This window comes from Hemicordylus capensis, chromosome 1 (assembly GCF_027244095.1).
Source record: "Hemicordylus capensis ecotype Gifberg chromosome 1, rHemCap1.1.pri, whole genome shotgun sequence".
In the NCBI taxonomy this organism is placed as follows: Eukaryota; Metazoa; Chordata; class Lepidosauria; order Squamata; family Cordylidae; genus Hemicordylus; species Hemicordylus capensis.
In genome coordinates, this window is record NC_069657.1 from 32,560,458 (window position 1) to 32,625,430 (window position 64,973).

General features: G+C 44.7%; 2 protein-coding genes and 1 long non-coding RNA gene across 6 annotated transcripts in view; 1 reads left to right on the forward strand and 2 right to left on the reverse strand.

The window, feature by feature from the left end:
* Window positions 1–4,578: 4,578 nt before the first annotated feature.
* Window positions 4,579–8,919, reverse strand: LOC128328927 (uncharacterized). Its single transcript, XR_008309451.1, has 3 exons — window positions 8,721–8,919; window positions 8,083–8,195; window positions 4,579–4,637 (listed from the first exon to the last, which is right to left on the reverse strand). It is a non-coding gene; the product is annotated as an uncharacterized LOC128328927 (long non-coding RNA).
* On the forward strand, window positions 4,875–58,649 carry ASB2 (ankyrin repeat and SOCS box containing 2). Of its 3 annotated transcripts, none has more exons than XM_053259122.1 (10): window positions 4,875–5,170; window positions 12,955–13,247; window positions 23,270–23,374; window positions 26,501–26,667; window positions 29,696–29,851; window positions 35,667–35,912; window positions 40,062–40,233; window positions 46,506–47,067; window positions 51,941–52,094; window positions 54,384–58,649. In XM_053259122.1, exons 2-10 carry the CDS (start codon window positions 13,003–13,005, stop codon window positions 54,518–54,520), a joined length of 1,944 nt encoding a protein of 647 aa, XP_053115097.1. In that variant the 5' UTR covers window positions 4,875–5,170; window positions 12,955–13,002; the 3' UTR covers window positions 54,521–58,649. The 3 variants fall into 3 exon arrangements, with proteins under 3 accessions (XP_053115097.1, XP_053115109.1, XP_053115100.1); XM_053259125.1 differs by lacking the exon at window positions 4,875–5,170 and adding an exon at window positions 9,045–9,148; XM_053259134.1 differs by lacking the exon at window positions 23,270–23,374 and having other exon boundaries at window positions 4,876–5,170.
* Window positions 58,650–62,949: 4,300 nt separating this feature from the next.
* Window positions 62,950–64,973, reverse strand: part of FAM181A (family with sequence similarity 181 member A) — a 3,273-nt gene continuing 1,249 nt past the window's right edge. For both annotated transcript variants that reach the window (XM_053285496.1, XM_053285497.1), the window contains exon 2: window positions 62,950–64,565. In XM_053285496.1, the coding sequence (XP_053141471.1) occupies window positions 63,517–64,467 (951 nt within the window). In that variant the 5' untranslated portion in view covers window positions 64,468–64,565 and the 3' untranslated portion in view covers window positions 62,950–63,516. The remainder of the gene's footprint in view (window positions 64,566–64,973) is intronic.

A 64,973-nucleotide genomic window follows, 5' to 3' on the forward strand; every position in this document is an offset into this window, starting at 1 on the left:
GCATGCAGAATCTTTTAAATGAGATTTTCTTTTTTCTTTTTTTAAAAAGTAAGACTACAGCCTATCCTTATGTGAGACCAAATGTCTGCCCACAGAGGGATGGACATAGCACTCAACAGAGCCCTGTTCCCCTTGGTCCAGGCATACCTCAGTGTGCTGGAAGCAGAAAGCTCATCCATGCCTTTCAGACCCCCATACAGTGCTCCCTTTTACCCAGTGCATGTTGGAACTTGGATCTTAAAAGAGGAGCATATGGACCTCCTTTTTGCACCCAGGTAAGAGGAAAAGTTGGATGGGGACACAGGAAGAATGCATAGCTTTCTGTTCCCTGTAATGGCCCCACGCGTTGCAGTGTGTGTGTGTGTGTGTGTGTGTGTGTGTGTGTGTGTGTGTACGTGTGTATACATGTACTGAGAGGAAAGGTCACCTCCATTTAACCCTAGGGTATCTCTCTTTGAGCTTACATGGGAATGGATTTAACCCTCAAAGTGGTCCACAAAATGGTGTGAGCGTGTGGAAGGAGAGTTCTATCATTTGTCAGTAATTACTTCACAAACAATCTTCACCAGGCTCCCATGATATTAATGTGAAACACATTCTGTACAGTAAGGATGTCTGCCTACAGGCTGTAATGGACTGGATGAGGGATAATAAACTGAAGCTGAATCCAAGCAAGGCAGAGGTGCTCATTGTTGGGGGTCATAATCTACTTAGCCATGGACCATGGGGATTTGGTCCATGGCCTCCTGTCTTCTGGGGGGCCTCCAAATGTTTCACACAGAAGCCCAAAATGGGCCAAAAATGGCCCAATCTGTCATTTGGGAGGCAGGCAGGCTCAGAGAAGGAGCTCTTGCCACTGCCTCCCTCCCCCAAGTGCCCACACACCTGCTGGCAGTTCCCATCCCTACCATGCAGCAGCGCTTTAAAATATGTTTAAAAAAAAAGATTAGACTTGCCCCCCAAAAACCCTCCCTCAAGTGGGTGTGTGTGTGTGCTATGAAGCCCTTTAGGTCCGGGCTCCAAAATTGCCTAGGTGCACTCTTGTCTGCAAGACAGGATAGAACTTCCTGTTCTAGATGAGGTTACACTCCCCCAGAAAGAACAGGTTTGTAGCTTGGGAGTGCTCTTGGACCCAGGTCTCACCCTGGTGCCTCAGGTTGAGGCTGTGTCCAGGAGCACTTTATAACAGTTGTGACTGATTCAACAACTCCAGCCGTTCCTTGAGGAGAATGACCTGAAAACAGTAGTTCACTAGCTGGTAACCTCCAGGTTGGACTACTGCAATGTGCTCTATGTAGGGCTGCCTTTGTACATAGTTCGGAAATTTGTCAGTTCAAAATGCAGCAGCCAGATTGGTATCTGGGGTATCCCAGAGAGACCACATTATGCCTGTTCTTAAACAGTTGCCCTTGCTGCCTATATGCTTCCGGGCAAGGTACAGAGTGCTGGTTATTACCTTTAAAGCCTTGAATGGCTTAAACCCGGGTTACCTGAGAGAACACCTTTCTCTACAAAATCGCCCACCGTGCATTAAGATCATCAGGAGGGGTCCGTCTTTGGGTGCCACCAGTTCATCTGGTGGAAACCTGTGATTGGGCCTTCTCAGTTGTCACCCCTGGGTTGTAGTACGTGCTCCCTGTGGGTCAGGGAGGTTGTTGTAGAAGGCCTAGTAGAGATCATAAATGCTTCTCTGAGAGAGGGCAGGATGCCTCCTTGTCTTAAGGAGGCAATTATTAGACTGAAGAAGCCTACCTTGGATTCCTCAGATTTCAGCAACTATAGGCCTGTCTCCAACCTTCCGTGGCTGGGCAAGGTAATTGATGTTGGAAGTGAAGGACTCTGCGCTGACTCATGTCTCAGTGACAGAAGGGGACAGACAAGTGAGTCAGAGGGCTAGAGAGGTCAAGACATTGGTCATCCCTTCTCTACTGCTCTGACTCTATCCCTGCCTGCCACTTCCTCTTCCTCTTCCTCTTCCCTTCCCTTTCTCCCTTGAAACATGCAAGCTCCTCTCTCCTTACACCATGTGTGCAGAGATGAATCCATCTGCATCCAGCTAGCTAGCTAGATTAGAGATCCTATCTCTCCACTTTAATATTTAGAATGGAGTTCACTAATAAAGACTCCTTATATTGATTTGAAACTATGAACTGGCTCCAAGTTATTTTACTCCTAGCATACATGCATGCCTGGGCAGACTCTGCTGTGCTGTGCTTCTGTGTACTCTGCTATATTAGAAAGGGATCTCTTACCAGAGAGAATTCCCAACAATTGAGAGGGTGATGGCCTCCCAACTCCAGGCAGTCTTGGATGAAACTGATTATCTAGACCCATTTCAGACTGGCTTTCGGGTGGGCTATAGGGTGGAGACTGCCTTGGTCAACCTGATGGATGATCTCCAACTGGGAATTGACAGAGGAAGTGTGACTCTGTTGGTCCTTTTGGACCTCTCAGTGGCTTTCAGTACTATTGATCATAGTATCCTTCTGGAGCGTCTGAGGGGGTTGGGGGTAAGAGGCACTACTTTGCAGTGGTTCTACTCTTACCTCTCAGGCAGATTCCAGATGGTGTCTCTTGGGGACTGTTGTTCTTCAAAATCTGAACTTCAGTAAGGTGTTCCTTAGGGCTCCATATTGTCTCCGATGTTTAACATCTACATGAAACCATTGGGAGAGATCATCAGGAGATTTGGTGCAGGGTGTTATCAGTATGCTGATGACACTCAAATCTTTTTCTCCATTTCAACATCATCAGGAGAAGATATAACCTCCCTAAACGCCTGCCTGGAGGCAGTGATGGGCTGGATGAGAGGTAACAGGCTGAGGCTGAATCCAGATAAGACAGAGGTACTTAATGTGCGGGGTCAGAACTCACAAGATTATTTTGATCTGCCAGTTCTGGATGGAGTTACCCTTCTCCAGAAGAAACAGGTATGCAGTCTGGGGGTGCTTCTGGACACAAAACTCTCTCTGGTGTCCCAGGTTGAGGCAGTGGCCAGAGGTGCCTTTTATCAGCTTCGGCTGATATGCCAGCTGCATCCGTTTCTTGAGACAAATGACCTCAGAACAGTAGTACATTTGCTGGTCACCACCAGACTTGACTACTGCAATGTGCTCTATGTGGGGCTGCCTTTGTACGTAGTCGGGAAACTGCAGTTAGTCCAGAATGCGGCAGCCAGGTTGGTCTCTGGATCATCTCGGAGAGACCATATAACTCCTATCTTAAATGATCTACACTGGCTGCCAATAAGTTTCTGGGCAAAGTACAAGGTTTTGATTATAACCCATGAAGCCCTAAACAGCTTGGGCCCTGGGTATTTAAGAGAACGCCTTCTTTCTAAGAACCACACCGCCCATTGAGATCATCTGTAGAGGTTTGTTTGCAGTTGCCACCAGCTCATCTGGTAGCTACTCAGGGACAGGCCTTCTCCATTGCTGCCCCGAGGCTTTGGAACACACTTCTTGCTGAAATAAGAGCCTCCCCATCTCTTACAGCTTTTTAAAAGGCAGTCAAGATGCATTTGTTCACCCAGGCTTTTACGTAATTAGATATTGTCTTAATTGTGTTTTAATAGTTTTAACATTTTAAATTTTAATTGTTGACATGTTTTAATTTTTTTATTGGTTGTTTTTATTATTTTGTTGTAAACCGCCCAGAGAACTTGCATTTTGGGCAGTATAAAATGTGTTTAGATAGATAGATAGATAGATAGATAGATGAGGATTATCTTCCTTGAAGGCTTTCAGGAGAGCCTTAAAGACCCATATTTTTAGTGTGACTTTTAATATCTAGTTTTAATTTTAAACTGGTTTATATGTTTCTCATTATTATTTTAATTGTTTTATTATGTGTTTTTGATTTAGGAAGGACAGTATATAATTGAATGAATGAATGAATGAATGAATGAATGAATGAATAGCCTTCTCATTAGGGATGTGCACGAATCGTGATTCGAAGAGCAATTTGCAGCACAGCCCCAGTACCTTTAAAATGGAGGAAAACAGGTCCATACTTGCTCCTCCAGCGCAGCTTCCTGTTCAGGCGGCGCACCCCCCACCTGCCATAGCATGCTAGCAATGCTCCCCCAGCTGCTCTGGTGTGATGGTGGCATGCTCATGGCCTTCACACAAGCAGCACGCTATGGCAGCTGGTGAGCAGAGGAGGAGCAGGTATGGACCTGCTCTCCTCCCTTTTAAAGGCTCTTTGAATCACGATTCGTGCGCATCCCTATATAGCTGTCTGTGATCATTCTGCATTATGTAAGCATGTCAGAGTTTAATCCTAAAGTCTTTCATTCTGTAAAACCTTGCAGAATATATTGTTCTGTTTGGATTTCATGATAAGAGACAGCAGCCACACTATGATGAAAAGTACAGAATGTTGGACTTAGACTGAATTGACTCAGCTTCAGATCCTTGCCTGGACATGAAGCTCGCTGTGTGACCTTGAGCCTGCGACTGGGCAACATTCTGTCTAAATTGCTCCTGAGTAGTCCTATTGAAATTACATAGTCTTATAGAAAACTCCCAAATCGTGCTATTGAGTAACTTAGTCTGGATGCCTTGCAATGTCACCTACCTCACAAGATTGTTGGGATGATACATAATATAAAACCACTTGGAGGAAGTATAGGTATCCTAAAACAAACAAACAAACAAACAAACAAACTCAAGCACCTTTGAAGAATTCCAGAACTTCAAGTTCATTTCAGAAGTATATGGCTTTCTCCCCCACTCCATTCCTTTGAGTTTCAGCAACATGGCCATATATGGTTTACTTGTCCAGGACAATAAATAAATAATGATGTAACACAAAAAAAAGGTCAGCTTTGTGTCATTTAGTGAAAGGATGTTGAACAAACTAGTTAAGTGCTACAGATTATAATGCAGCAGAGAGGAACCTTGGGAGGAGGAGAAGTCACTTTGCCATAAACTTCACACAGGAAATTTGAGATTCAGAGCAACTTATATTTTGGCTTGTAATCGTCGATCATGGGGTGATCCAGAAATAAACTCCAGACTTCAAAGAGCGACAGAGTTCAGAGCTGCTCTGCAGTTTATCAACAAAGGGAGACGAGTGCAGAGATGCTTCTAAAAGGGAATTTTCTGAATTAAGATTTCGCTAAGGAAAATAATTCTGGGTGAACTTTGTTTATTACAGAAACTACAAGGTAATGCAATTATGCATGTTTTCAAAGTATTGGTTTGCTCTGGAACCTGAAAATAATATGCTTACAATATGCATAACTTTCCTTTTCCAATTGCTGAAATGCATTGAATTAGCTAAGGAGGAGGAGTTGCATACAAAGCACCTTGGAGTGCTAAGGACTTTTTAAATATAATGTTTTAAACTTAAAAATTGGTTTCTAAAATGTAAACATGTTATTTATGATCCTGAGCCCAACTCCAGCGCATGCAGATGAACTGCTGGAATATTTTATGTCTTCTGAAACATTATATGCAGAGGTATATGAAGTTAACACAGAAAGCAGTGCCCTGTCACTCAGTGGGTTTTATATGGAAATATTACAGCTGTGCTAAGTTACAATTTCCCTCAACCAGATTGTTGTAGCTGTCTCAGTGCCTGTACGGAGATGCTGTAGTTGTGCTGATGGATGCAATATGCGAAGGGCTGAATTAATGGTGGGATTAAAAACCAATTGCATCAAAGTGTTTGAGAAGAATCAGGAGCTCATGGGAGTGTCTGAGATGTGCCAAACTTACTTCATAAACAGTTTGATGTATCTAGACAGCTGGGATGGATGAGATTTGTTTACTCAGAAATGTTTCATCATCTGGAAACTTTGTTCCCTGTCTTTTACCAGCTTGCGGTATAATATATATTTGCCAGCTCCTGACCTAGATTATATGTGGTCTATCTAAAAATATTAGTTTAGAAGGTTTGCACATGCATCTGTGTGTTTGGGAGTCAAGTGCCTGGAAATGTACAGATCATGCAAAGGGCAAATCCGGACATAAAACCAGCTGGTGAGCCGACCCACGGAGAATATTGAGAGAGCTGAAACTAGCCAGTAAAACAGAATTTAAAGATGTCTTTGCAGCTTTAAAGTTATTCAGGCCCACATTTTGCTAGATTTTCAGGTGACTCAGATGTGCGCATAGATTTTGTGCACTTGCAGTGTTCTTCCATAGAGCAATCAAATCTACATTCATGAGTGAGCATTTCATCTCTCTGATGAAACGTACAGGGAAGCTGTTCCAATATGTAAACCTGTGCATGGACTGGAGCTCCCATGCCCCAAAGAAAATTGCCTGGGGTGTGAAGCTGCAGTTCTGAACTCAGGTGAGAAAGTGCAAGTTTCATTGTTATCAGTGGGACATGCATGGGCTTAGCAGGGAGGAACAGGAATGGGCTTAACAGGGAACATTTGCAGAAATGAAGCCCGGGGGAGGGGGGAACCTATCAAAGATAAGACTATACATTCATGGGATTTATAGCAATTTTGGGTACTGTTGCTTTAAGGCCTGCTTCCACAAGGCCTCTTGTAAAACCTCCTACAAAATTAACCAGGGGATAACAAATAGTCATCTGTAGCCAGAGGTACACCTAGATAATTTTGTAGCCTGGACCTAAGGGGCTTCCTACGCCGGGCTGGATTAAGCTAGTGCGGGGCCTGTAGCATATGTTATAAAGGGGCCCTAAATTTTTAAAAATGCACATAAATATTAAAACATTAATTATTTACTTGCATAGTAAAGTAATTTAATTTTTTCATTTGCTATATTTTGGAGTATGGGAGACCAAGCCACAAACTCACACTTACTACAACAAAATTCTCAAAGTGGTTTACATAGAAAAATAAAGAGTGGATACATGATTCTCTGTCTCCAAAGGGCTCACACTCTAAAAGAAAAATGTGGCAGGCAACAGCCACTGGGCAAATGCTGTGCTGGGCCTTCTCTTAAAAGGCAAATTTAGCAGAAAAGGGATATTTTATCTAACATGGACCAAATAAAACAGGTAAAGTTTTAACTTTAATTCCCAGTTGGAAGCCGGGTGTGCGGGGCCCTCAAAAACGCGGGGCTCATAGCAAATGCTACATTTGCTACTACGTTAATCCGCCATAATTCCTACCCCACTGCAAGTTAAGCATCATCCCCTGCCCTACACACACACACACACACACACACACACACACACACACACACCACGACACACAGCATTTTAAACACATGGGTTCTTGAGGGAATAAGCAGCAACTGAACTCAAAAGAATGTAAGAATATAAAACAGGTAGATGTATGCAAATAGGCATGAGCCGAAACATTCTAACACACAACTTAACATATTCCCACCCCACATATTTCTTTCCCCACTCTCCCTTCTGTCTCTAAAGCAGAGGTCACACTTGGCTGCCCGGTGTAGGTCACAGTCATACTTGGCCACTCGGCGCAGCAGAGGCTGGCAGTGTGGTGACCACCCCACCTGGGACAGACTAAAGGGGGTGGGGTGGGGTAGTGGAGGGCGGAAGTCCAGGGCTAAGAGCGCCTCTGTCTGTAGCCACACTGAGACTTCCCCTGGTGTGTGATAACTATAAAAAAAGCGGTGTCCTACTAACTAGTTTGTTAAATTGTTAAATTTATTTGTTAAATTTATTTGACAAAATAAACTTAATAAATTAACAACATATTTAACAAAATGTTTAACAAAATGTAAATTTAATAAATTTAACTTGTTAAATTTATTTATTATTTCTCTGTGTAAACCACCCTAAGCCATTTTTGGAAGGGCAGTATAGAAATTGAATAAATAATAAGAAGAAGAAGAAGAAGGCTGTGGCAGAAAAAGACCAAAGTAATCCCAGTGGTAATTGGCACCCTAGGTGCAATTCCAAAACAACTTGAAGAGCACCTCAACACCATAGGGGCCACAGAAATCACCACCAGCCAATTACAAAAAGCAGCTTTACTGGGAACAGCCTATATTCTGCGATGATATCTATAACAGCAACAACATTGACAATAAAATTCAGCCATCCCAGGTCCTTGGGAAGGACTCGATGTCTGGATAAAACAAACCAGTCAATAACACCTGTCTGACTGTGTAAACAAGAAATAAATACCTATTTGAAATAAATGTACAGGCAGGATATCCTGTTCATTGCTCTTCTGGAAATCAGGAAAGTTCAGGAGTTTGGCTCCAAATTCTTTAGCCCTCAGTGACCTGTGAGTTCAGCTGGGGAAACATTCACCAAAGGAGTTCTCAGTTTCAGCCTCTTGCCACCCCCACCCCCCGCTGCCACCTCTTTATTTCAGAATGACTCAGTGTCAGAGATGCCACCATGACTGTTGTTTTATATCTCCTCTGTGAGGCAATATATTTAGATTAGCAGATAGCAGCAGCATGGGTTGCGTGGCTATGAGACTGCATGACTGAAGAAGTAATGTCTGTGTGTTTACCTACAAAAATATTTCTGAAAGACACGCATCCTCCTGTTCTATGATGGATGTGAGCCTGAGAAGTGGCTAGAAAGTGGCCAAAGACCTAGGTTTACAAGTCTGAAGTACACACCTGTCCAACCTCGCTGAAGCTTTAACACTGATGTGTGTCTGCAGGTTGCTTTGCATCTTACATCTGCATGTAGAACATCTTACATGTACCCTAAATAATACAATGTGTGAAAGTGGCAGACTTCTCAGGGAGATGTGATTTGCTGCAGCTCCATACTGAGCATATACTCTCTGGAAAGCTCAATCTTACCTCTATATAATATGTAGAATAGCTTTTAGGAAGTCGGCCCCAGGCGCGTAACAATGATAGGGCAAGGGGAGACAGTTGTCTGGGGGCCCCACTGCCTGGAGGGGCACCCCAGAGGCACCTCATGTGACTCCCCATTGCCCCCTGCCCAGCCCCAAGGCCCCTCAGCCACTTGCCCTCTTCGCCGTCTCTCCTGCTTGTTCTGCTGGCCCGCAATCGAAGCAGCAGGCAAGCTGCAAAGAGCTCCTTTTCTCCCGCCTCTCAGCTGATCGGCGGGTGGGCGGGGCTTCCACGGAGGCCTCCGTGTAGGCCGCAGTGTAGCCTGAACTTGAGTAGGGCCCAAGCCAGCCAGGAAGGAGGAGGCAGCCAGAGTGTTCTCTGCAGCAGAAGACTCCTTGCTGCCCTGCTTAACCCAGACCAGCATTTTCCAGGTAGAGTGTGAACTCCTTTTTGTGGTTACCTTTCCCACCCCATCCCACCCCATATATAGGGATCTGCTTGCCATAGGGCTTGGATATGGGGGGGGGGGGAGGGACCAAGAAGTCTCTGAAAATTTATTTTGAAACAGCTTGGAAAATTTGCTGACTTAAAAAAACTATCTAAAAAGTCCTATAAGTGGCTTGTTTCATGGCAGAAAATTGCAAAAACTTCTGGAACAGTATTTTATTAATTTTATTTATTCATTCATTCATTTATAAATGCACTTATGTTCAAGTTGTTTTGCAACCCAGAAGGTCTGAGTGAGAACTGTGAAGCATGTGTGGTGCTTTTATTTTATTTTTCTTGTGTGTGAACTGCTCCCCAATAACTTGCAGGGACTTCAGGGTCAATCTGGCCAACATGTGAATGCAGCACCTCCATTCCAGAGGAGATGTGTCTTAAAGGGCTTTAAAAGCCTCCTGTGAAAAACCTCCTGCAATCAAACTTGACTGAATTTGTTCAGAATTCTGAGAAAACAAACATAGGCTCACCCTGCATGGTTGAAAGTCTCCTTTGCTAATCTGCAGCGAGGGGCCCATTTTAATAATTCATCTTTCTAGTGTGTTCTAGGCATTAAAAGTAATACAAATGTATAGTACTTAATGTATATCACTATATATTGTGACGTGTGTGTGTATTCAGTGAAATGTATTTGCAGGCAGCATACTTATTTTGGAATATCAGACTTAAATCCTTGGGGGCCTGGGGTGTGCGGAGGCCCTGGACTTTGGGGGGGGGGGCCCATTTTAAAATCTTGTCTCTGGGCCCACTCCAACCTTGCTACGCCCCTGGTCGGCCCTGCATAGGTCTGGCACACATAGCCAATTTGCCTCTAGCACTCACTTTTTCCTGTAGCTGTGTCAATGGCCTACTCTTGTCAAATGGGTTCTCTCTCTTATTTGCCATGAACAGAGAGGCTGGTGTTTCATACATCAACTCAGACAGACTCAGAGGGAGTTTGCCACACTTTCCCAATATTTCAGACCCCTCCCATGGCAAACAGGCCCTTCACAATGATGAACAAGTGGCCGCCACTGGTTTAGAAAATAAAATGGCTGCCATGAGCAGGGTATGTGTTTGTGTGTGCATGTGCCAGCCTCTCAACAGTCACTGAAGTCCATTCCCCTTCTAGAGTGCCCAGACATTTGTTTCAGGGCTGTCAACAAACACCCATCATGAGTCACACTGTGCCCCACTGAAAAGAGAGTTCTGCCTTGCCATGCTTCTCCTCACACAGTGACCTCCTGTAAGCTGTTTGTTTTGCTTTATGTGTCATATGAAATACTTGGCAAATGTCAGCTGCAACCTGACCCAAACAGAGTATTTTTAGAGAGTGACACAACTTGGGAGAGGGGGAGGGTTTGAGGAATAGAATGGAAAGATATGTGACAACTCTAATAAGAGGCCCCTTTTGCGTTTGTAGAAAGCATATAATGGTGTGAAACTTAATACCAACAATTGGGAATAATCTGTTTTCCATGATAAAAATCCTTCCAGGATGTTATACTTGCTTCTTTATCAAAAGTGAATTTTTTCACATATAGCTGTTCCCCACCGCCCCAGGTCCTACTTAGTGGGGAGGTGCAGGGGCATAGCATGACTGTTTCTGCATTACTTCCTCTAAGGAGCTTCCTGATGAATCTGAGAGGCTTTTGGGAATTTGGATGAAGTAGTATCTCTCTTGACAGACTTAGGAATTAATCCTCTGCAAGCCCCAAAGACTCATTTCTCCTGTACAAAGGGTGAATCAGTGAGGCCTTTTTGTTAAGAACAGCTGGTTGGATCAGCTCTCAAAGCTCCATCTCTTCCACCATTTTGTTTTCAGTAGTGGCCTTGCAGAACACATTTCTGGGAAGCTTGGAAGCAGGTAGCACTTCTTGGAGAGAATTCCTGGACTCAACTGCAAATTTTCATTGCGGGGGGCAATGAAAATTTTAAAACCCTACCTTTTTTGACTGGGATTGGAAGGGTGCTCAACAGTAGAGATTGGCAGCTGTTTCATGAATTTTTCCATATAGTATTCTTTGCACAGGAGAGGCTTAGGAGCTCATACAGTTTTGAGAGCAGTAACTGTTTTTTAAAGGTATAGGTGTAAATTGTAGAAGACAAGCCGCGACATCAGAAGGGCGGTATAGAAATCAGATAAATAAGTAAATACATAGAGCGAGCCGGGGTGACTGCATTTTGCAGCAGCCCCCCGAATCATCCACACTGAGCGCTCTTGAGAACGCTGCCAGGCAGCGATTGTGCGGTGACGTTGCCCTGGTTTCTTGGCTCTTCATATCCATTCTTTGCGGAAGGCGAGAGAGAGGGCGGGCAGGAATCATCGAGGATTTGTTTTGCCGCAGGATGGAGAAGGTGGTGGTGGTTGAAAATATTCATATATTCCGCTTTCCAGCCAAACAGCTCCCAAAGGCTGATAAACTATGAAACGTGCAGCACCAGAGAGAGGGGGTTAGGGAAGTAAGCCTTTCCTTGCTGAGCTAGTATAAGCTGGGGTTTAAAATAAAGTTGCAATCCTACATATCCTGCTTATTAGTCGAAACTCCATCAAAACCGGTAGGACTAGATTCAGGGGAAATTTGCTTAGGAGCGGGGAGCGTTTTCTCTCAGAAATCTAGCATGTGGAAGCGGAAAGCTTGCTTTCCTGCCCCTAGCCAGATGCATTTTTGTGCATCTTCTGTGCCTTGTATTCCCCTTCTGTGCCCTGTATTCCCCCTACCACCACTTCCTCAGGGGTGTATCTAGGGTAGGGCAGGCAGGGCACGTGCCCTGGGCACCACTTGAAGGGGGGGCGCCATTTTTAAAAATTAAAAATAAAAGACCACCAAAAACAAAATGGCCACTGCACATGCTCAAATGACCTCTGTGAGGCCCTAGACCATGCCAGGCCTCACAGAGGCCATTTGAGCATGCACTGTGGCCATTTTGTTTTCAGCAGCCATTTTTATTTTATATATATATATATATATATATATATACACACACATATACATATATACATATATATATATATTTAAAAATGACCACCGCACATGCTCAAATGATCCCTGTGAGGCCCTAGAGGCCAGCGGGGGGAGGAGGAACCTTTGCAGACCCCCCAAGGCCTTTCGGAAGCCCCCCAAAGAGGCTACAGTTAAAACATTTTTTAAAAAATTAATATAAGTTACTGTACACATATTCAGTTTGGCACTATGTATAGAGAGTTTCTTGCTCTCTTTCTCTCATTTTAACTGACTTTCTGAAATACTAGAATATATTCCAAGCAGTGACACAGTTTACTCTGCATATCCTTTAATTATTTTCAGAGTATCTGGGAAAAGCCAAATTCTCCATGTATTTTTAAAACTGATGTAATAGTGATGCTACAATGCATAGTAGAGATTTAGACAGGCACTTCTGTTTAGTTTTCCAAGTACACCTCCACATAGTATTTGGGTATTTCATGGCCCCAGCATACTGAAATTTGTCGTTTTCCAGCATTTTTTTGTCTGGCTACATCCGCTGCTAAAGTTTTTGAAATATTAAAAGATGAACAAGCTTGACTTGTATTTTTCAGCTGATATGGTAAAGTTATCTGAAAGATAGGTGTCAGATGTTTGGACAGGGGGCGCAATTTCAGTGCTTGCCCTAGGCGCTATTTTCCCTAGATACGCCTCTGCTGTGGGTGGTAGTAGCTCCTCCTTCATACAAAGTATAGTACCAATACAATCCACCATGACAAGATATTTAAAGCTCCTTTGTATACACATTCCAGGTTTGTTTTTCGGTTCCCATACTTTCTGCGTTAACTGGGAAGTGGAAGATGGCGACGCAAGTCACCGTGGTGAGAAATTCCCAGACCGGAACAATAGGACATGAGGATTACAGTCTATACAGCAGCATGAGTGAAGATGAGCTTATTCAGATGGCCATAGAGCAAAGTCTGACAGAAGACCCTGCAGAACAATTAGCCACTCAGAAGACAGTTTCAGCAGTCCCCAGAGAACAGGCCTTGTCCAATCAACCTTGCAACCATAATCCACCATTCCCAATTTACCCTTGGCAAAGGTAATTGAGCAAGACCGAAGGAAAACTTGCTACAGAAATATTCCGTACATTGTGTGTCCTAATTCTGATGATGGGCTGACATGATTTGCTTGACGCACTTCTGGAATTACCCTGCAGGGACGTCACCCTCTTGTTTTTATGTTTTGCTCCCAGATTTTGATATACCAGCATAATTTTGAAGAGGAATTTGGTGGCTTTGGAATAGAGTAGAAAATTGGCCTATTTACACAATCAGTTATCATGGGTTAGCAATCAATTGAACATCAATTTGCTTATACATTCAAAGCTTGACTCAGAGGTTGATGTGAGCTGAGGAAGGCAGCAGTCCCTGGCAAGGTCATGGGCTCTCAATTCACTTTTCTTTCAACCTGAAACAAAAGTGACCATGCAAAGCTGTTACAATTATGTTTGGTAGGTGGAAGCTAAAGAACCATAGAGGTGGTGGAGGAGGTCTTGGAAATTGGTTCAGTTGTCAAGCTGCTCTTACTGTTAAATAGTTTATCTAATGCTCAAAAGAAATCTGCTCTCCTGTAACTGAAGCTCTTTAGATCTAGTCTTGCCTTCCTGGGCAACAGAGAACAAGTTTTTGCCCTCTTCCATGTGACAGACTTTCAGTGGCCTGGCAGAACACATCCCTTCAGTGGCTGTTGCTGGTGTCTTATATTTCCTTTTCAGATTGTGTGCCTTTTGGGGACAGGGAGCCATTCTATCTATCTATCTATCTATCTATCTATCTAGGGGCGTTGACTTCTCAATTTCCCGGGTTCAGGCATTGTGCACATGGGAGGAGAGGTCTTGTGGTAGCAAGCATGAATTCTCTCCTTTGCTAAGCAGGGTCCACCCTGGTTTGCATTTGGATGGGGACTACATGTGACCACTGTAAGATATTCCCCTTAGGGGTGGGGTCATTCTGGGCAGAGCACCTGCATGTATAGAGCACCACTAGCATTTCTCCTTGTTATACTACTTCTAATCAGAGAATCATAGAGTGAAAGCGCCCAGAGAGGCAACTGTGCCTCCTAAGAACTTGCTGAGTTGCTACAAAGACAACACAAAGACTGTGTTGTTCAGCTGACTGATGAACTTGAGCATGAGAGCTTATTGATGCAATCCAGAGGAGGGCTTGGGCTCCGCTTCCCCTGCCTGGCAGCTGGATGGGGCAGGGGCATTACCCCCCTACAAAGTTTATGCCCCTGTATCTATCTATCTATCTATCTATCTATCTATCTATCTATCTATCTATCTATCTAAACCACTTTGGGAACTTTTGTTGAAAAGCTGTATATAAATATTTGTCATTGTCGTCATCACTGCTATCATGTCCCTCTCTGTCTTCCCTTCTCCAGGCTAAACATACGCAGTTTCTTCAAATTTTCCTCACAAGGTTTATTCTCCAGACCCCCAGTCTTCATTGCCATCCTCTGAACCCATTTTAAATTTGTCTACATCCTTCTTCTCACCCCCTCCCTTCTTCCTTCTTAAAGTATGGTGTCCAGAACTGGACACAGTACTCCACATGAGGTCTGATTATTGCAAAATAATATGGAACTATTAATGCTGATGACTTGGAAACCATCATTCTGTTAATGCAACCTAAAGTTGTGGTCGCCTTTTTTGTAACTGCGTCATAATGCTGGCTTCAACATGTGACTCACTGCAATTTCAAGATAATTTTCACATGTTACACTGGCACGCCAAGCCTATCAAGCCATGTGACCCCCATCCTATACTTGTGCGTTTGTCTGGGCTACTTGTCTGCATTCCTCCTTGGTGACCTGTCCTTCCTTCCAGTTGTTATTTGTGTCCTTTTTATATTCAGCTCATCATTAAGATTTTTTGTAAAGCCATATTGGCTTTTTTAGATGTCTCCTATTTTAATTTCTTACTGTAACTGTTCATGATCGCACTTTTAATAACTCCTTCAGGAACACCCACCTATTTGGGGTTCATTTTGTTGACACCATCTTCAGTCTGTTTAGCTATAGAATCCAACCTCATGCTTCTCTGGGCTTATTACAAGCAACTTTTCTGAAATCCAAGGTACATATTTGACTGTGTTCACCTTTAGCTTCCTATAAGACCAAGAACAGCAGCATTACATGATAATTTACATGCATTACATTTCCCCCAAAGTGTCTATTGACCAAGTTTTCCCTGTTGATTAGGATCAAGTCAAAGACAGCAAAGATCCCGCTATTCCTTCCCCCATCTTCTGAAAGCGGAGGTTGTCAGAACAAAGCAAATCAGGAATTTATTACAGATTCAAGGCTCAGAGGAGTTTATCTCCCAATAGATATCACAATAGTTGAAGTTCCCCATTACTACCCTTTCCTTGAAGCATCTGTAATTCAGGAAAGCATCATTCACATCTTCTCTTGGCTTGTAGTAGACTTGAGCTACAATGCCATTTTTATTTCCTTTTCTATTTATTTCTACCGAGATGTTTTCCATTGGATGACCATATTCATTGTCTTTTAGTTTCCATGCAAGTGTACACATTTTTAATATATAATGCCACTCCCCATCCCTTTGTGTTGCACATTATTTTTGAGCAAGTTATAGCCTTCAGCTGCTACATTCCCATCTTGGGTGCCACCTCACCAAGTCTCAGTTATACCTATCAAGTCTTATTTGCCTATGTGAACTAGGAGTTCAAGCTCATCTTGCTTATTTTCCATACGCCATACAGTAATTATGTTTCAATGTTTCTGCTGTAATATTATTCTGGTGTTTGCTATTCAACCCCACAACTCCCTCAGCTTTTCCTGTAGCACCCAAGTCTCTACCTTTAGCATTAAACTTTGTCCGTACCATTGATTGATTGATTGATTGATTGATTGAAACATTTTAATACTGCCCAAAACTTACATCTCTGGGCAGTTTACAAAAGAATAAAAACAAAGTAAAACATTCGTTAAGACAAAAATGGGGTGTGTGTGTCTCCATCCCCCACATAATTTAGTTTAAAGCCCTCAAGATCAGATTCATCAGGCTTCTGCCAAATATAGTTTCCCCAATCCTCATGAGGTGCAGCCTATGTACTGTCAAGAGTCCTTATTTGAGGAAGCTTTGACAATGCTCCCAGAATCCCAAAACCAAATATTTATTTTCAGCACCATCTCCATTTGCTGTCTCATTGACACATCTGAAGTCATTTACTTGAAGTATTGTTATCTCTCTTCGTAGTCCTCTACCTTTTACAGCAAGAATTAAAGAGAACACCACCTACCTGAGCCCCAAGGCCATTCACCTTCCTTTCCAGAGCCTGGTAGACAGATGTGATACATTCATGGCTCAGTCTGGCAGTGTCACTTTTTCCCATGTGGATGAGCAAGAAGGGATAATGATTGGTGGATCTGATCATTCTTCGCAACCTGATTGTCACATCCTGGATCCACAGCACACTTCACTAGCTAATGTGGCCATTTGGTGCACAGCTGCCTCCCTACTTCTGAGCAGGGAGTCAGCATTGCCACCACTCTTCTCCTCTTCAGCACGTGATGGTCGAGTTACCTCTACCCTTCAAGGATTCCTCCCACATAATATATCCTGCTGTAGATTTTGGGATACCCAGAGAGCCTCTTGTTGGATAGATACTGAGAGCAATTTCTTAGCTTCAGTGGTTCAGAATGCCTTCTGGTTCTCCTGCTCCTGACAGTTCCATGCAGTTTCCTCCCCCCATGTAGATATCATCTTCTACCTGTGCAGTCTTCTGCTGTTGCCTTGCTGCAATGTCCCCTGTGTTCACTCCAAGAAATCTTCTAATGAAGTCATGTGTGGAAACTCACTTACCTTCTTACCTTCTCTTACCAGTCCTCATACCTTCTCTTGCTGCAGTTTTAGTATATTATGTGGTCAAGCTGGGAAAGCTCTGGCTGTCCACATCCTTATCTCTTCTTCATCTCTTGCCATTGCTGATGGAGAAGTCTTCCTTCCTTCCTTCCTTCCTTCCTTCCTTCCTTCCTTCCTTCCTTCCTTCCTTCCTTCCTTCCTGTTGCTTCCAGATGAGCAGCCACTTGTAGCTGGGCAGCAGGATTGGCCACCCACAAGACAGCCGGCTCCATCACGGAGCCGGCAGGGGCTGCGGGAATCAGGGGCTACACGGAGAGACTTGGAGAGACCCCCCAAACCCAGGAGGCTGCTTGCAGCCTCCCAGCGGGGGCCTCCTCATGTGTTGCCGTGGTGCGGAGCCGCGCCGCAGCAGCACACGAGCAACCAAAACACACTAGCTCTGCTAACCTCCTTTAAAGGGAGGGGTACTTAAGGTGGTTTGCTGCTGGGAGCAGCATGGCTCCCATGGCAGCAGACAACCAGGAGAAACTGGGCTAGGCTCCCTTAGCTTGGTTTCTCCTGGTTGTGTGAATAGCTTCATTGGCTCGTGGGTCTCTCCAGGATGCGCCTCATGCTTGCATGGGCCATAGTGGGACTCCTGGGGGCCGCCTGGCCCCTGATCCCTGCATCCCCTGCTGGCTCAGTGACAGAGCCGGCTGCCGTGTGAGCGGCCAGTCTGGCTGTCCAGCGATGAGTGGCTGCTCGTCTGCAGGGAGAGTGGGCTAAGCCCATTCTCCCCGCAGAACCCCATCAGGCACTTCACACATGTCGTTCTGAATGAGCCAAGAAAATGTGGAAACTGGGGTGTGCGGCTGAAGAGCAGTTATCTCAGAATTCACAATAACATACCTGGGATAACTTATTGTTTTTATTATTTTATTTAACACACTTCTGTACCACCCCAAACTCACATCTCTGGGTGGTTTACAACAAACAAACAAAAAGCTAAAAAAATCAGTTAAAATAAATGACAACAAAAACACTTAAAACAGTACTTAAAACAAAATAAATGACAGTAAAAATTACAACACTGCAACAATTTAAATTTTTAAAACAACATTTTAAAATGATGCTAAAACTGTTAAAACAACATTTAATTAAAAGCCTGGGGGAATAGGTGCATCTTTAAAGACTTTTTAAAAGTTGTCAGAGGTGGGGAGGCTGGTCTTGAGAGGAGAGCTGGTCTTGTGGTAGCAAGCATGACTTGTTCCCATAGCTAAGCAGGATCTGCCCTGGTTGCATCTGAATGGGAGACTTGATGTGTGAGCACTGCAAGATATTCCCCTCAGGGGATGAAGCCGCTCTGGGAAGAGCAGAAGGTTTCAAGTTCCCTCTCTGGCTTCTCCAAGATAGGGCTGAGAGAGATTCCTGCCTGCAACCTTGGAGAAGCCGCTGCCAGTCTTTGAAGACAATACTGAGCTAGATAGACCAATGGTCTGACTCAGCATATGACAGTTTCCTATGTTCCTATGTTCCTATTTTAACAGGGAGCACGCTTATTATTCAGCAGGATAATAGCCCCAGAATCTTGATTGTGTAAACAAGCCTAGCAATATTAGATTATTGATGTCACCAGTTCTATGGGATTGTATATCAAATCTGATGTTGATGTTGATGTTTATCTGTTTCTGAAGCTAAGTAGGTTTGGCCGGGGCCAGTAAGTGGACTGAAGATTGCCTGGAAACCTCCTGTATGCCACTCTCCATGCTCTCTGGGGGAAAGGGCAGGGTTTTAAAAAATGCAAAAATCCAGAGTTAAATACTGAGTAGTGATATCTTGAGTCCCCTTCAGACATTAAAAAAGGGGCATATGACACTTACTTACTTACAGTTTCCCAAAAGTACACCTGCAAGTCCTGCCCTGTTAAAATTGTTTCCCACCTTCTTTTTTACTGCCCAACAGTGTGTTTGATGCAATTTAGGTTCAAGTTCTGTTGGGCCCCGTTAATGAAAGCTAGTTAATGAAACACATGTCCAGCAGACTTGAACTTTTTCAGTAAACAGAGAACTCCTCCGCTGTAAGCCCACTACATTTTTTAGCCTGATCCTCTGAAGGAATGTAATGTTTGTATGCCCCCATTTGGATTAGGTTACTAACAGGATCAGTTGACTCTGGGTCAGGGGCAATTCCATGGATGCATGAAAGCCCTCTCAGGGGAAATCTCCACTGACCAGATAACCTGATCACTTTAAAATTAGTTATGCTGATTTTACAATTGCAAAATTGGGAGCTATATGTGACCTACAAATGTTATTTAATTTACCTTTCCGCAGTGGCAGCTGGTGTGGGCGCTGCCGCCAGAGGTGGTGGTTGGAGACACCTTTTAGCCTAAATTAGTAGGGGCTTACCTCCCATACCACCACACCTGAAAGCTTTTACCAGCAGCAGCATGCAACCCAGCTGCCACTGCGGCAGCAGAGGATCAGCTCCGCCACTCAACTGGCAGAGGCCATTTGTGTGGCTAGTAAATGGCTTCCGTACATGTGCAGAGGCCAGCTGAGTGGTGGAGGGGGAAATATGTTTCAGGTCCGAAAAACCCAGTGCAGTTCTAAGTCTTGCAAGATAATATTTCTTTTCTAAATTCTGAAATGGCTGTTTTCAATATTACAGGTGTAGCAGTATGGCTTAATTAGTTCCAGAGAGGAATATTTGTTTATGCAGTCATAATATTTATTTATGTATTCATAAAGAATCTACAATTTCTAGGAAATGTACAGCAATAAAAAAATAACACAGAGGTATGTATAGGATCCTGCCTTGGCAGTTGGGGGCGGATGACTTTTGAGTCTCTCCCTTTCTAGTCCCATAATCCTGCCTAATTTTCTGCAATGCAAATTGCATCACTACAAGCTATCCTTGCTGCTGGTATTTAGATTGTGTATATGCGGGAAAATGTCCATACATGTAGATGCTCAGTTTTCATATATGTAGGCAAATGCTTGCTTCTTGTGAGGAAGAAGTAGCTACTCTGTTCTGATCTAGAGAAATAATAGGATTGCAAGCTCTTCAGCACTGGCCTGGAATCTCCAGGAATCAGCTTCAATCCCCAGGTCACTATTGAAAGCAATCCTGGAAATTTAATGTCTTGATTTTTTTTTTTTAATGGAAAAATATTGGGCGAGGGGGAGGAAGTCTCCAGGAATAGCTTCAGCCAGAGCTGACAACCCTGATAGATGGATAGATAAGTTTTATTTAAATAACAATTACCAATAGCAATAAAATAAAGATGCACATACATGAGGAAGATCTTGGCCAAGACATCAGATAGAAAATTTTCTGCATTGCATTCACATTGATATGTCAGTACAGGCTGATTCTTACATAACATTAAACACTTCCTGCCCTGTGCCCTCATGAACATATATGTACACAAGTTGTTCTAGTAAGAACTAATCTTCCTACTTTCCTTTCACTATCCCTACAACTGGACTAAATTTGGTCCAAATCAGTTAGGCAGTTCACAGGGTAGCCCACTTGCACCTCAAATGTTCATGCATCTACCATCTTGAATTGGGGTGGATGACATCATCATAAACTATGCGACTGAGTATCCCTATGTGTCCTTACAACTGTACAAAATTGGGTCCAAATCAATTGCCACTTGCACTTCAAAAGTTCACATGTCCGCCATCTTGAATCAGGGTGGATGACATCATTACAAACTACACGTTTGAGCTGCCCCTATGTGTCCCTACAGCTGTAGCAAATTTGGTTCAAACCAGTTAGGCAGTTCACAAGTTAACCCTCTTGTTTCTCAAATGTTCATGCGAATAGGGTGGATGACATCATTATAAAATACACCATTGAGGTGTCCCTGTGTGTCACTCACTACAACTATACCAAATTTGGTTCAAATTGGTTAGACAGTCCAAAAGTTAGCCCACTTGCGAATCAAATATTCATGCATCCAACATCTTGAATTGGGGTGGATGACATCATCACAAACTACACTGTTGAGGTGTCCCTGTGTGTCACTCACTACAAATTTGGTTCAAATCAGTTAGACCATCGACAAGTTGTACGTACCGTAAATGTCCATGCATCTGCCATTTTTAATCAGGGGGATGACATCATCACAAACTGTACCATTAAGGCATTCCTATATGTCCCTACAGCTGTAGCAAATTTGGTTCAATTTGGTTAGGTGGTCCAGAAGTTAGCCCAATGGTGCTTCAAATGTTTGTGTGTCCACCATCTTGAATTGGGGTGGATGACATCATCACACACTACGCCATTGAGGTGTCCCTATGTGTCCCTACAACTGTACCCAATTTGGTTCATTTTGGTCCAGGCATTACGAAGTTGATGGACACACAGACATGGACACACAGACATACACACGGAATGCCGGATGATCTCATTAGACTAATGGAAAGTAGGCTAACCATATATACTGTATGCACACATGTACACACATGTGTTCTATTTGCCTTTATTCCAGCCAAAATCCTTTTGTAATATGTCATCTTATACATTAAGATCCTATGCCATATTATTCTTCTCCACTGCTCAATTGCAGGGAGAGATTACTGTTTCCAGCGTTGTGCTAGCAGTAGTGGTGCTATAATCAGTGACACATCCAGCCCAACTAACGAAATGACAGTGTACTGGTGCTACAGGAAAGGGGCGATTTTGAAGTCGATGGTGACTCCTGAAAATATGTCCCTGAGGGTTGTGCATAGCCTTGCAGTGATAAAATCAAGAGCTTCCCATCGGCCCCTTGCAAAGTGCTGCAAGGCTGCCAAACCAGGAGGAAGGGTTGCCAGCAGCAAACCCCTCCCGCCTTGCAAAGAGGGAAATTGCCAGCAGCCCCCTATCTTGTACAGTGCCCATGCTGCTCCTACCACACTGCAGACTTCCTCACTTGTGCTGTCTATCTATCCATCCTTCCTCATCCTTCCCTCTGCTTCTGGTGCACTGCAGATGTAATTCCCAGCCCTGGTCCTGGCTTGGGTCCAACAGCAGTTCCCAGATGATGCTCAGTCAGCAGCATGTAAGATATGGGAGGGAGGACAGATGGATGGATGGATGGGCAGATAGTGGGTGAAGGAGAATAAGCTGCTTGCTAGTTTGAAGGGCCCTGGCCCCTGTAAGCCTTGAAAGGTAGTCAGAGTGACAAGAACTCTCCTCAACCCACACCCCATTTAAATCCTTTAGGGAGTGGGAAGCAAGATGAGGCAGCATTTTGCACCTCACCTCAGGTGCCCAAATAGTTTGCGCTGCTCCTGCATCAGCCCTTCCGTTCGTCCTAGTTTATTGTGCAGGGCTGAGATACCACTCTTTTGTCACAGAGTCAAGCAAAAATAGTTGTCCTTCAATAGCATACCAGTGATCATCAGTTCTGTTTAACTGAAAAAAACTTTCCCTGATTCATCTTAATCTGAGAGTTTTGGATGCTTTATCTCCTGGTCCACAAAAGCTTTTAAAAGAACTGGATGCAAAGACCAGGATGAGAATATCCTACAATATCCTCAGGGCCAAACTACATATTATGTGGTGTCTCTGTGATAGGTTCTCCTGACTCTTTAACATTAAAAGCATTTGCAGAGAGTTTTAATTGTATTGGACAAGTGACCCTTTGGAAAGGAGACGTTTGGCCCTTTCTCTCCATCTCATATAAATCACACACACGAACTGCTGTTCATCGCACTGAGGAAGAAAAATACAGATATTATATACTATGAAGGGGAATGCTGCATCTGGTGCAGTGCAAATCTGAAAGCTCAAGGAGCTATCTTAGGTTTGCACTGGTGACCTCAGTGATCTCTGGTCAGCCTTGCTCATAAGGATTCTCTCAAGGCTTTCTTTCCTCAGCTGTTTTGTAGCAATATTCTCAAGCCTCTCAGCCTGAGGTGAAGAATGCCTTCAACCCCTTCCCCTTCCTTCTGTGCGGTGGTGATGGGATTAATCTCACTGTTGTCTTATATGGTCATTTGAATCTCCCGACACTTCCTCTGAGGGCCAAAAATACTCCAGAAGTGAGAGAGCAGCTGAGACCAGGGCCGTAGCAAGCTGAGGCCATCTGCTTCCCCCCCACCCCAAGCCCCAGAAGAGCTATAGGTTCTTTCTGTCTGTCTCCATCACTGCCTTTCTCTGCCCTTGGGCCGTCCTTTAAGCGGCCCAAATATGACTCGCTTTTCTTATTCAGAGTATTTCTCGCTCTTTCATTCGTGCCATCATCATCACTTCAGGCACACTGCACAGTCCAGAGGCCAGACTCAGCCTTCGAGCTTGGGGTCAACTCAAGGGGTAAGACGGAGGTACGACGGCAGCCTGTTCAGCCCACCCCAGCCAGAGTAAGTCTCCTCCCCACTCCTGCTCCCCTGAAAGCAAATTTCTGTTGTCTGCTTAGCCAGCTGGATGCGTTTTGGGTGGTGGGAATACTGGCATTATGCACCTCATGACAAATTCACATAACTGGCTGAGGGAAACTACTAACTTTCTCTCTGCCCCTTTTCATTCTCCATCTAATTCATCACCCGCTGGGACCTTTAAAGCACCCTAATTAGCTCCATAGAAGTATCTGTGTTCTTTTAGAGTTCTCTATTGCACTGAAGTGACTGACTCAGAGGAAATAATATGCCTGTCTAGTGATTTATTTAGACTGACCAGCTCCCATGTCAAAATAGTAAACAAATCTGACCTGTGGTATTTTTAGCTGTGTTATCATAAAGTCCATATTTTACACGTGGGAAATGGGAGAACCAATGCATTTTAAAAGATCAAAGTTTTGAGGGCGGGCGGGGGAGGATTGGAGTTTAGTGACATTTGGGACACAGAGACTGCTGTGTTCACTGACTGGAGAGCTGGGAAGTTGCTTTGTTCAGCCCTCTCATCCCCTGCTATCCATGGTTCATCCAGCCACCAGATTTGTAAAGTCTGAAATGTGAGATAATTTCCAGTTTGATACCCTTGAAACATGTTATTGAGATGCATGACAGTAATTTCTGAAATCTTAATTTATAAACCATTTTAATCAACCAAAAAGGCACTCACAATTCATGGGGCAACACATTTTTTTTTAAAATCATTACTTTTTAAATAAAAGTCATTTTTTTAAATTGCAGGTGTCAGTCCCCATCTTATAAGAAGCATTCTCTCTCTACTCGCATATGCCTCCTAAGATGGCACCTAGTACAACCATCTAAAAACAAAGTATGCATTTTTTTTCAAAATGATGGTTTTAGTCACATGCAAATGTCTGCAGATTTACTCCATCAATCAATCTAAACAAATCTGATTAATATACTAATATTTCTTTAAGGGGGTGATAGGCCTAGAAAAGAGGGTTGCTGGGCCTTTCTTGCCTGGAAAATGTGCCCTTAGAAATTGTAACTGCTTTTCTGCAGTCTCTGGTCTGTGTGGGCTCCGTGAGTGTGGTTACAAAGTGGGGAAGAAAAGGCATTCTGTGCATGCTCATAAATACTAAATTATTACTTCACTTTTTCTAGGGCTAAGCTGAGCCTTGGCATTAAAACACAGCTTTTTAGTAGCCCATTGTGAGTGCCAGCTCCATTGGAGTATACTTGTCAACCCCATTGTCTTTGTCCTTCTCTTCTCCATCCCCTCTTCATTTTAACCAGAACCATTTCAAAATGCCAATATTTTCTCACTGGAAGTTGTGTGCTCACTGGAGCTTAAGCTGAACAAAGCAACAGAACATTTGGAGCCATATTACAGATTAAACATGTGACCTAGTGAGGGTGCACAGCAACTGGTATACATTCCCAGGTCAGTGCCAGATTTAGGCAGAAACTAAGTAAGCTACAGTTTAGGATTTCACTACGGTTTTAATTTGTTTAGGATTGTATCCTTTTACTGCTATGATTTTTCCTCCAAGTCAGATTGTTCGGTAAACCAGTCTGTTTGCAGAGTTTGTTGTCTGTTTCAGCTCTTGTTAACTTGTTAGTTGCTTCTTTTGCTTGACTCCTCTGCAGGTATTTGCTTTGCTTGCGTTGTTATGCAGTGTGTCTGATCTCTCCTTGTGACACATGCATTCCTGATTATGGGGGGAGTATACGCTAACGTACAATGTCCGTGCAGCCCTGCTTTGCAGCAGGATGATGAATGTGATGTTCTTTTGCTCCTTTCCTACTCTAGCGGCCAATCCAAAGGCCCAAGTTCCAGAAGTACAGCGTCTGTTGAGTCTCCACCTTCTGACAGCAGATACCTCTTTACCTATAATTTTAAGCACTATTTCACACCTTATTTTATTAGGCACACACCTAACATTATTTGTGTGTACACACCTAAAATTGTAACATACCTAACAAGCATTTACAAATGTGCATTATGCAAGCATGCTCATCAGGGACCAGGATTCTATGTGGCTTTCTATCATAAGAACATAAGAACAGCCCTGCTGGATCAGGCCCAAGGCCCATCTAGTCCAGCATCCTGTTTCGCACAGTGGCCCACCAGATGCCGCTGGAAGCCACAGACAGGAGTTGAGGGCGTGCTCTCTCTCCTGCCATTACTCCCCTGCAACTGGTACTCAGAGCCATCCTGCCTTGGAGGTGGAGGTGGCCCACAGCCCTCCAACTAGTAGCCATTGATAGACCTCTCCTCCATGAAGTCAACCAAACCCCTCTTAAAGCCATCCAGGTTGTTGGCTGTCACCACATCCTGTGGCAGAGAGTTCCATAAGTGGATCACGCGTTGTGTGAAAAAGTACTTCCGTTTGTTGGTCCTAGACCTCCTGGCAATCAATTTCATGGAGTGACCCCTGGTTCTAGTGTTGTGTGAGAGGGAAAAGAATTTCTACGGTTCACCACTGTGTGCATGCTCTGGATGGAGAGCTTTCAATGTGTACCATTATCATAGGTGTATTTGCAAACAGGTGTTGATCACATTTTGCATTTTGAGGTGTGCATTAAAAAAAGCACCTTAGATGTACCTCCAAAAATGTAATGTGTGAAGTGGCCCTAAGGCCAGAAGAGTTATATGTACTCCTCAGTAGTCCAATTGATTCTCATGTCCCAATATTTTTAGGTTGGCTCCAGAATAAATGTATGTGACCATTGCTGTTTGAAAAAAATCTGCATATGCTTTTGAGAATCTCACCTGTGTTGCAGAGCGTTTCATTGTTTCTTATCAGCTAAAGGAGCTACCCCACTATAGAAAACTTTCCCATGAGATTTCTGCCATTGCTTGGTTTCTCACAGATGCTTCAAAAACAAGTGATTCGTGGTTTATTTGTTTTGGCTTAATTTATGCATGAGTTTGGAAAACAAATGTTAAAAAGTGTCTGCAAGCGATCCACTATCTACCAGGTAAAAATGGCCCAATAGATTGAAACACTGCTGCCAGGGCACCCTGAATATTTCCTTTAACACCAGTGTCCCCTGGTTAATGTTATGATCCTGTTACAGACGTTAGAGGCAACTCTGCAAAAAGTCACCAGGTTTCAATTTGTCTTAAAGAGTGCCAGATCCTTTGGTGTCGGCAATCAAGGCAGGAGATCAAAATGCACTGAACAGAATGATCCAGTCAGGGAAAAACCTTGCACAGCCCAACAAGGATGGATGGTTGCCACTCCATGAAGCTGCTTACTATGGACGAGAGGGCTGCTTGAAATTTCTGCATAAATGCAAGTATCAGAAAAAGAACTGATTATGCATAGGATCAAAGCTCAAAACCATGACAGAACACAGTTACCCATCCGGTTCTATTACACACTTAAACACAAGCGTATTTATTAAAATTATTCTTGAGTTTGGAAATTTCACTTGGCGACTTGTGCCCATCAACACTTGTCAAGGTTCAAGAATAAGGATGGCTCACAAATAACATTTTCACTGTATTCTATTTGTCTCCACTATATCCTGCTTTCAAAGAGAGATTTATTTTCTGTCCCCACCCCTTATTATATCATGCTTTCCTCAGAGCTTTATTGACATGAAGGTTTCTTTCTGTATATGTTTTCTAATTTCCTCCTTCTTGCATCCCAGTTTGCTTTGCAAAATAATCTTGGGTGGCTCTTCATAGGATAGCTGTGACTTCAGTGTCCCAAAATATTCAGTGACGATAGCAGCAAGATGTGGTGGCAAACTCGAGCAATTGGATTTCCCAGAACGACACACACAAAAAGCAATGGCTTGAATTCAAAGATGTGCAACTGGAATTTTATTTACACCATGGGATTTCATGACCCCTCCTTCCCACTGCAGCCCCCTGCAGCCCTGAAAACCCTCTCTTGAGGGTCAGAGGATCTTCTGGAAAGGTTTGGATTGAGTTGCAGGGGGCAGCAGCAAGAGGGAGGAATTGGCAAAAATTCAGGACACATTTTGCATGAGCAGAAGTGCCTTCTATTAACACAAAAGCATCTTTGCATCCCAGCCAACATCTTCCCAGAAAACATGGATCAAGAAAAGCACGGGTAAACATTTTATGTATGTACTAGCAGACCCAGCACAGAATGTCTGCGCCCTCTTCCCCCGGGCAATTTTTATGCCCGTCCACCCGCCGTCGCCGCCTCGCCTGCCTCTCCTTGCTGCCAACAGCAGCCAACCGGCGCCCAGCCAATCAGGTGCCTCCCTCGCTGGCACGCGTAGCCTTGCCACATCCCTATGCATAGCTGGTGGCTGGCTAAGAGAATTAAGTATAATGATGCATTTAATAGATATACTCCAGTTTCTTGCCCAACTCATTCCTATGACTCTGGGAAGGTTATAGTTTAAAAGCAAATCACATTTTAAAAACCAGTGGCCGACATCCAGAGAAAGGAAACACTAGTTCAGCAAGAGAAGCAGGCTACCAGCCCAACTAACTGCATGGCTGGACCAGGGAAGGAGCAACTTTTGATGCCCTGCTCTTCCCCAGGAAACCTCTGTGCCACATGAAAACTTTTCCCTTCTCTGGTATACCAGGGAAGTGCTGTTAGCCTGCTCCTCTCCCTGTACTGATGCTTTCTTGCTCTGTACATCAGCCACCAAAACAAAAAACAAATAAACCCTAAATTATTGCACCCTTAAACACCTAACTGTGACTACACATATTGCTTCTTAAAGTTGCTTTGGTTTTGGTTGTGGTTCCACTATACACACACACACATATCATGGAAAACCAAAGGGGTTCGTGGTGTGACAACCACCAAGGAAGCCTCTCTCTACTTGGAGGCTGTTCTCACGTGCAGCCAAAACTGGACTAAGGCAGCCAAGCTGTAGCCCGGGCTTGGCTGAGTGTGAGAACCCGTGGGAGCCGACCAGCCACCAGTGGTGCTGTGGCAGCAAACTCGCCTGCAGAGCCCACCTCTTAAAGGGGGTTAATGGAACAAGTGCTCCCTTAGCCCCATTATTTCGATTGTGTGCAGCGCCAGCTGCTTTTAGCCAGTGCTGTAGCAGTGATGGGTGCCTGCCCGTCCTTGTGGGGATCTCCACAATTAACCGCGCACTCACACAGTGCATTGTGGGATTTCCGGGGGGCCAGCACCATGCACTGCGGCCCCTGACCCTCCACATTGTCTGTCTGGGCAGGCAATCTGTGAACCCAGCACACACCCAACGATCGGATCGTCTGCATGGGAGGTAAGCTTCTCTAGCCTTCCTCCCTGTGCACCCTAACCCTTCTCACTGATAAACACAAGACATAAACACAAGACCAAACATGCTGGGAAGTTATCTTGGGCAAGTCCTAATGAACTGAAAAGCAAAAGCAGTTCTTGCACAGCTCCCATTTGTTCTAGAGGGGTTTGTGCAGGGGAACTTCCCAATAGATTATGCCCTCCGCTAATTTTACTGCAAAGCCACCTAATGGCGCAGCGGGGAGATGGCTTGACTAGCAAGCCAGAAGTTCCCAGTTTGAATCCCCGCAGTTATGTTTCCCAGGATATGGGAAATACTTAATATCGGGCAGCAGTGATATGGGAAGATGCTGAAAGGCATCATCTCAGACTGCACAGGAGAAGACTATGGTAAACCTCTCCTGTATTCTACCAAAGACAACCACAGGGCTATGTGGTTGCCAGGAGTCAAAACCGACTCAACGGCACACTTTATTTTTAATTTTACTGCCAGTTCATTCATTACATTTAGAGATTGGTTCATCATTTGCTGGGTCTGAGTTAAAGTTACATCCTTAAGTCCTTTTGCCATATTTCTTAGGACAGCAAGTGTTGTTTGAATTAATTAGTTTTTCATTGGGTTTCAAGCACGAGAAGCAGAACTATATGTATGTTGCAATTCCCTGGGAGCACAGAAAAAGTGCAGAATGTGCTCCTGAGCTCCGAATACATCATCCTCAGAATCTTAGCAGAACAGTAATAAATTGTGCAAAACTGTAAAAACCACAGGATAAATCATGCAAAAAATGAGAGACATGTGGTTTACAGTTTCATATACAGTTGGATAATTTTGAATAATTTATAGAGACTGCAGAATCCAAGTTTGTTTTCCTCTAGAACAGAATTTGGATTACCTGGGTGGATAATTGAAACACTACAGAGAGCTAAATTTTAGCCCTCATAGGAGGACATGGGGCTTGCCATATGAACTCAGGTAGATTTCTGTCGCATAGAAATCTAATATCATTTATCACAGGAAATAAGCAAATCACTCGTGTTAGAATTAGCTACATGTAATACGCTCCTTGCTAAATGTGGCCAAATGCCTTTTCAACAGCATACCCTGGGACAATTGATCAGCGTACGCTTCAGGAGGAAACTCCACTCTACCTTGCGACCAACAGGGGGAACCTCGACTGTGTGATTGCGTTGCTACAGGCTGGAGCAGAACCTGATATTGCAAGCAAATCTAGAGAGACCCCACTTTATAAAGGTAAGTGGCTTTATTTCCATAGGACCCAAGCACACAAAAATAAGATGTATGTTTAGCTGGAACTGGGGGTGCAAAATGACTTTGTTGTGTTCACATTGAGCTTCTCGCCTATATTAAGCATTTAGACCTAGAAATACTTCTAGTTCTGGAAGGTTCACACATGTAGGTTCAGAAGGGCAGCCTTTTAATTTTTTTTTAAAAAAATTATTTATTTATTTAGCACATTTATATACCACCCAAAACTTATGTCTCTTCTATGTAAACTTATGGTTTACAATAAAATATAAATTGAAACAAAATTAAAACTTTAAAACAATAATTAAAAATTTGACACAATGTTAAAACCTGTTAAAACCTGTAAATCTGATTAAAAGCCTGGGTGAAAAAATGTGTCTGAACTGCCTTTTAAAATCTGCCAGAGATGGGGAGGCTCTTATTTCAGTAGGGAGCACATTCCAAAGCCTCAGGGCAGCAATGGAGAAGGCCCATTCTCCAATTTTTAAAAGCATTGTGAAATATTATTATCTTGGAATAATTGGTTCTTAATATTTTTTCTGAGACTTGAGAATAAGCCTTAAAAATGGTGTCTTGGGAAACGAATATATATTATTTAAATCCAAATTTTAGAAAATGACCATTTCCAAACGATGTGTTTGAATTTTGAAAATTTATATCCAGATTTTGATTATATGCAGCATATATCATGCATAAGTGTGCATGAATGTATGTAAATGCAGATTCACAGTCATGCCCATTCATACAGTGAAGAGAACAGTTTGTTTTACATGATATATCCAAGTAAGTGAGTGCATGTAGACAGAAGATCAGGATCACAGCAACAGAGTCCACACGTTTACTTGAATGTCTACATGGAGTCAACACATTTTTAATGTCGGTTTTAAATGATTTTAATGTTAATGATTTTAATGTTTGAATGATTTTAATTGTTTAAGTGTTTTAAAAGATTTTAACTGTAAACTGCCCAGAGATGCAAATTTTGGGTAGTATAAAAATATGTTAAATACATACATACATACATACACACACAGTGTTCCTAATAACAAGGAGAGAGCCCTACATGCATATATAGGTAGGGTTTGTGTGTGTCCATGCAAATATTCAAGAGGACATGTATAGATCTCTTTTCAATCTACAATTACTCACCCTGGATATATAATTAAAATCAGGTTTTTGAAAATGCCTATCCCTCTGCGATGTGACAAGTAGGCTTCTGCCATTTTCTGATTAAGAAGGAAGACGAGCATATTTGACACTGAGAAGCTTTAAGCTGATTAATCATTTATTAAATAAATAAATTCAGTGGATAAAGAGGAACTAATGGTGCAGCGGGGAAGTAACTTGCTTAGGGAGCAAGAGGTTGATGGTTCGAATCCCTGCTGGTATGGACAATGAGAAATACTGGACAATGAGAAATACCTATGTCGGGCAGCAGCGATATTGGAAGATGCTGAAAGGCATCAACTCATACTGCGTGAGAGATGGCAATGGTTAACCCCTCCTGTTTTCTACCAAAGAAAACCTCATAGCTCTGTGGTCAACAGAAGTCGACTCAATGGCACAACTTTACCTTTACTTTTATCTAGCTCCTAATAATAGGGGTACTTATCATAGGGGTATTTATCACTGGTTTTGAAAAAACATGGTTCATTTTTGTGAGTATGGTAACATTTTAAATTTGTTTTTCTACCCATACCTATAATGCCATATGTTTGTTCCTTTATTTTGGATGGACAAGTTATCTGTGTGGAAAAAATACAGGGAAGCTCCTCTTATATTGTACACGAAAAGCAAACTGAAATCCATGATTTTACTTTCAAGAATAGAATCAAAGTCAATCAAGGCTTGTGAAGCCAGTGTGGTGTGATGGTTAAACGGTTGGAGTATGTGTAAAGTTTGGGTAACCTGGTACCCCTAAATTCAGATTGCAAGGCTTGGTTAAGCAGCCCCCAGGATAAAAGACAGCCACAAAAAAAATGGCCCAAATAAAGATATATTTTACTGATTATATTGAAGAGGCATGGCAATACACACATGAGTATTCTCACATTTCACAGAGCATAAAATAAAATAAAATAAAGTTAAAATGCAGTATTATCCTATAATATTAACACATTTAACTATTTTGTACAAACAAATATTTATACCAAGGCTAACAAATTCTTGTTTATTATGAAACTTCAGATCCAAAGACCAAAATACAGTTGAAGGTTTTAGGACCTATGTTCAGGAAAATTCAATCGGATAAGATTACTCCAGAAGGTATCTAGGCATTAAAACCTAACCTTTATTGTATAGCTAGGATAGATTCTCTAATATGTATGTAATAAGCTAGGTAATGAATAACTAAACAGTTAACTAAGCAATCAGCTAACACACTAGGTAAATGTATCTAAATCATTAAGCAAGACTAAGTCGTATTGAGGACAGAGGAAGAAGGAAGCAAAGAAATAGGATTAAGACCTGTAACCAGGACCCAAAATCAATCAGTGTCAGAGAAGGGATCAGAGAAAAATGCAAACACAGAAAGCAAGAGACCACCATAACAGTGACGGCTGAAGCAAAAAACAGAAACAAGGACTAAGTGCAAAACAGAGAAGAAGGGACAATGACAAGTATTAAGTGTAAAGCAGAGTCAGAGGCCAAGAAAATTTAGCAGGTTTCTAGTTAGGGGACAGGTCTAGGCTATGTAGATGAAACAGGACCGGGTCTCACGATCAGTGAGACCCAGTTTAGGGCGCTGAGCGGGAAGAGTGGACTTAGCCCGCTCTCCCCGCTCACGAGCGGGCAGGGAGCCCTGGGCGGCCGGATCGATCGCCCACACGATGGCCGGCTCCGAGACGGAGCCGGTGGGGGCTGGGGAGCTCGGGGGCCGCGTGAGCGCACGGGGCATACTGGGGAGACCTCTGAGCTGGGAGGCTGCTTTTAAGGATCCCGACCGGGGGTCTACTCGCAAGTAGCTGTGGTGCGGAGCCACACCGCGGCTACTCACAAGCAGATAGCCTGGGTTTGCGGAGCACTCGCTCCGCAAACCCGGGCTAAGGGGCTGGCTACTGGAGCGGGTTAGCCGCTCCAGAACCACCGGGCTTGGCTGCTAGCCCAGTGGTTCTTACGATCACAAAAATCGGGCTAGGATTTTCCTAACCTGATTTCTGTGATTGTAAAAATAGCCCCGCAGAGTCAGTTTATTAGAGATGGAAGAAGAAAGCAAAAGGGGAAAGTGGGGAGAAGCAACCAAAGCTGGCGAGCAATCTGTGTCCGAGAAGAGACAAGGGCAATAAAGAGAGAGCTGAGGCTACAACCAAAACACAGGGAGCAGAAAAGGCAAGCAAAGCAGATAGACTGGGAGGCTATTCATATCCACGTGCAAAACAGGGCTAAGGTAGCCCAGCCTGGTTTTCCACGCCCTGGCAAACCCGCCTAAATAGCCTACCTTTAAAATGAGGTTAAGGGGCTTATCCCAATTAGTCTCTGGACTGATACATGATGCTGGTCACACGCTTGATTTGGTCTTTGCTCTGATCAGCATGGTGTTCTGTTGTTGGGGACTCCTGCCATCTCCCCATTGTCATGGACGGATCACCATATGGTTAAGGTAGAACTTACAGCCTCAACCCACCTCTGCAGCAGTGAAGCACCTATTAGACATGTCAGCCCCAAAGAGCATATTGGATCCAATAGGATTATTCATACTCCCTGCAGATGATCATTTGGCAGCCACCTGCAGGCAGCCTGCACCAGTGGCTGTGACACTGGCTGCTGCCCACCCTATTAAGGGCCAGGCGATCAGAAGCCCGATGGGTGCAGCTCTCACCCCCACCAATCATCAAGCAGATTGGCCCAGGTACAGGATATCAAAACACAATTAGAGTGAGCTCAGCCCCAGATAACAAACAGATGCAAAGTGGGGAAAGAGCACAGAAAAGCCTCGGCTAGACCCTGTTCCCCACCTAGAAGGAGAGTGGAGCATAGAAGCCAGATAAAAATTCCTTACCAGACTTACTCCTTTAGTCTGTCCTGGGTGGTGTGGTTGCCTGGCGGAGCATGATGATGCTTAATTTGAAGGAGAGGGGGGTGCCCTCCGGGGGGGGGGGGTCCAGGCTCCAAAATTGCCTAGGCGCACCTCTGCTCACTCACCCATGTACATGCATGCATTCATACATCTTTAAGCATGCTTGGGAGGGGAAGGGGAATTAAGAAAAATCATAGTTACCTATCCAGATGAGATGTACTATAGCCACGTATTCAGTATAGCAAAAATGGGGTGTGCTGCCAGGATCAGAGAGAGCGTATGGGGCTTGGAAATTCCTTTCTTATAGGGTACAAGTCATGTGCTCAGTGCCCATGTGAGTCACTGAACACCTCAATATGTTTCTTGTGTCAGAGAATAGGAAGAATGGGATTACAAATTGCCAGACAGAAAGCAGGCTTATCTTGATGACCAAAAAACCAAAATACTGGTATTGGGCAGTTATCTCCTAAAGCAAAGATGTGCTGTCGAGTCGGTGTCAACTCCTGGAAACCACAAAGCCCTGTGGTTTTCTTTGGTAGAATACAGGAGGGGTTTACCATTGCCATCTCCCTCACAGTATGAGATGATGCCTTTCAGCATCTTCCTGTATTGCTGCTGCCCAATATAGGTCTACTAAGAGGGTGCAAATGGCTTGGCCATCATGGTTAATGGGCAGTCCAGCAGGAAAACAATGAGGGCCAGATATGGGCAAAAAGAACTTCCAGAAGGTACTGGAAAACCCATACAGGAGGTGGAGATTGACAAAAGAGCCAGCCTCCCTGGGGCAATAGAATGGACTCAAGAGGAGACTGGGCCATTTAGATATTTGAATGTAGGAGTGTCAGGAACGTTGCAAACTTGCTCTGGAGGGGTCTGAGCAATGGAGACTGCATCTGAGGGAAGTCTCAGGCTAATGGGAATGAACCATGCAGTCTTTCCTGTACTCACCTGGGACGAAAACACTTGTCATTTGCCATGCTTCTCCCTCTTTAGGGCTTCCTAGGTTATTCCAAATTCCAGTGCTAAAACAGTGCTTATCCCTGTACTATTTACTCATAGACACATGCCAACCATGCCAAACACTGCAGTAGGGGTGTAAACCAAATGGGGAGGGGGTGTACTGTCAGATCTGGAATCCAGATCCCATAATAAAGGTGTGAGGAGATCCGAGTTGAAATTCCCACTCAACCATGAAGGTCACTAGGTGGTGTTGGGCCATTCACTTTTTCTCAGTTGGTCTTGTGGTAGCAAGAATGACTTGTCCCCTTAGCTAAGCAGGGTCTGCCCTGGTTGCATTTGAATGGGAGACTAGAAGTGTGAGCATTGTAAGATATTCCCCTCAGGGGACGGAGCCACTCTGGGAAGAGCAGAAGGCCCTGAGCCTTTTCAGAAGGGCGGTATAAAAATCAAATAAATAAATAAATAAATAAGATTTCAAGTTCCCTCCCTGGCATCTCCAAGACAGGGCTGAGAGAGATTCCTGCCTGCAGCCTGGGAGAAGCCACTGCCAATCTGTGAAGACAATACTGATAGACCAATGGCCTGACTCAGTATGTGGCAGTTTCCTATGTTCCTAACTAATTTACCTCACATGATGATTGTGAGGACAGAAAGAAGTGTCCCATGTATGCCACCCTAAGCTCCTTGGAGGAAGGGCAGGATGTAAATGTGAATAATAAATAAATGAATATCTTTGCCAATGGGCAACATCTCAGACGTGACATTGTCCCAAATTAAATTCCAGGTTGAGATATATAGGCATAAATTCTGCTTTTGTCACAACAGCCTGTGAGCGAAAAAATGTCGAAGCTGTACGGGTGCTGCTGCAGTACAATGCTGACCCCAATCACCGGTGCAATCGTGGGTGGACAGCTCTCCATGAGGCCGTCAGTCGGAATGATTTGGAAATCATAGACCTTTTGGTTAAAGGAGGTGCCAAGGTAGAAATTGCAAATTGCTATGGGATCACCTCTTTATTTGTGGCAGCTGAGAGTGGCCACATAGAAGCCTTGCGATACCTTGCCAAGTGTGGTAAGTAGAATTGTACAATGGGGCATTTTAAACACTGTGTCTTAGATTTCACTTATTGCACTTAGATTGTTTTTGATTTTTTTTAAACACCAATTCATTTTGACTAAGTTGGGTTTTTCAGCAGCAAGTCTACCATATCTGGATTGCATTTTATTGATTCTACCTGGCAGTGATTCCAATGAAAAATTGTTGAAATGTGAATCTCAAAAGGATGGACTGGTGCCTCTGTTTCCAACCATTCCAAAAACTGCTCCTTTTATTCCTTCACATACCCACACACACATACACACCCCTAACATCAGCCCCTTTCCTTAGTTGGAGGAGAGAATGTGTCACCTTCCCCAAATTTCCCCATTCCAACTACAGTACAGCATTCCAGATAAATCTCTGTTATCAAGACAACTTTCCTCTAATGATTAGCTCCCATAAAGAAATCATCAGCCAATCACCCTGTCCCATTAACAAGTGATCTGTCTGGCAAAGGAATGGCCGGCCTGCAGTAGCAATACGAGATAAGAGATGCTGTTTGGAATCTGAAATGATTGAATGTTGGGGGTTGTAATTTTTATCCCCCAGTTAATTAGCAGAAGCTACCCACTCCAGTTACAGAGTAGTTGCAGAGTTTAGTCGTCGTAACTATTTATAGAAGACACATGAAGATTCTTGTAGAACTAAATACTAAGTAGTGGTGTAGTGGTTAGAGTGCTGGACTAGGACCGGGGAGACCCGAGTTCAAATCCCCATTCAGCCATGATACTTGCTGGGTGACTCTGGGCCAGTCACTTCTCTCTCAGCCTAACCTACTTCACAGGGTTGTTGTGAGGAGATACTCAAGTATGTAGTACACTGCTCTGGGCTCCTGGGAGGAAGAGCGGGATATAAATGTAAAAAATAAATAAATAAGTATTTATTGGTGGAGTACACTTTGGATAGGAAAGATCTAACCCTAATCTATAGAACTACCAAATGAATAGGCAGGGGAAGAGAGAGATATTTTTATTGTTGCATTTTATTTATTGTTACATTTATATACTGCCTTTCATTAAAAACAATCCCAAGGCGGAAATGTTTCCATCTGCTCTCTAAGAGGAAAGGAAGGGATTCTGACTCTCCACAGCAAATACCTGTAGAGTCAGATCAGGAGTCATAGAGTAGAGACAGGTAGAACAACAGCTAGGGAGACCCTTACTCACCATCTCTACTCCCAATGCCCCTAGTGGTCATTAGGATAGTTGGTGCAAAAGGTCAATGTACTGGAAGTCCATCTCCAACATAAAATACTGCACTTAGAATAAGACATGCAAAGTAATCCCTTTTGTGCTCTTTCTACATGCAAAAAAAACCAAAAACAAATTTGCATACTGTGTATTGCTTTCCATCATTTATTTTTAGCATTGTTTTTTTTTTTTTTAAATGGTGGAGCAATTGCCAGAGGCTTTGCATTTCCCTCCTGCATAGTAGTCGAGAGTATCAACCACTGAAGTAGTTGCAGAAAGTTTGTAAATGATAGGAAAAATAAATTTATGCCCTTAGTAAGGAATTATTTTTTACATTTTGTTTTAAAAGACGTTGAGCTATAACCACGCACTTCCAGTTATTTCACTTCATGATTTTATAATCTGCAGTTGTAGTTTGGTTTAATTATCTTGAAGCTCAATATCTAAAATATTAAAGGTAAATATTTTAAGTAACTGAAATTTGGTTTTCATTTCTACGTTCAATTATGAACAAAACAAAACAAAAAGCACAAGGGGAAAATCCAATAAAACTATCCAACCATTCCAAGCGTTAAAAGCTGCTCTAAGAATTTTTATGACATGAGTGTATTTGTGAAATATGTGATGTTTGTCATAAAGTAAAGATTCCTTTTCACCGTCATTAAGAGAAGTAGTCCAGTGTTGGTCTTTGTAATTGTGTTCCTAGTAACCGTTATGTTTAAACTGCCAAACACAACAGAGAGGGTTCAGCTGTGTATGAGGGAAGCATATTCTCTTTGGCAAAGAGTTGTGCAGCCCAATTCTATGCATGCTTACCTGGAAGTAAGTTCCACCCCATTCAAGGGGCTTATTCCAAATTAAGTGAACATCGGATTGTAACTTTTACAATCAGGCAGAGAGGTGTAAGAACAGCCCTGCTGGATCAGGCCCAAGGCCTAGCTATTCTAGCATCCTGTTTCACACAGTGGCCCACCAGATGCCTCGGAGAAGCCAATAGGCAAGAGGTGAGAGCATGCCCTCTCTCCTGCTGTTGCTCCCCTACAAATGGTATTTAGAGGCATCTTGCCTCTGAGGCTGGTGGTGGCCTACAGCCACCAGACTAGTAGCCATTTATAGACCTGTCCTCCATGAATTTGTCTAAGTCCCTTTTAAAGCCAATCAAGCTTCAGTCAGAATAGACTGGCTTTTCAAAATATCATAATACTGGATATGATGGATTATAACTCATTCATATTTCTTCCGACTGCATAGAAGCCCATTGCACATAGGAGCATAGGAGCTCCTGCACATCTGGGAGAATGCTTAAATGACCTGCATTTAACTACATTGGCAGGCCAAATCTGTGGGTCTTTCCCAAAGAAATGGCACCCAGCAGAACTGATTCTTTGGGGGAAATCCACACAATCCGATCTCACCTACATGGGTGGGTCATTTTAATATTCTCCTAGACTGGCAGGAGCGGTTCATGAAAAAGTGATTCCCACATGGCTGAGACACTTTAAAAAGTGGCCCTGAGGCTAGGGGAATGTCAAAAGGGCCCATAAAGATACACATAACACAGAAAAATATATGTAGCAAAGGAGAATAGTAGGTACATGAACATGCTTTTTATAATGAGTGTGAATGCAGTGATCCAGCGATTTGGCATACATAATGAGCAGATGGAGCCCTGCTCACAAAAGAAGTGGCTTCATTCAGTTTTGCAGAGGGGGTCACTTTGTTCACAGAGTGGTTGCCCCTTCATGCACAGAATGGTGCTGTTATGAAATGCATGGAAGATGGGCTGTGGCTCAGTGATAAAGCACATGCTTTGCATGCAGAAAGTCCCAAGTTCTATCCATGGCATTTCCAGGTAGGCCTGAAGAAGACTTCTGCCTGAAACCCTGAAAAGACACTGTGATCAGTGTAGGCAATACAGGCCTAGATGACCAATGAACTAGCTCAGTATACGGCAGCTTTCTTCTGAGCAAAGCAGCTGACACAGGCAAAATTCTGTTGCCCATTAAAAATAGTAAAAAGTCTTGTGCCACTTTGATGACTAACAAATATATTGTAGCATATGTTTTTGTGGACTACAGTCCACTTCATCAGATGCACATGCTCACATGCGAAATGCACTGGTTGCTGATATGTTTCTGGGTGAAATACAAAGTGCTGGTTATTACCTATAATAATGGCTTAGGTCCAGGCTATTTAAGAGAGCGCCTCCTTTGGCGACTCAGGACTGGGCTTTCTCTGTGGCTGCCCCAGGGCTTTGGAAAATGCTCTCTGCTGAAATGAGAGCATCTCCTTCTCTGTTTGTCCTCAGGAAGACCCTCAAGAACCTCCTGTTCTTGCAAGCTTTTAATTAGAATGTTAATAATTGTAATAATTTGTTTTATATTGTTCTTACTGTTTTATGTACTTTAACCTGTGAATTTTAATATTAAAATATGTACACCACCTAGAGATTTACATATCAGGTGGTATTAAAAATATGATAGATAGAGAGATAGAGAGATAGAATCATGACACAGTAAGTTCAGCTGCAAAGCTTATGCTGCAATGCATGTATTAGTCTTTAAGGAGCCACAGAACTTCTTGCTGTTTTTCTTGCAACAGACTAACTACTGCTTTGAAAGTTGTGTGTCCAATGGGCTCTCACTTAGAATAGTAGTGTATGGAAGGGGTGGCCAATGTAGGGTTCTCCAGCTGTTGTTGGATCACAATTCCCATCATCCCCACTGCAATCAATTGCAGCGGGAGGTGATGGAAGTTGTAGTCCAACACCAAGTTGGCCAGCCCGCCGTATGCCATTTCACGAAAACAAAGTCATGAAACGTCATTTCATCTCAGTGTTCCCTTATTATTGAAAGTTTCAGAATGCGGAGAGACGTATTTTATTCACTGCAGGTCTTCTGAGACTCAGCCTTGCTCACTTCTTCATTCCCAGGTGCTGAAATCAATACCCAAGCCAGCGACAAGGCCACTGCTCTCTATGAAGCATCTAAAAATGGGCATACAAAGATTGTGGAGTTTCTATTGTCCCAAGGAGCTGATGCTAACAAAACCAATAAGGATGGGTATTTACCTATTCACATGGCCTCCAAAAAAGGCTATTATGAGTAAGTTGTTTTATTCTTCAGACTTGTTGATGGATTTAGATGGGTAAAGATTATCTTATATCTGTTTCCGAAAGAGCTGGAAATGTTATAATCCTTATGGATGCATAACTGCTGCACCTGCAGGCAATTGTAAAGTACCGGGAGACTTGGGGTAACCCACAGATATATTGGTTTAACAAAAATCTGAAGGAAACAAGGGGGGGCAACCCACCCACTCCAAACTGCCCCAGTGCAACTCAATGGAGCGGAATGTTCACAGACTCAAAGGGCAGTTAACAGACACTCAGGTGGGTGGGGCTGATGGAACTCAGTGGCAAGTGGGGGAAGGAAGATTTGAACAAAAAAAGCAGGGGAATTCTCAGCTTGGAGAATACTCCCTCAAGACAGTCACAACCCCTTCTGCTTCTGAGGGGAAAAGGCGCCTAAAACGTTTACCATGTTCAAACACAGGCTCAAGTAACACACACACACATACACACCAACAATATAGTGCAACATTTTGTTGTAGGTCCATACTAATTTTTCCCATAGAAATTAAAGAGGCAGAATCCATCCTGTGACAATGAGGTAGGGCAGGACAAGAACGCTAGCTGCACATTCCTAACCATCAATAGTTGCAAATTATACTTGTGAGTCCCATTGTTTTCATTGGACTTACTTCCAAACCAAGTGTGTTTAGAACTGAGGCATAAATAAAAGAAGACCTGAAATACAAAAAGAAAAAAGAAAAGAAGCATCTAGTAGATAATTAGGGCCCCCAGCTGTTTGGACTACAACTCCCATAATCCCCAGCCACAGTAGCCAATAGCCAGGGATTATAGGAACTGTAGGTCAACATCTGCAGGAGGGCCAAAACTGAGCAGGCATGAGATAATTTGATGTATTGTAATATCAATAGAAAGGGAATGCATACATTGGTAAAGGATGAATATACAATATGAGGTAACCCAATGGGTAATGAGACAATTAACAAAATGCTGAAGTAGAAAAATTGCTGAGACTTGTAGCGCTCAAACAAAGTTTCAAAGAAACCATTGTGCTGGGTGCCACCATTAAAAAAAAAAAAAATAGCACAAGGGACTCTACCAACAAAGGGGCACTGAAAATTCTATAGGAACATGTTTAGTGGATTGCTGCTGGTAATTATATTAAAGTGCCAGTGGATTTCACTTGTTAAAATCACACAGAATGATGACAGTCTTGCAGGTTAAAATATAATTATTGAAGCAGAATTCCTAAAAAAAAAAAAGTAACAAACATAGCATAGAGTTTTACTTTCCTCAGATTGGGGTAATGTTGATTCACATCAATACATAAGATCAGAGTTAGGCTGAAGATCCAGTGTTGACTAATACTGTATTTAAAAATCAAGAGCTTGCTAAAATGGTGAGATGAAAGTGTTAAAGAGCTCCCCATCTTTAATGGCCTGAACAAAATCTTTATCCAAATGACCAACTTTGCCCCCAGTGTGGCCAATCATCTTTAATTCCTTTGGTATCCCGAATAATAACACTCTTCACGGTGACCTCTCTTTGTAAGCATGTGGATTTAATACGTAATGCTGTAGGAATTCTGCACTCAGACTTACTGCCAGGACACAAAGGCTCCACAACATCAAAAAAATCCAAGGAGATGGTTTCTGTTTTCCCAGCTCTTGTTGCTTGGCATGTATTTATTGTATATGCTCCCACCCTGTTTGGGAGGGTTTGTGTCAATACTGCATTTTGTAAACCCCATGATCTTAGTGAAATATTAACACCTACAATCCTGAATTGCTGTAGCTGTGAAGCAGCTGAAATTTATTTTCTTGAATATGCATTTCTGGCGTATTAATATTCACATTATTATACAATGGAAACTGTTTTTCGCAGGAGTGAGGGCTAATAGTATGGGGTCTGGTGAGGCTCAGGATAAATCCATCTTTTTAAAAGAGGGAGAAGAGTACTAAGAACAAAATAGGAAGACAGACTGCACAACACCATCAGGATAAATGGTCACTCTGTGCCTGGTTTGTGCTGTACACGGGATGAATTGATTGTCTGAACAGCCGATCACAACATGCACAAATTGTCCGTACTAAACTTATGTTAGGCATTCAATAAGCTCGTACACACAACCAAAGCTTACCACCAAATGACAGGCCGGGTGGTGATGCAAATAGCATCTGTGCATGCGTGGAAGTCACTCTAATGGCCTCAGCACACGAGCAGAGGCCCAAACCAGCCACAGCCTGCCCGGCCTGTCATTTGGGAGGCCAGCAGGGGGTTGGAGGAGCCCCCACCTTTGTTGTCTCCACTGCCTTATTTTTAAAGCTAAATACTACCTTTTCTCTCCCCTCTACCACATTTACTTTAGGGAATTCCATTTACTTGTAAAGGGGAATCCTTGCCGGAATCCCCTTTACAAGTTTACCCTTCCAGCCAGCTCAGCTCAGCCCAGCGTGATGCCCAGACCGGAACCAGCCCCAGCTCGACTGAGCTTGAATCCAGTCCAGATTTGAGCTGAACTGAGGAAACTGGTTCTGTGCACATCCCTAACTGGAGTCTGATGCTTAAGATCTAAAAGGTTTATTAGGGAAATTACATGCTAGGATAGAAAGCCTGTGTCCCTGCGTCTAGTGCTAGGGAGAGAGAAGGAAAAGAAGCAGGAAGGAAGTAGCCTGAAAATATCTGTCTACCTGTCAGATGGGCTCAGAGCAGAGACAAAGAGTGGAAACAAGAGAGGTTCCCTTACTCACTACCTCGACTCCTAAAGTGAGGATAAACAGGTGCAGAGAGCTAATGCTTGAGGAGTCACACCTCCAGCAGATTAAGAGTCTCAGACAACCTTGCTAACTGGAAACAAAGTCTGCCATGTCCCTTTAATTAAGTGATGGGGGCGTCTGCTTGAACAATCTCAACCCGTACATTTTAATAAACCCCAGTAGAACACAGATTGACTAATGCGAGTGCTTGGCATACACTCAGCACTGTGTGTGACTTTTCAGCTATTATAGCTATTACAAAGCATTTGTTAGTAGTGGACAGACGCCAGCTAAACAGCACCCAGGCCTCTCACCTTCCAGGGAGCATCACTGCTGGGTGAGGTCAGCCTCTCTGCTTTGATAAATGATCTGTGCATGAATTTCCTCTCGAGGCTTTGATTATTTGCTTCTGATGAGGGCATAATGTCTCAAGAGCATGGATAACGGCAGGCAGGCTGGTAGCTGTTCCTCAGGCTTTTCTATTAGTGGTCTGGCTCCAGCTGCTTAGACCTTTCCCCTACTTTAGTTGTTCACACTGAACTGTTTCCATGCCACAGGCCTGTCTCAGACAGAACAGTTCAAGAATGTTTCTAATGAAGCAGTTCATACTGCCTTGGCCCATTCGACTCTGAGTGGACTCTGTGGACCAGAGATGCTCAGTCAGCAAGTTTGATGATGACCCCTGCAATCTACATGTTGGACAAAGTCATGGAGAACAAGTCTATCAATGGGTGTGCTGCCTCCAGGTTGAGGGGCAGGATGCCTCTCAATACTGGTTGCAAGAGAGAGCAATGGCAGGAGAGGGGGCATGCTTTCATCTGTTGCTTGTGGGCTTCCTAGAAGTATCTGGTGGGCCACTGTGGAAAACAGGATGCTAGACCAGATAGGCCTTGGGCCTATTCAGCACAGCTCTTCTTCATTGAACAAACATCTTATTTGTTTGTTATTATTCCGTGTAAACTGCCCTGAGCCATTTTTGGAAGGGCGGTGAATGAATTGGATGATGACCACTGCAATCCACTAACATATGCTGGTCCTCCATCTATTTGCACCACAGGTGGTGCCAGTTCTGGTGCACATTGTACTGCTCATGCAATCCGAGGGAGGAGCTGCCATACACTAGTGAATATAGTTATCCTTGTGTCTGTCACTTTTAGAGAAGGAAGCTGGAAGGTCTGAAAGAATGATTACAAGGATCTGTAAACTAGGAGATTACAACTATATGTTAAACATATAGAAGAACAGGCCTTGCTGAAGGAGAACCATTTTCTGCAAGGGCAAGTCTTGCCTCACTAACATTTTGGAGTTCTTTGAGAGTGTCAACAGGCATGTGGATAAAGTTGATCCAATTGACATAGTATACTTGGTCTTCCAAAAAGCTTTCAACAAAGTTCCCCACCAAACTTAGCAGTCATGGGATAAGGGGACAGGTTCATGTGTGGATGGTAACTGGCTGAAGGACAGGAAACAGAGGGTAGGAATAAACGGACAGTGGAGGAAAGTAAGAAGTGAGATCCCCCAGGGATCTGTACTTGGACCATTGCTCTTTAACTTGTTCATAAATGATCTAGAAGTTGGATGTCCCTATGTGTCACACTCACTACAACTATACAAAATTTGATTCAAATCGGTTAGCTGGCCCACAAAGACCACTTGCGCTTCAAACGTTCCTGCATCCACCATCTTGAATCAGAGTGGATGACATCATCACAAACTACACCATTGAGGTATCCCTATGTGTTACTCACAACAACTATAACAAATTCGGTTCAAATCAATTAGATGATCCACAGGTTTGCCCACTTGCACTTCAAATGTTTATGTGTCCATCATCTTGAATCGGGGCAGATTATATCATCAGAAACTATGACGCTGAGTTGTCCTTATGTGTCCCTACAACTTTAGGGACCCAATTTGTAGAGTGCCTACAGTTGTAGGGACCCAATTTGGTTCATATTGGTCCAGGCAGTGGCGTATCAGGGGGAAACGGCGCCCAGGGCAAGCTCTGGCCGGCCCTGAAATGGTGCCCCCCACCCCCCAGCGGCCCCCACATACCTGTGAGGGCGCGGCGGCACCCCCCAGGTGGCAGATCGCGGTGGCGGCGATTCGGCGGCAGCGGGTTGCCCGCCGAGTGCAGCAGGCGGGCGGACGTGCGGCACGGCGGCAGCGATATGGCAGTGGTGTGGGCGGCGGGGGCAGGTCGCCCGTCGAGTGCGGCGGTGGCTGGCTGGCGGCGATGGGCTGTAGCGCGGCCTGAGCGGTGGCGGATCACCCGCCGAGGAGTTCAAGCAGAGCGACGCCGGGCCAGAAGGCAGGCTCGGCGTCGCTCTGCCTGAACTCCTCGACGGGCGATCCACCGCTGCTCGGGCCGTGCTACAGGCAGCCCATCGCCGCCAGCCACCGCCGCACTCGGCGGGCGACCCGCCACCGATGCTCACCACCGCCACAACGCCGCCCGCCCACCGCCACTCGGCGGGCGATCCGGGGGGGCGGGGGGAAGCCACTTTTTGGCGCCCCCCACGTGACCCGCCGGAGTGGCGCCCGGGGCACGTGCCCCCCCTGACCCCCTATCGTAGCGCCCCTGGGTTCAGGCATTGTGAAGTTGATGTGGGGTGGGGGAGGCACACACACAGATGGACACACTCACACAGAATGTTGGGTGATTTCATAAGCTTACTTTCTTTAAGGAAAGTAGCAACAGTCACCGGAAGGACGATGTGCTGGCGTTTGAATAGGGCCAGTTGCTCCCTGTCCCCCTGCTAAGTGAATCACCACTTTGATAAGTGAATCACCACTTTGAAAGGTGCCTCATTGTCCAGTTAGCAGGGATGCTAACAAGTACCATCTTCAGCTCCCACTACTATCACCGTCACATACACATTGTTACTGCCCCCAGTGATCTCAGGGTGATATATATGGGTTTATTTTTCCATGTTGGCAACCATGTGAGATCACTTAGCCTGGGAGAAATTCTGTAGTCCAATGTCACCCATTGAGCTTCATCTGTGAGTGGAGGTCTGAATGTCTCTGCCACCACTTTGCCCACATTCTACCCTTTTTGCTGCTTCTCTTTTCGATGTGAGATTATAGTAGGTCAGCAAAAAAAAAAGTATGTAACCTGTGGGCAATCATAGTTCTATTATTGCCTCCAAGCCTGTGAAAAATCTCATCTTGGTGATCAAGGTCATCCCAAATTTGTTTTAGCCATTTGTCTTCCCTTCCCTGAAGTTTATATCTCATAAATCATCAGCACCTTGAACGCGGGGACAATTTTATCGCTGCCATATGTTTCTGTAGCACCTAGCATAATGGAGATCCTAGATCAGGGCAGGGCAAACTTGGCCTTCCAGATATTGTTGATCTACAACTCTCATCATCCCCAGCCACAATAAATTGTGGAAGTTGTAGTTCATCAACATCTGGAGGGCCAAGTATGCCCAGCCCTGTCCTAGATCCTGCAATGACAGTGATAACCTTGCAAGAAAAGCAAACTAAATTTCATGTCTGGCTTTTAATTCATTTCTGCTAGGATTGTCAAAATGTTGCTACCAGTCACCAGCCGCACTCGGATCAAGCGCAGCGGCATCAGCCCCCTGCATTTTGCAGCTGAGAGCAACCGCGATGATGTCTTGGAAGAGCTGATTGAGGCTGGCTTCGATGTGAACGCCACCCTTTCTTTTGAGCGTGCCCGACTCTACGAGGACCGGCGTACCACCGTCCTCTACTTCGCAGTCATCAACAACAATATCTATGCTACTGAGCTGCTGCTTGAGGCTGGGGCCAACCCCAATGTCGACCTCATCAACCCACTGCTCATCTCTATCCGCCATGGCTGCTTGAAGACAATGAAGCTGCTTCTTGATTATGGAGCCAACATTGATGCCTATGTTGCTTCCCACCCAACCACTTTCCCTGCTACCATCATGTTCTCGATGAAGTATCTTGTTCTGCTGAAATTTCTTATGGATCTGGGCTGTGATGCCAATTCCTGTTTTAAGTGTATGTATGGGAATGGCCCACATCCTGCCATTGATATGAGGAGGGACAGGTATAATGAGCCTCAGGTGAACAAGGAGCAAAATGTGATACAGGTAAGTCTATTCCTACTATCTCATCTTTCTGATGGCATCTGGAAGAATGTGCAAGAATGGGTGATAACTCAGTGGAAACAGCCTTTCCTTAGAAAAGGCTCCAGGCTCAGTTGCGAACTTCTCCAGTTCAGTGTATGTCAAGTAGCAGCACATTCGGCTTAGGAGGAGGCCTCCACCTGTGATCTAAAGAGCCACTGCCTATCAGAGACAGTTCAAAACTCAGCTATATGAGCCGTTGGTCTAGCTCAGCATAATCCCACAGGAAGAAGGAAATGTGACAAAGCCAACTGGAACGGTTAGAACATAAGAACAGCCTTGCTGGACCAGGCCCATGGCCTATCTAGTCCCGCATCCTGTTTCCCACAATGACCCACCAGATACCTCTGGGAAACCCACAGGCAAGAGATGAAGGCATACCCTCTCTCCTGCTGTTGCTCCCCCGCAACTGGTATTCAGGGGCCTCCTGCCTCTGAGCCTGAAGGCAGCCTGTAGCCATCAAGACAAGTAGCCATTGATAGACCTCTCCTCCATGAATTTGTTTAAGCCTCTTTTAAAGCCATCTAAGAGGGTTGCCATCACCACATCCTGTGGCAAAGATTTCCATTGGTTAATTATGTGCTTTGTGGAGAAAGAACTTCCTTTAGATTTCCTGATAAGAACATTAGATCATGTATGTATCTATTATTTGTATGTATTTTTTAAACATATTTTTATACGATGGAGTTTGTATTCAAACTCCAGTGGATGTCCAAAGTTTTATTAATATCTAAAGTCCAATCAGTTCTTCTTGCCTCAAGATAAGCAGCTTCTTATATATGAATTTTGAGTCACCATCCAGCATTCTTTCTTGGGTAAAAATTTCTGCTCACTGGGTAGCCTTTGATTCGTCAGCATCTCTTGGTCTAATGAATCTTCATGTTGTGAAGATAACATGAGATCCTAGAGATAACAAGAACTCTGGACACTGAAAAATGCTAAAAGAATCATGAATAATAATCTAGTCTTTCATGTCAATGGGAGGAACAAGACAAATGGTTAATAAAATGCTTAATATTGAATTGGACATACAGGCACTCCCTGACTTACAAATACCCAAGTTACAAACAACCTGTACTTACAAACAAAGCTCCATAACATATTAAATTAATGAAGTCCCCAACTTACAAACACCTACCCACACATACAAATAAGTCATCCCTCATAGGAGCTATATGCATTCTGACTTATGAACATCCAACTTACAAACAAATTTATGAAACACAACCTGTTTGTAAGTTGGGGACTCCCTGTAATCTCATTAGAAATGTGGCCTCAAGTGGTAATGTATCTAGATGCCACTAGAGGGCATGTGAACTATTTCACAGAGAGCAAAGACAAGAATTGTTGTGATATATTTTTGCATTCTTGTTTTCATCTACTATTACACTTCATAACACTTATTTTATTGTCACAGAGAGCCAGTAAGTCAAACAGAATCAGAGTGTTGATTTGGAAGGTATCCTGGAGGTCTTCTAGCACCACAACCTGCTCAGAGCAGGAGACCTCTACAGCATCTCTGATAGATTGCTGCCCTGCCTCTGTTTGAAAGCTGCTATTGAAAGAGAGCCCACCCACCACTGCATATTAGGAGCAGGGTACTGTGTTGTGCAAGGAGGCATATTAAAGGCATACTGTGCAGAAACTGATCTGTAGCCTTGCATTTTTTGTTACTGGCAGGGGCGTAAACTTCATGGGGATGGAGGGGCTCAAGCCCCCTCTGGGATTTCCCAGAGGGGGCAATGCCCACACCGGGCTGCCAGGTGGGAGTAGCGGGCCTCAAGCCCCCCTCCGGATTTCCTGGGGAAGGCAATCCCCCCCCCCCCCGCTTGCTGCCAGGTCGCATCAGCAAGCTCTCATGGGCACTTTCCAGTCTAGCTGCTCAACAGTAGCAAAATGCCTCCGTTCAGGCAAGTCGCACTGAAACATAAACAGCAGGGGGAGCAGTCTTGCAGCAACTAACAACCCGAAAAAACAGTAACTTCCTTACGCTGGATATACAATGTCCTAGCACTATATCGCCGAGATTAAATTCGAGACAAGGCATTGGCAATGTGAATGGCACCCCGCTGTCCACATAGGGACTGCGGTGTCACAGCGCTGGAAGTGTGAAAGCACACTTCCGAGATCCATCGTGACCCCATTGCAGGGTCTAATCTGGAAAGCACCGTGCTCAAGTTCATCAGCTAGTTGAACACCACAGTCAATCCTGTGTGGTCTTTGTAGCATCTCAGCAAGTTCTTAGGAGGCACAGCTGCCTCACTGGGCTCTTTCACTCTATTATTCTCTGATTAGAAGTAGTACGGTATAAGAAGGAGAAAAACTAATGGTCCTCTATGCATGCCGGTGCTCTGCCCAGAGGAACCCTATTCCCTAAGGGGAATATCTTACAGTGCTCACATGTAGTTCCTCATTCAAATGTAAACCAGGATGGACCCTTCTTAGCCAAAGGGACAATTCATGCTTGCTACCATAAGACCTCTCCCCCCACCCTGGGAAATTGAGAAGTATACGTTGCTGGTTACTGATACATCGGGGCAAAATCAGGTTGCAGTCTCTTGCGTCAGGGACATGACTGTGTGGGTTGCACAGAATGCTTCTAGGGAAAGGGGAGACGGGTGGAACAGAGGCTAACCACCCATGCGCACTAGCCTCTGTCTTTCAGAAGCAGGAGCACAGGCTCTGCATGTGTGCTGCTTTTGCTTGTACTTGTGCATCTTTAGTTGAGAATGTGGGACAATATATGTTTACACATATAAATCAAAATGTAGCTTTTACAAGATTACCCAGTGAGTTCATGAACAAAAGCCTTCCTCAGTCACAGCTCACTGTCTTACCCACTACATTACAGTATCCACAATACATTATTTCTGAACAGAAATCTGTTCAGGTCTAAGGGCTGCATGCTAGAGAGAAACTCCAGACAAATGACCAGAGCCAACACATACTTTTTCTTATAAATAATCAACCTCACATATGAACATGGCAGATTCTAAAATACAGCTGGACATTACTTATTTGGCAATACTCCTGATATGCTATGAGGCGCTCATCCAAGCACTCCCACCCTGCTTAACCACACTCCCAAGCCCGGCTCTTAGTCAAGGTTAAGGGAGAAAGTGTTCCATGGAGCCCAAGGAGACACAGAGATGAATATCTAGAGTGCTTGTCTGATGGAGGAATCCCCCAAGGCATTACGTTCATGGCACAGTGCCTTGTGGAGAAACGAATCCCAGCCTCTGTTGATCCACAGCTGGGAGTAGCACAGATAGTGATCTGCACTGCTCCTAGCAGCATGGGTCGTGTGGGCATGCAGCTTATATGCTGAGGAACCAGAGATCGATCATCTGGGGGAAGGTAGGTTGAACCCTGACTTCTCCCCTACCCACCCACACAGTCATGTGAAACGCCCCTGTGTATCATTATTCCACAGTGCATTCTGAGTAAAACAAAAGGAAGCCAATAGAAGCTGGCCACTGGTAAATTCCTTGCCAAAAGTGTGACAAATCTTAGCAAAATGCACTGGCCCACATACTCCACAGGGTATGAGCATTATCTTTTTATTCTACTGCTGATTTGAACAATTTCACTGTGCCTGTTTGCAACATTCATTCAGGAGGATTATTGCTCCCCTCCTCCTATTTTATGCATCCAGAAATATGTCCCTGAGGGCTGTATGGCTCTCAGGGCCATATTTCTGGAAGCCAAGAGGGCTGTTGGAGGCCCAAAACCAAGAGAAGCAAAAATTGCTCCCCTCTCTGTGCATCCTTGGCTGGGGAAGGAGCCTTCACTACAGCTATTCTCCAGCCTCTCTGCCCTTCTTCCACCCTCATACAGCTGATGTGAGCCCCTGTTCTGTCCCTTCCCCAAATCCTGATCCTTACTCCTCCTGAATGAATGTTGCAAACAGGTGCAGTGAAATTGCTTGAATCAGCACTAAAATAAATAGATAATTCAGAGACACATTCAGCAACATGCTACACTAAAGGGAGCATCCCTTTAAAGGGAGCATCCCAGGGAATTATTCCCTGACTACACTTTACACAGTAATTTCACACACCCACAATTGCTACATATTTGCCCTTACATGAAAATGTGAGGTTCACCCTTTCCACTTTGGCCCACTGTCCTCTTTCCTGTCTGATCAAAGTGTTAATCAGTGTGTCATTTCTCATATGGTTGAAGGATTCTCTGCAGGGCTGCTCCTAAATTCTGGTTAGCAGGGACCTTGGCCTATTTTATTTCTAATCCAACCTGGCCTGTCTACAGGATTATTTCCACTTCAGGCCCAGAAGGAAACTTGCCCTTATGTGAGCAAGCAGAAAACAGTAGATTTTTAGAAGGAAAGTGGGAACTAAGCATTTAAGTTAAGGATGAAATGTGGCTTCTGGATATTGCAAATTTGAATAGCACAGTCAATGAGACAAAAACCTCAACTGTCTCAAGAGAAGATGAGCTTACTGAACCCAGTGCAGCCTTGCCCACCCACTGGTTTTACAGGAAAGACTAATGAGAGGCAATGGCACCTGATGCGTTACCACTTAAAGGGGTCCTCTAGAACAGGGATCTTCAATGTTAGCTACCCAGATGTTATTGGACTTCAGCTCCCATAATCCCCCAACCAAAGGCCACTGGGGCTGGGGATTATGGGAGCTAAAGTCCAATAACATCATCTGGGGAGCCAACGTTGAGGATCTCTGCTCTAGAAAGTTCTGCTGATGCTATTTTCTACAAACATTTTTTGGCCATTGGAGTCAATTGTCATTTCTCAAAAGGGAGGAGAATTGGTTGCTGATCCCCTACAATGTAAACTCTGTATATCTTCTTGTTTTTGCAGTTTTGTGAAATGGTTTCTACCCCAGAGATGAGTCGTTGGGCAGGGCCGATTATCGATGTTCTTCTGGACTATGTGGGCAATGTGCAGCTTTGTTCCCGACTGATGGAGCATATTGACAGCTATGAGGACTGGGCTAACATTAAAAATAAAGCAGGTGGAGCTTTGTTACACAGTACAGCTCACATTGCTATGCAATTAACCAACACACTGCTCGAGGCAACCCAAAATAATCCTGTGCCCTAGGCAGAATCCTCTATAGTCAGGCATGTGCAATGGGAGTTTGGTATTATAGAATGTACTGCCCTTCCCCACCTAATCTAAGCCATGCCTCCTTTCCTTCCCCTTACCTTACTGCTTCCATTCACTTTCTCGTCCATTCCCAACTCTCTGGTATTTTCCACTGCCAGACGGGAAAGGAGCAGAAGAAAGTGTGGAGGAGTGGCTAGACAGTACTCTTTCCTCCTTCATACTAGGGATGTGCACGGTCCGGAGAAGTCCGGACCGGCACTGAAGGGGGGCCTTGTTTTTAGGGCGGGGAGGGCTTGCTTAGCCCTCCCGCCTCCTTGCCCCCCGCCAGCGCCCGTATTGTACAGTATAGGGGCGCTGGAAACCAGCCGCCCCCCACCGCCGCCGCCGCCACGGCGAAATAACCCACTTATTAAAACCAGCCAGCCCTCCCTCCCTCCCAGCTAGCTGCCCGCCCACCCACCCACCCACTCACCCAGTCGCTCACCCGGTCGCTGGATAAAAAGCGAGAGGAGCTCCGGCACAGAGCTCCTCTCGCTTGGAAGGCCTCCAGCAGAATGGTGGCTTGCGCGCGCGCGCATGCGCGCGCCGCAAACCACGCCGTTCTCCAGAGGCCCGGTCTACCTGGCGGGAAAGGGCCGGGTAGACCAGGCCTCCGATCGCTGAGTAGACCGGGCCTCCGATCGCCGGAGGCCCGGTCTACTCAGCGATCGGAGGCCCGGTCTACCCGGCGGGAAAGGGCCGGGTAGACCGGGCCTCCGATTGCTGGGTAGACCGGGCCTCCGGCGATCGGAGGCCCGATCTACCCAGCGATCGGAGGCCCGGTCTACCCGGCCCTTTCCCGCCGGGTAGACCGGGCCTCCGGAGAACGGTGTGGTTTGCGGCGCGCGCATGCGCGCGCGCGCAAGCCACCATTCTGCTGGAGGCCTTCCAAGCGAGAGGAGCTCTGTGCCGGAGCTCCTCTCGCTTTTTATCCAGCGACCGGGTGAGCGACTGGGTGAGTGGGTGGGTGGGTGGGCGGGCAGCTAGCTGGGAGGGAGGGAGGGCTGGCTGGTTTTAGGGGTTATTTCGCCGTGGCGGCGGCGGCGGGGGGGGCGGCTGGTTTCCAGTGCCCCTATACAGTACAATACGGGCGCTGGCGGGGGCAAGGAGGCGGGAGGGCTAAGTAAGCCCTCCCCGCCCTTAAAGACATACCCCCCACCCGGACCCGAACCAGGCAGGGCCGGACCGGTCCGGCAGTTCGGCCATTCTTTGGAATGGCTGCCGGACCGGTTCGGACACACCACTACTTCATACTTCCTTCCTCTCCCTTCCCCTCTGGCTTCTGAAAATGCTGGTGGGACAGAGGAGGAGAGTAGTGTGGGGGAGTCCTGCCAGTGCCAGGGAGGGAGGGGCCCCACTAGGGAGGAGGAGGAGAAGGAAAGGGAAGAGCAGCATGCTTTGCACATGGATGGGTGTGTGTGTGTGTGTGGGGAGTCAGAATTGGGGGAGGAAAGAGCTGAAAAGTGCCAGTATGTTGTTATTATTATTATTATTATTACATTTATATCCCACCCAGAGTGGTGTACTACATACTTGAGTTTCTCTTTCACAACAACCCTGTGAAGTAGGATAGGCTGAGAGAGAAGTGACTGGCCCAGAGTCACTCAGCTAGTTTCATGGCTGCATGGGGATTTGAACTCGGGTCTCCCAGGTCCTAGTCCAGCACTCTAACCACTACACCACGCTGGTTCTCTGTGTGGTGGAAGACCCAGGGGTGGAAGAACGGCAATTCCCTGAGCAGACGGGAGAGGGAAGAGCTGGGGGCAGGGGAGGAAGGCAATGTGTTGTTTATTTCTTTTAATTTATTTTTATACTTATATCCCACTCTTCCTCCAAAGAGTCCAGAGCAGTGTACATGGTGATGTTTATCCTCACAACAACCCTGTGAGGCAGATTAGGCTGAGAGTTAAGTGACTTGGCTAGAGTCACCCAGTGAGTTTCATGGCTGAATGGGGATTTGAACTCGGGTTTCCAACGCTCTAACCACTATACCACACTGGGTTTCAGTGGCTTGTTATGCTGCCTTCAGCACCAGGAGTTTGGGCCAGCCCTGAGCAGATGTGAGCCTGGATTGCTACCTTAACACATGCACTTCTACAATTTTTCTTGTTAAATGCTGTGGTGCCCTAATTAACGCATTTTCTGTCCTTTCCAGAGCTCCCAAGACCACTTGCTCACCTCTGCCGGATCAAAATTCGATGTACGATTGGGAAGGGTCGTATTTCACTTATTGACACTCTACCTCTGCCAGGAAGGCTGCTTCGCTATTTACAACATGATTTTACCCACTGATCTCAGGTGAATCTGGCAGTCAATAGTTTCCTGGAATGATGTTTATGCAAGAACACAGTCATGTAATGGAAACAGACTTATATAATGGAAATAAAGACTGGTTTTGCTATGTAAGAAAGAAAGAAAAAAGATGCCTGCAAATCAGAGTGATACAAAAAGCTAATCCATTTTGAATATGGAAATCCATATTTTGAATATGGAAAAGAGGTGAAGGACTCAGCATGTGGCCAAAAAAAAATTGACACTATTTTGCAAAGAAAAGCACACAAAAAATTGATATGTTAAATACCTTCATGGTCTGCAAGGTGGAGAAGTTGAAAGAGAGCACAGGTCAGGTCCACTACAGATTTTTCATCTATATAAGCATAACACAAAAACATAGGAAGACGCTTTATACCAAGAGGAGATCATTGGTCCATTTAGCTCAGTATTGTTGACACTGACTGACAGCAGCTTCTCCGGGGTTCTCAGTCCTACTTGGAGATGCCAGGTTTTGAACCTGGGACCTTCTGCATGCAAAGCAGATGATCTACCATTGAGCTATGGCCCCACACAAACATAATGTGTGAATCAGGTGATCATCATTCACATCTTGTTGTAGTGACACTTTTTCCAGCTTTGGCAGTCATAGGAATTGCTTCCAAATCTTCTCATAATTCCTTGGTTTGCACATTATGTTTGTCTATATGGCTACATGTTGAGAGACAATCAGCATTGTTCATATGGTCATCAAACATATTTTGTGAATGGTCCCGTAACCAAAGGCATCTTGTGCAAAGATCGAGAAATCCCCAGTGATGGTTAATATTTAGTACAGTGTAGTGCAGGTTATTGGCTTGCTATATTTTTAGTTTACTTTTCTGGATTGAGCCAACTTTATGGCGGTTCATTCTGTCTCATTTTGGCACCAAATTGTTCACATTTTTCTTCTAATTTATTTGGCCTTGATGTGTATTTAGTTGATTTTATTTCTAAAGTGAAAAAGGTCCTGAGCCTTTAAGACTGTTTTTGTTCCCATAGAAGTCCTATTGTAAACATTTGATCAAGTGAAGAATTCAGGACTCCAGTAAAAATTAAACAAAGAACCAACCAATCAACCAGTTCTGGTCACCATATCTTAAGAAGGACATTGTAGAACTGGGAAAAGTGCAGAAGAGGGCAACCAAGATGATCAGGGGCCTGGAGCACATTCAATATGAGGCAAGGCTAAAGTATCTGGGGCTCTTTAGTTTGGAAAAGAGGCAACTGTGAGGAGACGTGATTGAGGTGTATAAAATTATGCATGGAGTTGAGACAGTGGACAGAGAGATTTTCTCCCTCTCACAACACTAGAACCAGGGGTCATCCCATGAAACGGAAGGTTGGGAAATTTAGGATCAACAAAAGGAAGTACTTTTTCACACCGCACATAATTAATCTATGGAATTCTCTGCCATGGGATGTGATGAGGGCCACTAGCTTGGATGGCTTTAAAAAGGGCTTAGACTAATTCATGGAGGACAGGTCTGTCAATGGCTACTAGTCTGGTAGCTATAGGCTACCTCCAGCCTCAGAGGCAAGATGCATCTGAATACCAAATGTAGGGGAGCAACAGCAGGAGAGAGGGCATGCCCCCACCTCTTGCCTGTAGGCTTCTCAGAGGCATCTGGTGGACCACTGTGTGAAACAGGATGCTGGACTAGATAGGCCTTGGGCCTGATCCTGCAGGGCTGTTCTTATATTCTGTAAGGATTTAACCCTTAGGAAGAGCTGTGTGTACAGAGGTATAAGAAACACAATTGGGTTTAAGTCTATTGGCCTTTTGGCTGGGAAAGCATTCTCTACCGCGTCATCTGCTTGAATTCTAATGCCTCTGAAACCAATAGTAGTTAACCCTTCTCTTAAAGCAGTAATGAAAGAAAGAACAAATTCAGGTCTTGCATGGCTTCAGAAAAAAACTTCAGATAATATCTGCATTTTTCCTGTTTCTGGAAAACATTCATAGCATTTTGCACAATTCCAAATAGGCCATATCAGCTTCAGATCAAATATTTTTTGCTTGGTTGAATTTGGAACCCTTGACTCTTAGCCTTGATACATAAACAGGAGCCTAAATGGAACATCCTTAACAGTGAACAACCTGTAGCTTATTAAGTGGTAACTGAAAAGTAGCGGTAAATAATTCTTCCTTGGGTTGGCTGAGGTGCTTTTAAATAAGCAAAGAGGGAGACTATACCAGGTCTTGCACTGATGTCTGTGGTTACCACTGGTTGCAGTTGTAACCTTTTCTTATCCTCTTCAAACACATGAGCAGTAAATAGATCTCCAATGTATCTTATAAGTGGACTGTTTAATTGGTGTAAGGTGTAGAGGCTTATGCTTTGAAAATAGGATTTTGTTTGTTTTAGAAGAGTGACATAAACATTGAAGCTGAGCTAGCAAAGTAGACTCAGTTCATTTAAATGGAGTTCATTATTTGTGTCTCAGCTATCCTTGGTGGGAAGTTCAAAACAGACTACAGGACACCTGGTAGACAGAACCACCTGAAACACTGTAATGCAGGGGTGTCGTATAATGAGGAGTACATAGCACAGGGTTTTTCCCCCCATGTTGTAAAAAAGTAATCTCATGTACAGTAATTAACAAGGTTGCCATTTTGTTTAGTGCTTTAAAAAAAACTTGGAAATGTTCTAACTGGTTGTGGATGGAGCAATGATGTACTAATTCTGTAACCTACAGTTTGGTGTTCATATTATATAGGAGCTAAGAAGGTGGGTCAGCTTACTGTTAGAGAAACGCATAATCACCTTGTGGAATTCTCTGCCACAAGATGTGGTGACAGCCAACAACCTGGATGACTTTAAGAGGGGTTTGGATGTCTTCATGGAGGAGAGGTCGATCATCAGCTACTAGTCAGAGGGCTATAGGCCACCTCCAGCCTCAAAGGCAGGATGCCTCTGAGTACCAGTTGCAGGGGAGTAACAGCAGGAGAGAGGGCATGCCCTCAACTCCTGCCTGTAGATTTCCAGCAGCACCTGGTGGGCCACTGTGTGAAACAGGATGCTGGACTAGATGGGCCATGGGCCTGATCCAGCAGGACTGTTCTTATGAAACATTCACTTTACTTTTATCCAGGACATTGGAGAAAACAAAGCAGAGAAGCAGAGCTGGGGGGTTTTCTTATCCCATTCACAGATAACCTGTAGATTTGGATTCCCATTCACACGCCCATCGGCCAGTAGCAATTCTAGTCAGGCAGTTGGATATTCACTGCTGAAAAAAGGTTGTGCAAACCTCAGGAGATTCAAGCGTAGCAGTGCACATAATATAGACTGAGGCGGGAGCAATCCCCTGAAAAGCTTCCCTGACAATTGTGCTATCACTTGATTATTCTTTGCCATTTTTTTAACACAGTTGGTTTACATTTATTTGCACACAGTGCATGCTACCTCGCTTATTCATTTGCCCCAATCCAGTGACAGCAGTCCATGTACGTTAAAAAGTGTTTATGCACACATCAGCTGGACTGGGTTTGCAAAAGGGTGCTGCATAACAAAAAGCAAGACTGTTTCAGCACACGATTAATGTACATAAAACTGAATTTATAACCCCACTTAAATTCACACACAGCAGCCTGTTCTGGGGAACTGCAGGCATAGCAGTGAGTATTCAGACTTCTGCTCTTCTAGTAATTTCCCAGATCGAGACTGTATTTTTACCAAAGTATTTCACCAGTCACACCAAATCTGTACAAATTCTACTATATAGTCAATGCAGCTTTATAAAAGTAATTGTACATTTGAAAAATACATTATTTAGGATTTTATAAAAAGGTTCTACAGTTCGAATGTATAGAATGGTGGCATATGACAACAAATGATGATAGGAAACCCCTAGTTACCATATGTCAGGTATTTTAGGAATATTCTAGCACTTTTCCAGGATATTCTAGGAATTTGTGACCTGATTGATGTATTATTTTAAATAGGCATGTTATTTTGTGTTATAATGCACTTTTGAATTTTGTTGGTTTTGTTACAACAGTTTTTCTAAATTTTGGGTTTGGGGTAAAAGGAATGGGTGTGTGCAGTATTTATAAAGACATTTTGTATTTTATTGTTTGTGTTAAATAAAAATTACCTTCCAGATACTACACGACTATTTTTTTTAAAGATAATGATTTATCTCAATACAGGCACAAAACAAACATGTTACCTGCTGCACATGTGCAGCAAGGTGGGGAGGTCCTACATAAGCTTAGGCTGGAAAAGTTTATGCCAGTCTAAACTCTAATAATAACTACTACAAAATGAACTGCATCTCCAAAGGCAATGTGCTGCAATTTTTCCTCACACATTAAACATATGTGCCAATATACACTAATTTGGTGTTCTATGTGCCTCTGATACATATATACAGGTCTGATATGAGAGAGTTTCCCTATTCACTTACCTGGATATGTACAAAGATAGGTGCATGGACTGGAATCCACATTTTTTACTAGCTTCCCCACACAAATGCCCACACATTTGTGGCACATTGATAGTCAACACTCTTTTAGTTTACAAAAGCTTCCTTGTCTGGTCACCTAGTTCTGACTCATCACAGTTGACCAGGAGATTGACTATAGTATATTCCAGTCTATTTGGACTACTGCATTTCTCCTGCTTTGCCCTTGTATATACTGTAACTTCACCAAGGGCGTAAGCAGAAGAATATAAATGGCAGAGCATTTCTCTGCCTGATGCTTTTGAAGGGCACACGATTTAACACCTGTGTGTCACTGAGGCATGCAGCAGTGAATAAGCTTGTTGGATGAAGAACAGCTTGCAAACATGAAAAATGGCTGGCTACATTCACAGTTCAGCTGTCCTGTTTCCATAAATATATGAAGCCCAATTGAAGCTCTCCATACCTTGTGTGTTTGAAGGTTTTGAAGGCATCATCTTCACACTCTTAATTATAGGGCCTGATTCTTATGATTTGCTTTTGCCACAATTCATGTTTGGGGATTACCATCAATAAACTAATTTTAAAAGTACCAGTAAACTTGCTCCCAAATGGTCCCTAAAAAGAGCCACATTAACATCACATAAAGACAATTTAAGTTCTCAAGTTTGCAAGTCTTTACTCAGGGGCATCATTTCATGATTCAGTGGGGAGGTTAGTTTGGGGAGGCAAGATTCACAACACAGTTCAAAAGCATAATCTTCAATATATTCAAGATTCAACTGACCAAAAAGCAGTGGCTGACATCCAAAGCAGTTGATCTGTGTCCCCACACAGAGAGGCTGCTCTTAACACACCCTAGTCATGTTGTGGCTAGATTACTGTAATGCATTCTATGTGGGGCTGCCCTTGAAGAATATTCAGAAACTGCAGCTAGTGTAAAATGTGGCAGCTAGGATTGTATCTGGAGCTATCCAGATATTTTATTGTATCTGAAGCTATCTGGATATAGGATTGTATCCGGTTTGGGCCCTGCACATCTGAAGGACCACCTGCTCCCAAGGGTTTCTACCTACTTGACCAAATCACCAGAGTGGGGCTCTGTTCCGCATGCTGACAGTGAGAGAGGCTCAGTTATTGAGCACGTGGGACAAGGCCTTCTCAGTCATTGCCCTCAGGCTTTGAAATACTCTCCGGGCTGAAATCTGCTCTTCAGTCTCCTTGACAGTTTTTAGGGGAAAAGTAAAGACTCTTCACCCAGGCTTTTGAATGAGAGTATTGTGGGGGGTTTTTAAACTGCTGCTGCTTTATGTTATGTATTAATTATTATTATTATTATTATTATTATTATTATTATTTATTTTATATAGAGATTGTTTTTACATTTATATTCTATACTTTTGTATTATGTATTTTAATCTTTGAGATCATCTGTACCTTTGTATTTTAATTATTCAGTGTTTTAATTATATTGTAAACCACTTTTGAGATTATTTTAATGAAAAGTGGTATATTCATTCATTTGATTTCTATATAAATTGAATGAATGAATGAACTCAGCCAGAGTCTTCCCAAGCAGCACAGTATGTCTGTGTGTGGGGGGGGGGAGCAATTTCCATTGCTGTCCCCTGCCTTGTAAGTGCTCTTTGCCTTCCAAAAATATGTCCCTGATAGTCATGCAGCCCTCAGGAACATATTTCTGGAAGCCAAAGAGCACTGACAGAGGCAGGGGAAAGCAGTAAAAATCCCCCTCTCCCTGTACCTGCACTCAGCTACTTGGAGTGGCTCTGGTTAAGAGCAGCCTTTCTGTGCGGGGATGCAGATCTGCTGTGTCCCCAGATTGCTGATCTGGATGTCAGTAAGAGTGTTTAAAGAGCATGCGAATAGTTTTTATTCCAATTTAGGTGATGCTGAGAGGAAAAAATCTTATGTGGTCTAAAACATAGGAGTACTAACCTTTCCCTAAATAATGCCAATTTTATTTCTCTACTCCACTTCAATGGTATAACACAACTCAAGAGAGGTCATTCACATGACCTTCATGTCAGGCGTGGAGGGCAGGATAGCACCTACTTTTCACCCCCAATCTCCAGTCCTCTTCTGGTTGTGTGGCTCGCACACCCACATGAGCAGCTCTCCCGGGAGCCGCACAGCCATCTGGAGGCCAGGAAAACACAGTCTGACCTCCAGAAATCCCTAAATGTACTGTGCAAGAAGCGCGGTGCATTGAGGGATTCTCCCTCAGCTTTTTTATCTAGGTGCCTGGTTCTGTGTCTGCTTGGGCTGCACGTGGCCTGAGCAGACACATGACTGGTGACCTGGTGGTGGTGGTGGGTGGATCCGGGTAAAAGCCAGGGTAAAAACCCTGGGCTACCCAGAGAGGCAGCCCCAGGATCAGCCACAATGCCAGCGCTTCAAAGAAGCAGCCCTACCCAGGTACGGCTGCCCATGCCTGGGAAAGGCTGTTTGTGTGAACAGTCACAGAAGTACAGTGGTCAGATAGCAAAATACTCCTGGGATGTACAGTATATCTGCTGCAGTCCTTAACTCCTGCTTAACATTAAGAACATTAAAAAGCCCTGCTTGAATAAACCAAAGGCCCATCAAGATAAGGATGCTGTTTGCCACAGTGGCCAGCCAGATGTCTCCAGAAAGCCCACAAATGGCTTGATAGCTAGAGTTTTCTCCCACTGCTACACCCAGCAACTAGCATTCAGTGGCATACTGTTTCTGAACATATCCCTTTCTAAAAAAAATAAAATAAATAAATGCCTGCCTTCCCATCTGCCCCACCTCTCCAACTCCCCCCCCCCCCCCCAAGCCTTTCTATTTTTGGAAAGATCTGGACCATACCACTGGGCACGCAGACAAAACCCAACCTATAATATGTTTGTTCTTGTATGATTTGCCATTAGTTTACTTGGCCAATGACTCTTACAGGCACATGCAAAGTCTGTTTTTAAAGGGTTCATAGAACCAACAGTGCAACCAAATAACTGGAAAAATAGTTGGACAATTATGCAACACTTTTCATAACAACATTTCTCTTTAACTATGAAGCCTTGGGTAAATTACTCCCACTCGTCCAATGTATTTATGAAACTGCTTCATACCAAGTCAGTTTAGCTCAGTATTATTGTCTCCTCTGAGTGGCAGTGGCCCTTTAAGGTCTTAGGCAGGGTTTCTTTCTCACACCCATGGCCATGTGTGTCCAGGGGGGAGATGAAGAGGAGTAGTTGCCCCACCACACCTTGAGCCAATACAATATTATCATGCTTCTTGCTTCAATCACTTGTCCCCTCCTGAAAAAATCCTGCAGATACCCATGCCTATACCTGCTACTTGAGAGATCCTTTTTAACTGAAGGTGACAGCAGGGCCGGAGTGGGGGCACTGAGAGGGCAGTGGAATGTATGTGGGAAGGGCACCCAGTTTTGAGCAGAATGGTTAATTAAGTGTGGGAGTATTCACTGCTGCTGAATGCAGTGGGGCACAGGGGCGCCCCACGGTTGGGGCGCACTGGGAATATGCCCTGTTGCCCTGTGGGCCAGTCCAAGCCTGGGAAACAGGGCTAGAATCCAAGCTAGACCACTGAACTACGGCCCCATCCTTCCCACAGTGAGAAACATCCATCTTCAAGAGCACACGTTATTGATCCAGGGTTAAAAACAGCAACAAAGTACTACAATCTGCAGAGGCAAACCTCTCACTTGGAAATGTGCAAGTAAATTCCAGTGCCCTTAGAGGCAAGCCAAATGTTTTGTGAGAGGAGAGCAATGCGAGAGCAATCGCTCGCTTTTAAAAAAAACATGGCCATCATATACTTGCAGAGAGCACCAAGGATTATCCTCCTAAGCCCAAACTTCTGCCAAGAAAGCAGCTTCCCACAGATCAAAATAACATTTGCCCTATTTGCATACAGCAAGGCAGTTCCCTCCTCCCCTTTTTGCTGGAAGGACAGTACACACGTTCCCACCTGAAGGAGTTAGTCGGGCTCTTGGCTATTCAAAGGAAACAACGCTTTCACTTTATTATTATTATTATCTGTATTATTCCTCTTTATAGTCACATGCCAAAAAGGACGGAGTTCCTATTTGCAAAAGTCTGCTTTGCACTTCTTACAAGTCCCTTCCCATACAGTACAGAACAGGCAGAGGGAAACCTCCTCCTGACACTTCACACGGACCATTAGTTCTTATTGCTTAACCTCGGACCTCTCCTGCCAACCCAGGCAAGAGCAAGCAGGCTGGCTATCTCTCTCTCTCTCTATTTTTTATTCCGGGTGCTGTGTGTGGATGGTCCTGGGGTGGACTGGGGTCATCTGGGTCCTCTCCTTCCCTTTCCCTCCTCCTGAGCGTATTCCCACGAGCAAGGACACCCCATACTGGGGACGCGGAGAGCCCAGCCAGCCCAGCTCCTCTTTCGGGCTGTGTGGGGCTCAGCTTTGTTTCGCTCCCCCCGGCCCCGCCTCGCACGCGGGGCCGCAGTCGGAGTGATGCAGCCGCGGACGGCCCAGGCAGCAGGGCACGGCCTGGACTGGAGAGAGGCCTTTGCAAGCTGGGGCCAGGCTTAAATGTACCCGAAGACGCTGAAGAGGGGCGGCGGCGCCGCGGCGGGCTTGGTGGGGATGGGCTTCCACACCACTGGCCGCAGCACCTTCTGCAGCCCCGCTCCTCCTCCTCCTCCTCCCGGCTTGCAGAAGGGCTCGCTTTCCGTCGGAGAGGCGGCGTTTTTCCTCCACAGCCCCAAGCCCAGAAAGGGGGCGGCGGCGGCGGCGGCTGGCGGGAGGGCGGCGGTGAGGGGCGGCGGGTAGACGCCCGGGGAGGCCTGAGGTGGTCCGTGGTACTGAAAGGGGCAGCAGCTCCAGGCGCTAGTCAGCACCTTGACGGCGGCCTCCGGGTCCGGGACTCCCCTCCTCGGGGGGCTTTGCGGGGCGCCGCCGCCGGGGCAGTTTTTACTTTTCTTGCCATCATAGCAGGGCAGGTCCTTGGAGGCGGAGGAGGCGCCCGGCGGCGGCGAGAAGACCCCGCTGGCGCCTGGCGCGCCCGGAGCCGGCCGGGGCTCTTCCCAAAAGGAGGCGGGCAGCTGCCTTTTCCTCATGGGCACTTGGTCGGGCCTAGTGGCCGCCTCAGAGCCGCTCTGCTGCTCGCCGCCGGGCTCTGTGGTCTTAGAGGCCTTGTCGCTGCTCCTGGCGGTCATGGCGGCGGGGCCGCCCCGGCCTGCTGCAGGGGTCTCCTCCTCCTCCTCCTCCTCCGCGCCGTCGGCGGCGCCCAAGCCGCGGGCTCTCTCCTCAGGCGGCCTTCGCTCCCTGGCGGCGGGCGGGGGCTGCAGCGGGTGCGGGTGGCATCGAGGCAGGCGGGAGTATTTCTGCGAGAAGCGCTTGAGCTGCTTCTGCAGGTACTTCCTGTGGTCCACGGAGCGGCGGCAGGGCGCCGACTTGTCCAGGGCGGCCTTGATGTCGCTCGAGGCCAGGTTGACGAAGTTGAGGAGGGTTTTCACCTCGCTGTCGGCCGCGGCCATCGCTCACAACCTGGGGAGCCGCCGCGGGGAAAGGAGCGGGTTGAAGGCTCCGTCCATGAAAAGCTCTCGCTCGCTCGCTTCTCTCTCCCTTGGCCCGCCTGAGGGGAAACACAGGCAGACACAACAGGTCGTCATGTTTGGGTTCTGCGGCTGCTGGGCCAGGAACTCTTGCCCGCCGCACGTGCATCCCTCGTGCCCTCTTTCCCTGAAGGAAAGCGGGCAACCAAGAAAACAGGTGGGCAAGTGAATGGTTTCGTTTCGTTTTTCAAATGCCTCACATTCCTTTAAGTTAGATTACACACAGGGTATATTGGAAACGGCTTTTTTACTTGACATTTTTAGTGTGGGCGCGCTAGAAGGCGCACCAGGGTTGCAGATCTATTTAACGACTTTCAGTCTGTGTGGTTGCCTCCCATAATGTGTGAAGGAGCTGTGAGGTGTTTGAAATGTGTTGGTTTGAAGAGGTTACATGCTTCTTTTAAAACAAAAACCCACACACAGTTTGT

Excerpts from the sequence above, each read along its gene's own strand:
- ASB2 (XM_053259122.1), top strand. The coding sequence starts at position 13,003 with ATGGCGACGCAAGTCACCGTGGTGAGAAATTCCCAGACCGGAACAATA. Across the intron at positions 47,068-51,940 it reads AGGAGCAAAATGTGATACAG|TTTTGTGAAATGGTTTCTAC; the intron begins GTAAGTCTATTC and ends TTGTTTTTGCAG. Across the intron at positions 52,095-54,383 it reads TAACATTAAAAATAAAGCAG|AGCTCCCAAGACCACTTGCT; the intron begins GTGGAGCTTTGT and ends TGTCCTTTCCAG.